This window comes from Nematolebias whitei, chromosome 11, assembly GCF_014905685.2.
Source record: "Nematolebias whitei isolate Nwh7 chromosome 11, NemWhi1, whole genome shotgun sequence".
NCBI lineage: Eukaryota > Metazoa > Chordata > Actinopteri > Cyprinodontiformes > Rivulidae > Nematolebias > Nematolebias whitei.
Window position 1 is genome coordinate 33,042,639 of NC_056508.1, and position 59,968 is coordinate 33,102,606.

Below are 59,968 nucleotides of genomic sequence, written 5' to 3' on the forward strand. Positions count from 1 at the left end.
TATATATATATATATATGTCCTTAATTATTTATTTTTATTTATTTATTTTTACATTTTATTTCTGAGTTGCCAAACGTTCTTCTGGTACATTCTCTGTTTTATGGCTTGTGGTATTTTCTGTTCAGCTCTTTGTATCTGACCGTCACAGATTTAAAAACGAGGAACGTGGTCAGGTATAAAAATGAGAAATCAGGTGAAAGATTCCTGCAAAGACCTGAGAAATTCACCATCCTGCAGCTGATCATCTTCTGTGGCGCCTTATGCTGCTAAAATACTATTTTCTGTCTATAAAACTATTTTGTTGGCTTCATTCATAATTCAGTTAAAACAATGGTGACAAAGTGCTTTTGTGACAGAATTCTAAAAACTTGTCAAAATATCTTTTATTGTTTTTATCTAGAGTAATTTGTTCATTATGTGTCGACACAACTAATTCACCTCTTGAGGTCAGGAGCTTTTTATTTTCTGAATGAATCAGAATCGGATGCTTAAAAATTCACAAACATTTCTTGTAATCTGAAGAAAGACAAATATGTTGTAAAAATAAAGTTAAACAAGAAAGAAGCAGAACACAGAAGTTGTCTTATAAAGCACATGGAGTTGTAGAAAAACATGGATTAATATGGTTTATAGCAGGGGTCTGCAACCTGCGGCTCTGGGGCCACATGTGGCTCTTTGGTCCCTCTGCAGCGGCTCTTTCAGGCTTAGACCAAAACTAAAATAAAACTGAATTTTATTTCAATTTTTTACCAACAATGAAAATGGCTAGTTTTGGCAGATTTCCTGTCATTTTCAAATATGTGAAGGATAGTATAAATACACAACGTAAAACATATGGATTACGTCATGCTAGTAGTTTGTTAGCCACTTTAAATCAACGTCCAGTCTCTGAGTCGCTGATCTTTCTCTCAAAACCACCAGAATGTTTTTGGAATATCTTTAAGACAAGTTAAGTTAAAAAAAATTGACAACAAATTGACAAATCTTTTAAGACAAGTTGCTTAGAAGGAATATGGTGAGTAACTTTGATAACACTAAGAATAAAACACAAACAAAAAACAAAATCAAAGTAAACGAAAGTATTCATTTTTCTTTAAAAATATAATTGGATATCCAACAAACTGGCCTAATTTTATACTTTATGCTTTAAGTAGGAGCTCACATCAGCCTGCAGAGTTCAGTGTTTCATTTTTATTAAATTGTTAAAAATCGGGGTTTTTTCTTCTTTCTTTACATGAATCTGGTATTTTCTTTTGTATTAAAATGTAAAAATATCAATACATGTTAATAATAGTAAATTTTTTTCTTTTTATAATATTACCCAGCTGGAAAAGCCATCTCCAACAACCTTGTGGCCCATGGGCCACCAGTTGACAGTACACAGTTATTGCAGGTTTTGCGACTCTGTTCTCATCATAACTAGTAAGCAAGGTGGCAAAAATGGCTCTTTTTATTGCAAAGGTTGCAGACCCCTGATCTATAGCTTTCATTAAAATTAACAACATGCATGTTTTAACCAGCAGGATCTCTGAGATACGATTGCTCTGCTCAGTGATGACAAGCTGCACATGAAGCAGAATAAAATGCCATTTATTCTACAAAAAGAACCTCCTGAAGCTGACCGGAGCGCCGCATGGAAACATCTACTGCTTGATTCCCCTCTGAAAGCTGCTCTCTGAGCTGGACGCACTCATTGTGTGTCGTATTCACTGGTTTTAACAGTTCCAGATGAAGCTCCATTCTCAAAAAGGAGCTGAGGCAGCACATCCGTCGCACACAACCTTTCACAATTCACCTGGACGTTCTCTAAACACACGGCGGCTCGGTGAAGAGATGGACCTCTGCTGGCCTGAGGTCAGTCATCTCTCTGAAGGTAGGTGTTGTGACGGTGCTGAAAGTTTCTCTATTGTATATTTAAAAAATAAATAAACCTCGACATTTTGAGATTTGACCAAACGCCTGCTGTGCCTCCAGGGATATGCATGCCTCCAGGATGAGGACGGCCGAGCTGCTGCTGGTTGTGGGACTGTGTGTGTTGAGCGTCACGTCGTCCCTGAAAATCTGTGCTTTTAACGTTCAGAGTTTTGGGGAATCCAAGGCAAACAACGAGAGAGTTATGGGAATTTTACTGAAGGTACTTTGTCTGTGTGTGCAGCAGTTTTCAAAACTGGACACCTGATGGATCCATTTCTTTCTTTTTGATCTTTTTATTTCCACAAGATTCTCTCTCGGTGCGACTTGTGCCTCATTCAGGAGGTCCGAGACTCTAAAGGAGAAGTCATTCAAGCTTTGGTCAAAGATCTTAACAGGTACGAACTTTAATGGGTTAGAAGCTCCGGCGAGCTTGAACTCTAACGTTGTGTTTGTTTCTGCAGATTTGACAAATCCAACTCTTATTCCTATCTAGAGAGTGTAAGACTGGGCAGGAAGAGCTACAAAGAGCAATACGTCTATATTTACAGGTAGATTATCCACAGCTTGTTGTTTTAAAGGAGACCACGTCCTCTCAGGCCTCTCCTCTCTGATCATCTCCAGGAACAACATGCTGAAGGTCAAGGAGCATTATCAATATCCTAAACTGGAGGGAGACAGGACGAATGAAACTGAAGTTTTCTCCAGGGAGCCTTTCGTCGTCCGCTTCCACTCCCCAACGACACGTAAGACCCAACGAATCATAAAAAACATTCCTAAATCACCGCTCAGCACAGGTGCCTGGAAAAAGTCAAGTTGCTGTGAGGACATTTGAGAAAGTCAACACAAAACAGAAAAAAAACTTTCTGAAATAAGTCAGGACAAACGTGGCCAAAGAGCTGAGATGTGAGATGAATCCAAATTTTCTGTAACGAGAAGAACATGACAGGACTGATGGGGATTTCCAGAGTACCTAAACTGTGTTAACATCACAGATTCCTGATAAAAATAAAAATAAACTTTACCTTTAATTCAACCTGAAAAACAGAACAGATGAGATTATCAATAAGTAATACACAGTAAACACTAAACAAACCTGACAAATAAACAGAGACACGATGAATATGATGCTTCAAAGCATTTGTTTCAGATAATGTTCATCTAACTCTTTAAGAAGTGACCTTTTCAGATTATTTTAAGATTTTAATCCCAAAGGTCCCCTGATAGCTCAGTGTTTGGAGAGGATTATGTGTTGGAAAAAAATAATTAAACTTGAATAGCATGCGTTTAATGTAACATAAAAGAAGAAAAAAAGGCTTTAATCTTATTTGAGAGCAAAGTGCTGCCACAAAATATGAACCTGAACATTGAGAGTGATCGTGCAAAAATTATAAGCAGTGGTGGACAGTAACGAAGTATATTTACTTGAGTACTGTACTTAAGTTTTTCTGAGTATCTCCACTTTACTTGAGTATTTTTTGGGATCTTATAACTTTCACTCCACTACATTTCAAAGACAAATATTGTACTTTTGACTACATTTATAGGAAGCGTCTTGCTTCTTGTTCCTTTAGGCTCAGCTTTATAATCTGCTGTTGCTGTTTTTCTTTCCTTAAATGTAGTTGGCCAGTTGTTGATTCAGGTATTATGCTAGATTCATCTGTGCAGAACATTCATTGTTTTGTAAGCTTCTATGTTAAATATAGCAGTATACTTTCAGTTATCAGTGTTACCGTTTCCTCACCTGTGTTAAGTTGTTGCTGTCAATGCACTTTTACACACAATGTGATGCATGAATATTGAAGCTGACGAAAAAAACTAAATGTGCATCATCTGTTAGGACTTCCATGACTTTCCACAATCATGTAAAATGCATGGAAGATATAATTTGTAGTTTACAGGTTTTATTAAGGCATGTGGTGTTAGAGTGGTTCTACATGTCAATACATCATCAGGTGGTTTCAGAGAGTTACAAGGTTCTAAATCACTCAAAACAATACAGCAATGTACTGATATTAGAAAATATAATTTGTACTTTTAAATATTTTGGTATTTTTAAATGCATGGACTTTTGAATACTTAAGTATTTTCAAAATAAGTACTTCAGTACTTTAACTTGAGTAAACTTTTGACTGAGCAACTTTTACATGTAGTTGAGTAAGATTTGACCATGAGTATAAATACTTTTACTTAAGTACTAGAGTACTTTGTTCACCACTGAAAGCAATGGTGGATTAGAATAAAAGAAAACGATCTGACTGGAGATTCTTCTCTACGTGATCAAAAACATGCATGTGAGGCGATCACAGAGAGTGATTCAAGCCTTTACAGCCCTGAGGGGGTTTGGGAGGAGTATTTTTGGCTGGAATGGTTTGAAAACTCTGATCTTCTTGCACATCAGTAAAAGGTTTTATGAGCGATCACCCAAATCCTACAAGGAAACACTTCAATCGTTTCTTCTGTGACATCACGGCCACTCATTGGAGCTCAAGAAGGCACCGATGATGATCAGACTTTAGTTTCCGCAGATCTCAGATCAGAAGAACAGCTTAAGGAGAAGAAGCAAATGAGGATTTCAGTCTTCGGACTTATACAGCTGAATGTGTCAGAGTTTCCTGCAGCATATGAAAAGACAACACCGTAGTAAGACTTGTTTTGTTGTCTTTATTCCTTTATCTTCGATTGCTGCATGGCAAACTGCACTTTGTGTTTCATCTCCAATAATCAAAGGAATGAATTACCCCAGCAGCTTGTCATCCTGTTCCTGTTTGCAACAGATGAATGTAAACCAGGTGTGTCGCAGGAGAGGAACACCTCCAACGTTCAGGGCAGCGTGCTCCAAGGACCAGGAAGTGTTATCTTAAGCTGGAATATATGCTCCAGAAAACCTGTTTTCTAATAAGCAAAGTTAGACACCAGAGCTGAAATATTAAATGAGTGAAAAGATAAATGAAACAAAACTGCTGCGCCAAAAAGACAAAAACATCAAATAGCACAGAGTAATTACACTTTGATGAAGTTAACGTGTAAGATTCACTCCTGGAACAAGGCGCTCCCTAACCGTGCGCTCACTTTCAGAGCTGAAGGATTTCGTCCTGATTGGGCATCACACGTCTCCCAAATCTGCCATGAAGGAGATCGATGAACTGTTTACTGTCGTCAAGAGGATTTCCAAGAAGTGGAGGACTGATGTAGGTTGGACCGCATCCTCAAGCGCTCGCTTTCTGATTTTGTTCTCTACAGACCTCCACGTTGGCTTCTCTCGTCCACATGCGTGTAATTTAACCCCTGTGTTTCTCTTCTTGTTTGCTTCTTCTCATCCCCAAAAGAACGTGATGATCTTAGGAGACCTGAACGCCGGCTGCAGCTACGTCACCATCAAAGGTTGGAAGAGTGTGCGTTTGAGGAGCGATCCCAAATTTTGTTGGCTGATTGGAGACGAGCAGGACACCACCGTGAGGGAGAAAACCCACTGTGCCTACGACAGGTTGAACTGGAGCACACATCTGCAGAGGTTTTCAGTCTTTGACGTTCAGTGGATGTTCATTTTCTGAAGGAATTCATCTTCACACAGGATTATTGTGCACGGAAAGGAGATTAGGTCCAGTGTGGTGCCAGGATCAGCTCAACCCTTTAACTTTAAGGAGGCTTTCCACCTCACGGAGGCAGAGGTAGACCCTGACAAAGATATTCCTGACTTATCGGTTTTAAACAATAATCCTGTTTGTTTGAATCCTCTTCAGGCTCTTGAGGTGAGCGACCATTTTCCTGTGGAAGTTGACCTGAAGCCCAGCCATCGCTACCTCTTCCGCCATGAGCTGTAGACCAGACGACCATCAGCAGCTCTTTTAATTTAAATTGATTTTAATAAACTCAAATAACCATAAATATAATTTCTGACCGCTCTGGTTTTTAAAAAGTGGCTCTGACCTCTCATCAGACTCATCACAGTCACATCTTTTAACGCTGTTTCAGAGTGAGGGAACTGTGCGCTCCACCGCCGGAGTTTATGTTGCGCTTGTGAAACCAAACCCACATCAAAGCTGACATTTCTCGCTCTCATCTAGGTGTCTACGTGCAGCAAATGAAAACACAAAATATTTGTTGGAGGACTTTACTTTGACGAAGAATAAAAACACAAGGGATTGCCGTGGATCTTCATCTTTTATGGTAGGTTCGTATTTATTACAACTTTTCGGTCTTTGAAGTAAATGTTTTAGCTCTGATGTGTACATTTATGCCCGATCTGTTTGACAGGAAACCACTTACAGCAGATGAGAGTCACTTCAAGTGCTCTTTCTTTTAGAGAGAAAAGACTGAACTTCAAAATAAAATATTATATATCCTAATTTAAATCTTGACTTGTTTATCTGTAAAGATGGATGATTTTGCTGATCTCCTCAAAGGTGCATTCTCAGGTAAGACAGCAATTTACATTGGGATTTATTATAGTTTTATTCATTTCTCTTTAAAAATAAAATAAAATAATTCCCAGGCGACGCTGTTATTACAGAGTCTTCTGCTTCATCCTTTTCCGATGGAGAACTGGACTTTGAGAGTTTGAGCGTTGATGAGAAGAGGGAGGAAGACAAAATGGAGAGTTTGACAACAAAGACGGATGAGGCTCTGCTTCAGGAAGCTGCAGATGAGAGCGTGGTGACCACAGACACTCTGCTCGTGGCTGAAAACCAAGAGTCGGCCAGCGATGAAAGTGACGAGGAGGACACAAGCTCAGAGGAAGAAGGTTCTTCGTCTGGAGATGTGGAAGAGAATGTAGGAGCATTAGAGGAACCAGAAGGTTTATTGATGTCTGTCTGCTGCAGTGACGACCTTTATGATGCCCAAAATGAGGAGGAGATCTTTGCTGAGGGACCAGCTATGGCCTCAGAGGGGACAGATAACCCTAAAGATAGCAACAAGGTGCAAGGTGAGGCTGAGAGAGACGAGGAGGCATCATATTTTGGAGGAATACCTGAACGCGGAGACGAAACTATGATGATAGAACGAGAAAGAGAAGAGTCATCCGATTCTGACAGTGAAGACATGACAACTGAACAAGAAGAAAACATCCCTCTCCAAGAGACTGACAACTCCTACAAGATCAGTTCCACGGTGAAAGATAATTTGGCGTTCCAGGGCTTGTCTTTGGAGAATTTGCAGAATCTCATCACTGAAGTAGATGGTGAGAAATATGCAGAGAAAATGACAGATTTCACAGGAGATGAGCACCAAGAAGCAGGCGAAACCATCGCAGATTATCCATCGGACTTCTCCTCTGGTGAATACGCAGGAGCTGAGTTGAACGCCTCGCCTCCTGTGAAGCAGGAGCAAGGAGCTGTGACAGAAGCCCCATGGATCGGAGGCACGGAGGACTCTGGATGTGAGAAGGATGATGGCTTTTTGTACAGTGCAGACTTGGAGATGAACACTGAGAAGGTGGTGAACGTGGATGTAGCAGCTGGAGAACATGAAGGTCCTTCATTGGCTGTGATGGGTGACAGAAGCTCCTACAGCTCCAGTGATGATGAGGAGCCATTGAGAGGAACCAGGGAGGAGCCCTCAGATGATATGAACGTCCGAGACGTTGATAACGTGAAACTGGAGGATGTTCAGCTTTGTGAGTTTTCCAGGTGGAGCGGCTCCGATGATCAAACCATAAAGGACAGATCTGATCCAGCAGATTTCATCAGGTCAGGTTTTGACATGTTAAAAACCAAAAACTTTCTGTCCGAGCACCTGCTAACCACAGAAGGCATAGATGAGACAGAAGATCTTCCTTCAGATGAGAATCAGTGTCCGGCTGAAGACGTAAACTGCTACTCTGTCGTGCAAAGAGCAACAGCAAGCCCTTGGAGTCAGGGATCCATTGACGACGGCTTCTTATTCAACGTCGGCTCCTCTGAGGTCAGTGAGACCCTGCAGCTGGCCAATGATAACAAAGAAGAGAAAACTAACTCTGAACAGATGCAGGAGAGAATTGAGGCCTTCAAAAGGTTTTATGACAACAGTGATGACAAGGACGGAAAAGGGGGTGAGTGTTCAGGACAAATATGAAGCAGAGTGTGATCAATAAGATAGTCATCACTTTCCTAAATGTTTGTTTTCAGAGAGACAAATAAAAGTTCAGTTCTGTGCAGACCCATTGTCCCAAGTCAATTACTATGAAACTGACAGGTACGTAATAAGATAAACTTGAAACTGGGGGAACGGTAAATTAACCGGATTTAAACTAATGATTGTTTTGTCTTTTCTTAGCAGTGACAGAGATTCACTCAGCAGCTCCACAGACATGGAGGACGACCTGAGCTCTGAAGTAAGAAAAATCTCCATTTGCGCATATGAACAAACATGGCATGACACAAACGATAAATACTGTCTCGTGTCTTTGTGTCCAGGAGCTGAAGAAACCTGAAGACATCCTGGAAACTATCCCTATATGCGAAACCCCAAAACTCGAGCTGCCACAGAGTGTGCCAGAAGTTAGAGACACACAAACCTGCACAAAAGCATGCAAGGTATGCAACTCTGGGCATTTGCTGAAATAAACTCTTTGTATGCGTGTTTAACTCAGTGTCTTGTGTTTTGCTCTCACAGGGTGGCAGTAAGCTGAAGCTGATGTTAAATTTGGGTGTTGTGATGATGACGGGACTCCTGATGTTCTGGCTGGTCACAGACAAACCTGACTGGCTCAGGGATCTTTTCTCTGTTTAAGGATGCAGCTAATTTTGGTCCTTTTTTATTACCGTAATAAATAAAACAATAAAAATAAAGTACTGGTTTGTAAAAACATGCAGAAAAACCTCTGTGCATACACAAAATTCCTTTTTATTTTTTTGCCTAATAAAATATTTCTTGTTGTTTGAATTGATGTTGGCATTTCTTGCATTGGAAATAATAGCTTTTATTGATTAAAAAATAATAAGAGTAAACCTATTGCAAATGACACGGAACTAGAGTTGTTTTTGACCAAGTTGAACAAAACACTATAAAAATATTTCAGTAGTAAAACTTTTTCTCCTGTTTATTATTTTAAAGCATTCATATCTTCTAAAGTCCTGATAAAGAAACTGGTCTAGATGACATGATTTAACCTTTTTTTGTTGATAAGTTATGTCACATTTATCATCAAAACTGGGAGTAACCGAGACCAAAATTAGCTACTGTAAAATTAATTCAGATAAAAGTTAAAAAAAAAAAAAGACTTCAAGATTTCACATGTTCATCTAATGATTACTTACACTAAAATCCGTCCCCTAGTTCATGAGCAACTGCTGACGCGGCAGAAAAACAGAAACACTGACTGTACAACGTAAAAATATCATTCTGCCTGCAGATGGCGCTGCTTCATACAAACGAAGGAAAACTGAAATTAAAACGGAAGTGACGTAAAACGGCAACCAAGAAGAACACTCGTTTGTTTTCTTAGCTCAATATGAGAGGGCGGGGTTAGCATGCTACACGTTAACCGTTCGATTTTTATCTTGTTTTACCGGTGCTACCAGTGACAAAGAGCGAACGCTCCGGTAGTGGGTGTTGATTCTGGACTTACTGTATGTATTTTTTTTTACAGTCGAGACGAAAGTTTCACCTCAACATAAACTCAATAAGCCGCACAGATAAGTAAATATGGCTTCGCTGAGTAATAAGTCCGCGGAAGAAATCAGCCAGCTGTTGGATGAATACGGAATCAAACATGGACCCGTGGTCGGTGAGTGTTTCTGACCCAACTCGGTTCAAGCGGTCGTTCCACTGAACTTCTCAGGCCTCCTGCTCGTTTGTCTGAAGTTTGAACATGTCATATTTTAGGTAAAGTTATGGGTATTTTATTCTTCGTGTTTCAATATATGTGTTTTAAACAGACACCACCAGAAGTCTGTATGAGAAAAAGCTGAAAGAAGCCATGGCTAAAGACAATAAAGCTAAACCGTCATCTGACAAAACGTACTACAGGGAGGAGGGTAAGTTGTATTTAATCACTGGCAGCTCAGTTTGTAAAGAATTTCGTTAGAGTGTATACATTTATCACTATGTATATTTACCTCATAATGATATATCTTATCATTTATCTCAGTGTACACTAATTCAAGTGCATTTATTGTTGCATTTTATATGGCTATAATCACTTTTAAACTGTACACTGTTGTATATTCTATTAGTCCTGTTTTTTATTTATTTATTTTAACGAAACTGTCCTTTAAGCAAAATCTGTGTAGCTGGTTAAAATGCTGGAATAATTAAACTTAATAAAATTAAAATAAATTATGTGAATTGTATTTATTAATTAATACAAATTATTCTTTACCTTTAAAGTACAGCATAATTTGTATTTATTAAAGAGTAAATAGTTAACAAAAACTGAAGTCAGTAATCAATGTTACTTTTGTGTGTTAATAGAAAAAGGTCCAAACTACTCAAGCTGTGTAAATGCATATGATACAGATAAAGAAAAATGCATAAATAAATATAATCTAAAATTCTTTTTTCAAATCGCTATTAACTATTAGCATGCAGTGGAAATGTATGGAACAACAAAATGCTCAAAATTAATAAATAATAATAATTAAATAAGTATCTAGGCTCATTATTACAAAAAAAATAAATAAATCATTTTTATTCTTTTATTTTATAATTGTGTTTTCCATGATGGTTTATTTATTTCATAATGCCACTTTTCAGCAGAATGACTTCAGCTGTCAATCAACGTCAGTGGGTTGGACCTGCACGCTCACTGGCTGAGCCTTCACACCCATTACCAAAAATGTCCATGCTCAATAATCCAAGTATACAATCCAACAATTTTCAGTCAGGTCATCTGGACAGTTTCTTTTTTTGCTGAAACAGTTCACCTTCCATCCAGAAGGCTTCATCAGTCAAGGAAACACACAACACAAAACTGATTCTTCCCCCAAACAGCTTACTCCAAAGTGGAACAAACCAGATTATTGGATTATTGAGCATGGTCCTTTTTGGTTTTGAACCAGTTTGACATGACTGTCGACGAGGAAGAGGGCCAGCACAAGAGGGAGGGGGCGTGCCAAGGACACATCTTAGCACCAACATAACTGGTTTGTTTCACTTAAGTAAGCTGTTTGGGGGAAGAATCAGTTTTGTGTTGTGTGTTTCCTTGACTGATGAAGCCTTCTGGATGGAAGGTGAAACGTTTCAGCAAAAAAAGAAACTGTCCAGATGACCCGACTGAAAATTGTTGGATTCACATCCATTAGTTTTCCTGAATACCTGCTCACTCACAGACATAATTTAGAGCTAATAATTTAGATATAATTTTTAATTTAAAGCAAACAAATAATCGTTTGTATGTGTTAATCTTGTGAAATTCAAAGAACTAAAACAGTGAGTCCGAAAGACTTCTTCAGTCTGAGGAGCTGTATTCAGCTTAGCCTTATAAGTAGCACCCTCTCATAGTCGGATCAACCAGTTGTTGACATTCAAAACTAGATGTTCACATGTTCAAGGAGGACCATCAGCCTAACAATGGGTAACCTGATGGCTGTTTGCTATTCACAGGGGGCTGAGTGATACTAGCAATAACAGCAGATGTGAAGGCTCATCCAGTGGGCATGCAGATCAGCCCACTGACGTTGATTGACAGCTGAAGTCATTCTGCTGATAAGAGTCAATGTGAAATAAATAAGCCATTATGAAAAACGCCATTATGAAGCTATCCTGAAAAACACAATAATTAAATAAAAGAATAAAAATGTTTTTTTTTTTTTTTTCATTTCATAATGTTTTATTTGTTTAATTTTGAGCATTTTGGTGTTCCATAGCTATGGAGAAATTAATACAAACCATGAATAAAAAGAAAAATACATTATATAATTATTCCATTTTTGTGGTTTGTATTTTTTCTGGCAGATATTGCATGTCAAACTCGAGTCTGATAAGTACAAACATTTGCTGTAACTTTATTGTTATATTTGTGTGGTTTTTTTTTACACAGAAGAAGAAGAAATCACTTATGTTTACACAACACCGGTAAGCATCTTTTAGACCCTTTTCAGGCATTTGTGGTTCTGTTTTGTTTATGTAATATTTACCTTTTTTTAAATTTGATACAAGTACCAAAAAGAACAAATATATTCAACGCTGTTGAAACAATGGCGACAATACTAACAGTAAAAGTTAACTTTGTATCATGTTAAATGTTGGTTATTTTCAGCCACAAGTTTCATTAATTCTGTTATTACCTGGAGACGTTTGGAAATTATTAACGATTATAATATCATTTACCTCATTAATGTTTCTTTTTTATTGCACCGGACTTCATTATGAATGTTTGTGTGTTTCCTGAAACGCTACAGTAGAGCTGGACGATATCTCGATATTTTAAAAATATTGAGATAATTTAAAACACGGTATAAAACGAGACTATATAAAAAGCACTCCTCGGCGCTTCCGTTGAACAAGGCTGTTCGTCTGCCTCTCCTCGGGGAGGAAGAGCTCACCGGGACGGCAGGAGGTTGGCGCGGCAGAGACCCGGGCATCCTTAGCAAAGGTTGTGCCGGTCAAAGCTGGACAACTTTTCCTTCTTCGTTTTTCTGACAGTGCTAGCTAGCTGGCTGAAGAAAAAATGGGAGCCGATTACCCGGTCTCACCGTAATTTATACGGACCGGGGGTGAGGCCCTCACACAGCAGGTGGGTGTGGACTAAAGTTTTTTCAGTGCAGCGCTGAGCGCATAGGGATAAACCCACTAGCGAAAGTCTTAAAGGGCTACGCCTATACTCATAGAATCTGGGGTTACAGTACGTAACCAACGTTTTTCTCCCAGTCTGCAGGTAGCTGCCTTCACGCCACCCCTCCTCTCCCTCGCTGAATACAAACCCGCCCCTCCCCGGCTGCTTGCTCCAGCTGAAGAAGCTTAGATATGCAAGATAGATGCAGGATATGTAGATAGATTAGATAGAAGCTTAGATATATATTTAAACAGAGGAGGAGGTCTCAGATGTCAACTTTCAAAAACTTATAATGCAGCTTTAGGACTGATACCCAGCCAACAAAGTCCATGCTCAATAATCCAAGTATACAATCCAACATTTTTTAGTCAGGTCATCTGGACGGTTTCTTTTTTGTGCGCTGAAACGTTTCACCTTCCATCCAGAAGGCTTCATCAGTCAAGAAAACACACAACACAAAACTAATTCTTCCCCCAGCAGCTTACTCCAAAGTGGAACAAACCAGTCATGTTGGTGCTAACATGGTGTCTTTGGCACGCCCCCTCCTCCATTGCCAGCCCTCTTTCTTGTTGACAGTCTTGTCAAACTGGTTGAAAACAACAAAGTCCATGCTCAATAATCCAGGTATACAATATGTGATGTAATGATACCCAGCCAGTTTCACACCTATCAGGAATGTCATCCATAGCTATGTTTACATGTGCAAAATTCTTTGACTGGATTGAAATGTTTTCAGATTAATTAATTCAAATGTATCGTTTACATGGGCACAATCTGTTCATGACGATCATTTACATGCAGAGGGCTTTGTGCTGAACAGAAGTACTGACATGTGCAGAGTGGTAAACTCTCCTTAAAAAACACAGAAGAAGTTCTACTTCCGGTTTACTTCCGGGATGAACGTAAACAAACATGAGCGCCCAAAATGGACCCGCGACAGGTTTTAATGACTGTGGAGACGTTACTGCGCTCCCTGACTGAGCTACAGGTAATACAGGTCATTTTGAGCTCTTTCAAAGTTTCTACTAGAAATGTTGTGTCGCTCACCGACCAGTTTTGCTTCCCCGACATGCTAATATTGTTAGCATTAGCAAGGCAGAAATGGCAAAGTCGCACATGTGCAGTCAGATCAGTTTTTCACGATCAGAAAAAATTGAACAGATCAAGCATTTACATGCGCACCGTTGGGGTTATGAATCAGCGTAAATCACCCGTTTCGTTCTGATCACAAATTATTTTGGATCACGCGGAATAAACAAAAAAACAACCTGAACAGGGTGTTTACATGATGCATTTTTATTCTGAACGGCCGTTTGATCCGATTACTTATGTCCATGTAAACATAGCTCATGTGACCAGAGTGGTCCATCTGTGAATTGGATTAACAAATCCCTACTGTGAGGTGTGATAGGTCAATCTGCATATGTATGTATCTTACCTTAGCTTTGTAACTCGAACCCCACACTCCCTGTTCTTTGAATTGAGAAAGCTTCTCGAATGAGAAGCGAAACGTCTTCTGATACAAATAAATCCAGTTGTTTTTGTCTTGAACTTTTTTGAATTTACTATGTCCTGGATGACTGAGGGGCCGTTTACACGGCGTGTATTTTGAGTGCATCCGCAGCTTTCTCTCTGCGGTTCTGCTGATCATTTATACGACACCAGTGGCCCCCCTCTTTGAATCCGGAGGTTTCTGCACCCACCTTCCAGAGTGGAGGTTTTTCGCTGACCCCCGCTGATAATGTAAACATCTCCCGCTGAGGCTTTGTGTTAAACCACATGCGCACGCGCGGCCAGACGCTATATTTCTATCAACATGGCGGTGGATACACTGCTTTCAGAACCTCTATTGATGGAATATATTTTAATCTCTTAGTTAATCTACGTCAGATTCCAGCTGCTGTGACCGACATTTGTGTTGGAAGAGACACAATCTGATCCAGTTCTAATATCGCTGTTTATAGAACGAGCCACGCGCACACGTTGCGCTGCACTATAACATCTAAATGTGCTAAATAATAACAGTTTAATAATAGTAAACAGTATTTATGTTAGTGTGCGAGATATAATGAAGCTCTGAGCTAAATGAAGCTATCTGAACTTTATATCCTGATGCATGCACTTTATGTAATTCAAATTTAAAATTATGCTAAACGTATAGCGTGAACACTAAAGTTGAAAATGAAGACATCAGGTTTAATTTTTATTTTATTTATTTATTAAACACTACAAACTGTATGTCACACAAACACTCATAATTATACTGAACACACTATTAAAGCACTTTCACTGAACTTGAATGGATTGAATAAAAGAACTGAGGGGAATTTTAAATAAATAGTTCATCCAATAGCTCTCTTCGAAGTCCTCCTGCACTGCACCTGGGCCGAGCCTCGTTCAGAACCGGTCCGCCTGGTGGGAGACAGCTTCTTCTTTCGTGAAAAATAAAAACTCAGTTGTTTTGTAACCGAAGTAAACACAAACTGACATTATTAAGAACGTTGATTTACCTGCAGTAAAACAACTACTGATTATCATCGTCGACTCTGTTCTGGTCCACTCAGTGACCGGTGTGGAGCTGTTAGACGAAGCGGTCCCGCTTGGCGTCAAATCTGTCGACTCTTATCCACAATCCAGCCAGAATCCAGCTTTAACTTGTTGTTACGTTGTTAGCTAAACTTTTTAGCTCACAGGAAAAGAGCGTGCCGAGGCAGCACGCATGCGCATTAGGTGAAGGTACAAAATTCACAGCGCCATCTAATGACCCGGCATGGTAACTACAGCGGATTCGGGAGGGCAGGGGGGGAATCCTCTGGATGTATGTAAACCCAAAATCTGACCGTGTCAACACAAATCTTTTCCTCTAATTAACATACAAAAAACCCTACGTTTCCCCCCATCGTGTCCGTGTAAATAGGGCCTGAGAATCTTCACCAGCGTAAGCTTAGATATGCAGATATGTCTTTGTTGACTCACAGTGGGAGAGCCACTTTAAATTCCTGATAAGGTATGAAAAATGATGGTAGCTGCTACAAAGGAGAGGTTTGTTGTTCTCCAGGAAATTAACTGGTTTAGAGTGGCACGGCATGAAGTTGTCTTCTCATTAAAAATCATGGAGACAAATATCCAGTTTAGGGTGATTTTTGCTGCGTTCTGGTATTTACACACAGCATAAAAGCACAAACAGAAGCTCAAGGCTCAGCAAAGCTGCAAGGCTCCGTCTGTGTCGGGAGAGGAAAAAAACTCCAAAAGAACAACACACGCAGCTCTGAACTTTGTTTACACAGAGCGATGCGTTCACCAGCATCACAGCCATGGTGCATTCAAGAGCATAGGAACTATTAAATTCAGAAAGAAATGAGCCGTAATCAAACAGAACCGAGCTCAGTAAACAAGACAACTACACAACAATGTGGGCTTTCTAACAGCTTTGGTTATAAAGGTTGAATGGACATACTTCATTAGAATCAAACTTTTTAAAGAGCAAGTCAGCCTTTCGTTACGTTTGCTCTGTATGTTTTCTGTTTAAATTTGAAGTGCACAGCTGTGTTTTTGGTTTTGTTATGCAGGGAAAAATTATTTTATTTTTGAGATATTTATTTTGTACAGTTACAGCTTTGTTAAGCTGTGTGACAGTTGGGACAAAGCTTTGACTCAGAAATATATTTTATTACTTTATGGAAAGAAAATAATATTGTGATATATATCGTATATCGCCGTTTATCTTAAAATATCGAGATATAAATTTTGGTCCATATCACCCAGCCCTACACTACAGTGTCTACAGTGAAGTATGAGATGACTGCTTACTTTCTTTTTTGTATCGCGCATGATACATCTTATGACAGATTTTCAGATTTATAATTAGTTAAATATAATTTTGTTGTCATTGCATTAAAAAAAAAATCAAAACTTTGTCACAATTATTGGCCTTAATATATTTTTTATTTCTAAAGTGAGAAAAGCATATTGTACAACCGCTGTAGATGTAAATATAGCCTAGATTCTACATGAGCTTTGTTTACAATAAATTTGTTATAAAATGTTATTTATCATTTCTTGTTTCGACTTTTCAGAACAGAAGTGAAGGCACTGGAGACAGGTCAGTTCATTTACAGCTTTGACTCAATCCTAATCTAGATTGACTTTCCAAATGAAGCTATAAAATCCAACCAGCAGTCCGAAGAAGTAACCACGATCTGTCTCGTCCATTCAGAAGGACTTACATGAAATCAAGACCAGAATGGACTGGGAGGGAATATGAACACGAGTAAGTTTACATTATACAAACTGTTTTTACTCCTTTATCTGATGATAGGTAATATTTAAAATAAAAACATATACACCTCCTTTTTGTCTTTCTGCAGGACCTCCTACTCCGGCTACTCACAGTCAAGGCCTGAATATAGAGGAAGAGGTTTTGCTGAATCGTAAGTGTTTCTGTGACGTTTGGACATCGGCAGATGAGGTTCTAACTTCTAATAAAAATGTATTTACTTGTCTTTTTTTTTCTTTTTTTTTTTCTGTCTGCAGTTCAGCTCTAAAGTTAAACTGTTTTTTTTATTATTCAATCATCTGGAAAGCTAGAAAGAAAATGGCGCTCCACTAACATTGAGGAATCGTACTTATTCTTGAGAGATAGCCTGCTAACGTACAAAAAAGCTCTCCGTAAAGCTAGAACTTTATATTATTCATCTTTAATTGGTGATAATAAAAATAACCCCAGGTCCATTTTCAGTACCATAGCTAGTCTAATGAAAACTCCTATCTCTGTTGATTCATGTATCCCTACAACTAAAAACATTGATGACTTCATGAGATTGTTTATAAATAAAATTGTTTCAATTAGGGAAAAAATTCAAACCAACATTCCTAGTATCGCCACTGGTTCTGTGTCAGATGACAGTGAGACAACTTTAAAAATGTCACTAGAACATAATTTATGTTTGGACTGTTTTTGTCTTGATGAACTCTTTGAATTGTCAAAAACAATAGCTTCATCTAAACCATCCACATGTCTGCTAGATCCCATCCCAACCTGACTATTTAAAGAAGCATTTCCCTTAATTAATAATCACATCTTGAATCTGCTTAATTTGTCTCTTATAAACGGTTACGTACCACAGAGCTTTTAAGATTGCTGTAATTAAACCTTTACTGAAGAAACATAACCTTGACTCAGGAATCCTAACCAATTATAGAACTATAACTAATCTAACTTTGATCTAAAGAATTCTAGATAAAATATTTGCTGGTCAGTTACATGATCATCTGCAAAGAAATAATCTGAAGAGTTTTAGAGCTCACCACAGCACTGAATCTGCACTAGTGAAAGTTACTAATTATATTCTCATGGCTTCTGACAATGGACAGGTGTCTACACTGGTCCTGTTAGACCTCAGTGCTGCATTTGATACAGTTGACTATAATATTCTACTACAGAGAATATGAATATGACATTGGGATTACAGGAACGTCTCTAAATTGGTTTAAATCATATCTAGCTGATAGATTCCAATTTGTAAATGTAAAGAATGAATCTTCATCATACACCAAAGTTAGTCATGGAGTTCCTCAAGGTTCAGTGCTTGGATCAATACTCTTTACCTTGTACATGCTCCCATTAGGTAAAATTATTAAACAGCATGGGATACATTTTCATTGTTATGCTGATGATACAGTTTTATTTGTCCATGAAACCAAATGAATTCAATCAGCTACTCGGACTACAAGCATGTCTTAAAGACATAAAAACCTGGATGACTCTAATTTTTCTGCTTTTGAACACAAACAAGACTGAGGTTTTAGTTTTTTAAAACTGAGCATCTCAGGCATACATTTTTCAGTCTTTCGCCCTCCTTGGATGGCATTAACCTGGCCTCCAGTTCTAATGTTAAAAATCTTGGTGTTATTTTTGATCAGGACATGTCTTTTGGCCCCCACATTAAAAACGTTACTAGAACCGTCTTCTTCCGCCTGCGTAATATGTGTATGTATTGTCATCATCTGTGTGATCTGTGTTGTGAACCTGTATACTCCACACTGGTTTGTCGTCATATTATCTGCATCGTTTTTATGTCTATATTTTTTATTTACTTCATTTTGTATATTGCTTCGTGTGTTGTCTGTTGTTCTGTCTGTACAGCACTTTGGTTGGCCTTGTAGCTGTTTTAAGTGCTCTATAAATAAAATGGTATGGTACGGTATCATTGTATGTTCCCATATAATGGCGAAATTGGCTTTCTGCATTTAACCCATTCACCACCAGGTGGAGCACTGGGCAGCTATTGGAATCGCCTGGGGAGCAAGTGGTGATGAGATGTAGGGCTCAGAGACACCACCAGGTGTGCAATGACTGAGGATCAAACTCAGGACCTTTGGGTCCCGAGTCAGCTGCCCTGCCTCTACACCATCTTGGCCCCCATATATACACTGCCTGGCCAAAAAAAAAGTTGCCACCTGGATTTAACTAAGCAAATAGGTGCAAGCCTCCTATTGGATAATTGCTGCATGGGCGATTATCTTTCAGCTGGCAACGAGTTATTTAACCCCAACTGGTGCAATGAGTTGCTTCTCATTTCTTAAACAACCATGTCAAAAGACGCATCGCGTGGTCGTGGAAAAGATGTCAGTCTGTTTGAGAAGGGTCAAATCATTGGTATCAAGCAGAGAAAACATCTAAGGAGATTGCATAAACTACTAAAATTGGGTTAAGAACTGTCCCAACGCATTATTAAAAACTGGAAGAATAGTGGGGACCCATCCTCTTCGAGGAAAACATGTGGCCTACTGTACAAGCCTATGGGGGCAGATCTGGGGTTGGTCAGGTCCAGGTTCAGCAACAGTATGTGCTCAAAGAATGAGGTCAGCTGACCTGAATATACTGAATGACCAGGTTATTCCATCAATGTATTTTTTTCTTCCCTGATGGCACGGGCATATTCCAAGATGACAATGCCAGGATTCATCGGACTCGAATTGTGAAAGAGTGGTTCTGGGAGCATGAGACATCATTTTCACACATGGATTGTCCACCACAGAGTCCAGACCATAACCCCATTGAGAATCTTTGGGATGTGTTGGAGAAGTGGTCAGAATCTGCCATCATCAATGCACGATCTTGGTGAAAAATTAATGCAACACTGGATGGAAGTAGATCTTGTGACATTGCAGAAGCTTATTGAAACAATGCCACAGCGAATGCATGATGTAATCAAAGCTAAAGGTGGTCAAATGTGACACCCCCCCCCCCCCCCCCATGCAGCTATAACTGCAACTAAATGTTTCCAGTAACTGATTTTATTCAAAACATTTTAGTCAGGCGCTGCGACAAGTGAAACTTGCAATAACAGCACTATAGGAGGGGGACACTTGAACAGGGAAGCCCCTGCCCCCATTTAACGATGAACAGGTTCTCTTCACAAAGATGGCTTACTTCACTCCTCTCTCAAACCGTCGTTCCTCTCCATCAAGGATGTGAACATCTTCATCTCTGAAAAGAGTGACCGCTGGCCCGCAGAAGAAACTGCAGAGTCTTGGCCTGATGATGTTCTTCTTCTGTGCTGGACCATCCTTTTGGCCAGTGGCTGTTTAGTTTCCCCAATGTAAGACCGAGCATGCTCATATACATTTATATTATTACTGGTAAGCATGCATCAAGACAAGATTATATTAAACATTTTTTGTCAAATGTGCACAAACTGATCTAAGGTATCAATATAATTGTTTAAAGTTGTTGCTTCAAGCGTAAATGGTCCCGTTTCTGCTTCACTGAAATAAAACTTCTACGATTTGTTTTTCAGGCCCCACATGTACGACACCCCGTCCACGTTCAGTAACTCCTCCCTGAAAGCAACACCCCCTAAGTCGGGTCAGGATGCTCAGAAGGCAGCGAAGTCGACTCGTCTCGTCCCTCTGTGGCTTCAGTTCTTCTTCTTCCTCGCCGTGGCGGTCTTCCTCTACTTGGTTTTCTCCAATATGGAGACCAATGAAACCATAAAAGGACTGGAATGAGTTAATTTTTCTCTTAATTGACACTGGGGGAACTTAGACATTATTCTGCATTTAATGTTGAAGAATGATATTTTAAACGTTGCTGTAATTGTGGTTTTTGCAATATTTGTGTTTTTAGCTCATGCTTTCACCTACTTGTGGAATATTTCATTTTCCCCCAGAGGTTCACAACTCTTAAGTGAACAAATTGTAACACTAAATCTTTCAGTCATGAGTGGATTGCTGCGCTGTCCATCCAGATAGTTGCAACACGATCTGATCAGTGTCGCTGCTCGTTAGCCGTTTTGCCATGAGTTCCAACAGATTTTACATTTTATCCAATGCCGTGGACGTCAAATCGTAGCACTTCGTACTATAACGCAACAAATAAAAGCACCACACCCTGCTCTGTAACAAAAACTTTATTGCCGAAAGCTTCCAAAGTTCAGTGAATCCAACTTCTTTTAAGATGCTGAAAAATAAATATTTTTATGTCAAGTTGGCAAATCAAATTAGCTTTTTTCTATTAAAATTTAAATTGACGAAGCAGTAAAAACACCTTGAACAGTGTCTATATAAAGTCGGTGCAGTGTTATTTTAAAGTCAATATCAAAGTGTTACGATGCATTTCTGATGCTTCCTTTTATTCCTGTCAAATTACACTTAAGCTTATTTTGGTCAAATTGAAGCACCTTTGTTTTAATAGCAGCTGTGTAAATGTGGATTATTAGTCAAGATACACAGGTGATGGGGGGGGGTGTTGTCCAAGTAAAGATACACATACAGCACAGGACGAGCTGTAACATGTCAGATGCCACATTTTTGTACAACATATTCCATGTTTGTATAATGTGTTTTGTATTTTGGTTTCATAATAAAGAGTTTGTATATGTACTCATTTCAAGTTTCATTTATTCAGGAACAAAACTAGTTGGACCATGTTTAAAAGCCTCCATCTGTTCTGGAGTTGGAGGTGATAAACAGAAGTACCCTTCAGTAACATTTTCAATATCATTGTCTTAACGACTTCCACACAAAACTCATTGGGCATTTAATATTTTATTTTACTATAACTTATTTACAGACACAAGTGCATTAATGATGATGCATAGTAGTTTGTCTTGAGCTATAAACATCCTTAAAAGGAGTGCTGCTCTGTAAACATTTGTATAATTATGTAGTAGAGTCCATTAGTGTTGAAACATTTTGATCTGATGAACTTGGTCAGGTTTAGTACCAGTTTTACCTCCAACATTGTGGCAGGTTTATCCTCAAACTACCAAAAACGTTCAACTTCCTGTTGGCCCACTAAACGTTTTATTTTACACCCTTATTAATACAGTGATGGATGATGGTCTTGTCCATTGTCCAGCAATAAAACTGCTAATGAATAACATGAAAAACCGTACGGAATGTCTCAGACACTGCCCATCAAAGTGCTGAGTAAAGTTGGTCCTCATCCAGACTAGATGGCAGCAGGCAGTGGATGATCAAAGTATCAGTTCTGTTACACATCCTGTCCAGATGGACGTGCGCACAGTTTGAACCCTCTTTTTTTGTCTACACACGAGATTCTGTTGAGACACAGAACATTTTGATCTGATACAGATGTACAAGTAAACTGATCAACGTGATGCATGTAAAGCATGCAGATGCATGGAAGTTTACTGGTTTTACTGTCTTAGCTTAAATTTTAAAAAAAAGTATTCAATCCTTCTGGACCCAGAATAATACAGTTCTTGCAAACATTAATGTAAAACCAGATCAGAATAAAGATTTTCACAATAATACCTCAAATACACATTCTGATGATCATTTCCTTCAAAGGAATGACTGAATCATAACTAGAACCAATGATGATTAAAAGAAAAGAAAAACATCTAAGTATCACTTGGGTCTAGTTGAACAATGCAGGACTCTGACATTAATGTTAGCTTTGGGGGAATGAAAACTTGTGCAAACCAACTATAGATGCATTCAGAACTGATTCTTGCACCACATTCAGAGGAAGGCAGAATCTCTAATCTGACACAATCTAAACATAAAAATGTCAGAGGCCAAGCGGGGATACTACCCTCTACAGCCAGACTGCTGTAAGGTGAAAAACTGCATTGGACTGAGTCCAGCAAAACATTCTTCTTAGACAAAATTTTGCTTAAAATTGCTGAGATCTGGTTAAAATTATGTGATTTGAAGCCAACGACTGTGTTCACAAACTGAGATGCACCTAAGTGGATTTTATCGCCAAATCTGGAGCAAAGCACCGTATGCTTTCCACTTGTAACTGTGTGACCTAACACACATTAAAACATGTTTGTTTTAAACATGAGGCTGTATTTTTTATATATATAGATTTACCTTTCTCTGTTGCCTGTAGGTCCAATCAGAGCTTGTTGACTGATAAGGCGACATAAGTGTTGTCTACACCTGTAACAGAAAACATGCATTACTCTGGATACATCTACAAATAAATATAGTCTTGAAGGCTCATGACAGAAAAAAGGAACCCACAGGTTCTGGTCTCTCGTTCCAGTTCAGAGGGTTTCTTCTCCTTGTTGCAGACCACCTTAGCCACAGTTAAAATAATGATGATGGCTACAACAAATGTCACTCCAGACACAAGCCAGCTGATCACCATGGGGCTCAGGATTGGGTCAGAATCTGAAAGTAGAGGAGGTTGTAGGTTTTACTCCGAATGGGTTGATCACTGAGATAACAGTCAATACATTCTCACCTCTGATGGCTATAGGCAGGGGCTGGCTTTCTCTGGAGACGAACGTGCGCCCGCCCAGCTGGACCCGATACATGCAGTAATAGTATCCCTCATTGGCACTCTGGGCGTCAGAGAAAGTGAAAGTAACATAGTGGGAGGGTGCGGGTAATGACTGCCGCACTGTGCCGTTGGAGCGGACGAGACGAAGCTGGAAGGAACCTCCAGGATACTGCTGCAAGGTGGAGCAGGTGATGTTAAAACCCTGCCCTTTGATGACGGAGGCCACCGGAGCCTCGGGGGACGTGTTGTACCAGAGCTGGGGAGTCAAGAGGTCCACTGGAATTCAAGGTTGTGCATAAAAAGATGGAAAGATGAATACTAAAGAAAAAAAGCACCGATTTAAAACCATATAGGAATTTTGAATATAACACAAACTAACACTGGTAACGACTCACCCACTGTGATGTTGATGGTGTTGCTGGGTGAAGAGCTGACCTGCTGAGGAGGGTATCCGCGTGTGACGCTGTACTGACAGCTGTAGCTGCCCTGGTAAAACGTTTCCACATCAGACAAGGTAAGATCCACTCCCATCTGAGTCGGGTCAGCTCTCTGTGTGACCAGAGGCGTGGCAATTCCGTGCTTGTACAGGTGGACGTTGCTGATGCGGTTAAGCTGCATGATGCTGCTGCAGTGAAAGTGAACAGACTCCCCAGAAGAGAAGACCGACTGAGGAGACAGCAACGCAAGCCGGGGTTCAAACAGAGTCCCTGAGAGGAAAGAAGGGTCAGTCCTGACGTGATCAAATTGTAGCTGGTGCTACTTCTATGAAACTCAGAAACTATGATGAATTAATATTCTTGGTTGTTAAGAAAATACATTATAGTTTCAACTACATACAAGAGGTGTGGTGAATTATACTGAAGGATACTTAAGGTGCTTACATTTTTTTTAGCAAGAAATGAGAACATTTTGGACTTTTTAATTAAAGAAACCAGTGAGAAAAAAAACAACTTTTCAGATATTTGTGTTTGCCAAACTATTCACACACCTACTCATCTCTGCCTCAACAGAGCATGGTCCCACCTGTGCATTTCACGCCTACATCGTTCTTATGGGTGCAGAAGGAGTTCTTGTTCGGGGAGAGATTGCAGTGAACCAGACTGGATTCATGTCCATGGCACTTGACAGAGTTCACCACTATCCTTCCGCTGCCTAGGCCAAATTCAGCACCGTGAGAGAATTCAGCAAGCCCACAACCCAACTCCAAACACACCACATTAGCCGCCCGCATATCCCATCCATGGTCGCAGACAGTCCCCCACTGCCCGTGGAAGTTTACTTCGACGATCCCGGAACAGTGATCTCCATTCACGACTCGGATCGTACCTAAACCAGAAGTAGCTACTCCATCCCACAGAGCACCCAACAGGCCTGTGATGAGAAGAAAGGAACAATAATTACAGGTTCAAACCAACCAATAATCGTAACCATTTACGCCTTTTAAGAACTTCAACACTCTTCATGAGTACATAAGAGGTTACAAGTTTAATTCAAACCAGGTTCGTACTAAAAATGTTTACGTAATCCTTTTTTTTTTTTAACATACGAGACAAATGGTTCAGATCTGGGGCAAACCAATGGTTCAATTTATGGTCACCAACCACTGTTTACACACTTCATGCACAATATGCTAATAAAGTTTGTAGATGTACTCTTTAAAAGCCATAATAACTGTCAAAAATACCAATTTTTTTTTATCTTTTTGTCTGCCTATAGCAACTGTATAAAAAATGCACTAAATTTATATCATTCACTATCAGAAGTCACCACACAATTTGTAATAAATTAGTGAAATTAGCAAAGTCATGTTTTGTTGCCAAAAATGACTTTTAACATCTAAAATTGACAAATACACTTCAGACAGTCTTGTCAAGTTACAAATATGGAGTCAATAAAACAATCCCCGGATGTAAAATGTCAGAGGGAGAACAGTGGAATCAAAGACGCTGGGTCAGAAGCTAAAAATAAAGCCGTCATGACGACAGATGACAGAAGTAAAGTCATTTTGAGGAGGAGCTGGAGTGGCGCAGAGCGTTAAAGCAAAAGTTGCTAAAATGCAAATGAGCTGTGTTCGGATATTCTGAACTCTTACAGAGGAACTTCCACAACTTATCACAGAATTCACTATTTATATTTATATTCATATTCAAAATAAAGATGAGGATAATTTGTCGTTTACTAATGCAATTTTTGCAAAAACCCTTAAGTTACAACTTAAAAACCCTGAGTTACATCAACCCACAAACAATTATTTACTTAATATGGAAATTGTGTTAGAAGCATAAAAATTTAAATCATTGAAAAATTGCATATTTTGACAGCTATTATAGCCGTTTTATTTTATACATTTTTTTGTTGTTGTTACTTCCATAAAACGACCAGGCTGTGGTAACGCAGGGGTTGATATTGTTGCCACAATATTTTTTACAATATATTTCTTTTCATACTGCTTGTAGCAGATTCAGCTCTGCTCAAAGCCAACTTACTGTCAAAGTGAGGCAGAAAGTCTGGTCTGTTGGCATTTCTAACCAAATGAGTTTTGTTTAAATCTGCAAAGTAAAAAATGTTCAGATGTTTTGAGTACTATACCAAACAAAAGATTTGGAAAGGTTGTCTAATATTTGTTGTCCTTAAGGGGCACGAGACAATAACACGGCACCAAACATGTCAATTTAAAGCTGATAAATAATGACACCTTTTGAATAGCGTCCTTGTACAGCGTACAGTCTCATATTATACTGCACATTTGTGGTATACTTATAATAACAAATACCATTCCACAATGGGACCTGTGTAAACCACGTTTGTATTAAATAATATTCCCACTTTTACATGCTTTACTGAAAAAAATTAAGGCTTCAATGCAATCAATTAATAAAAAAAGTGATCATAATGGCTTTAAAGCACTGACACAAGTGTTTTCACTCATTTTCACTTTAGTTTTTATAAATTATAGGAACTAATCTCTTAATTTAGATTTATTCTTTATTTATTCATTTCTAACCAATACAGTTCATTGAATCAGAAGATGTACTTTGAGATATTTTGTTCTTTATTTAGATTTATTGTGTTGAAAAGCTTTAAAAACCTCCTAATCATCTGAAGATTAATATAACGTGCACTAAAAAGTTCAAAAGTTTAGAAAATAAAATTGTATGTACATATTTTATATTCTCGAGTTTGATGGTTATCACGTAGCATAATGCTCCTATGCAGAGCTAAATGTTTTTAGCTTACCTGCTAGATAGATATGGAGGAATCTCAGCATTGTTCCGTCAGCCTTCCATCAGAGGGCCGGATGTGAAGAGAGCCTGTAGTCTTGGTGATGATGGCGCTGATCGATGCTGAAAAACATCCGATTTAACTGATCTAAACCACACCGACGGCTAACGGAGCTAACAGCTAACCAACGGTAATCGATACTTCGCACGCGGGGCGTAACGGAGTAAACACGCAGTCGAAGCTACAAATTGTTTTTTAATAACTGCGTTTAAATAAAATTGAGTTGTTTTTTGTTGTTCTTGTTAAATTCGAGTGGCTGGACACTGGACTGGAGTTACCTACTCTACATATCTTCGTCCGAACGTCAGTAGTCTCTTCCCGGAGTTCTGATGAGCCCAGTGCTTCTCCCCGCTGCAGACAGAGGTCACCACAGGCCGCACTTAAAGCTCCGCCCACTGTTTCCGGAGGCTCGGCACGCAGGGGGCGTGGCTACAGGGATAATTTTTCATTGTGCGTTCCTGCATTTAAATTAAACATATAAAACATATAAAAATATTATTAATTATTAATAATTAGTGCATGTAAAAGAAAAACATAAAAACCATTGTTTTATGGTATCTCATAAATAAACAATATATGCTTGGGTGCATGAAAAGTGTATTTGATGTAAATTAAACAATCAATTTTTGTCAGCTTTATTAAAATTGGCCTCATTTTAGGAATGCGTACATTTCTGAACAGTTTTTTCTACCTGTCTTGTGTTAATCTGAACTAAATGATAAAAATTATACAAACTTTTTTTCGGCTGCTCTCGGCTTCAGGGGTCACCACAGCGAACTAACTCGCACGAAGACTTGGCAATTGTTTTGTTTTTTATGCTGGATGCCCTTCCTGACGGCTGATGCAACCACAGACCACAGATCTACCACAGCCCTCTGTGTGGAGCAGAGAGCTGCCATAGGAAGCTCGGGGAAGCAGATGGTAGGGGTTAAGGGCCTTGCTCAAGGGCCCAGAGTGGGGCAAATGTGGGTGCTTCACCTTTCCCACCCACATTTTGATGTTGTCTGTACGGGGAGTCAAACCTGCGACCTTCCGATCACAGGCCCACCTTCTCTAATCTCTGCGCCACTACTCCCTAATGATACTACCCCCCACAATAAACAGAGCCTTCAGGATTTATTCAGTATCTTCTTAAAACACGTTTTTTTTATACTTCTGTAGCTACATTTTTACCACCAGCCACAATTTTTATTATTATTTATAAATAAATTAAAACCTGGAATTCCTGAAGGATGATTTCCAATGCATATTTTATCTTAAAGCATAATCGTGCATAACCTGTTAGTGCTCAGAATACGTGTTGGGAATCATTCTGACTTACAAACACACCAAACTTCAGTATCAGGTTCAGTGTGGCATGTGGAATCATGTCGACTATTGACGTACATCCAAAGATTACTTTCTACAGCCATTATTAAAAGCAGTTCATTGTCATTACAAACCCTCAGTGGTGGGTTTAAAGCTAGCCTCCTGTTGAATTCCCAGAAACTGACTTTACACATGCAAAAAAGGAACAATTCGTCCAAAATGAGGACTACTTATAAGACAGATCTGGGTTGGCAGACCTCAGATGGATGAAGTATTTCGGAAGAAAGATAAAACATTTCTCCCAAAAGAAACTGTCCAGATGACCTGAGTTAACCTTTTTTGTATTTTTCTACCCGGATGACTGAGCTCACGAACGTCTGGACCTGCCATGCTGTTCGTTTCTCCTTCCTGTTCTCTCAAACTCCATCTGGCCAAAGCAAATGGCCACTCATCCTGAGCCTGTTCTGCTGGAGGCTTCTTCCTGTTTAAATGGAGTTTTTCCTTTCCACTGTTGCCAATGCGCTTGCTCAGGATGGGAGACCGCAACGAAGTGAAGATTCAACAATCTGCTGGCTTCCTTGGACAGATAACTTTAACGAACTGGCTTTTATAATGTACGTGAATGTTTTCGTACATTGTCCTGAGACGACTTCTGCAGTGACTCGGCACTACAGTATTTAAATAAACTGGATTGACTGTTTTAATTTTAGGAACAGGCTTGCATCCCATACTCATGTTGGTCCTAACCAGTTACAGAACAATGTGTTTGAATCAACCAAAAACAGCAGGAAAAGGATCATTTGCTGATTCATGTCCGAGTCATGAGGTTTCACACACCTAGTGACTAATGCTGAGAAACAGACGGAGGCATTTTTCCATTTCCCATTAGTGTCCTGCCTTACACAACTAACCACATAAATGGAGCTGAAGAGCACCGTCAGACCAAGTGTTTGTTATTCAGGCTGTTTGCTCCCTCCACAACAACCTTGATCAGTTTCACAATGAGCTGGAAACACATTTACAAGTCTAAACACAGGAAGGTTTTTCTGATATAACACCAGGGTTGACAAAAGATATAAATACTGGCTTGTAGTTGGTGAAATAACCTTGATAGACCTTAGTGGCTTGGAGTTTACTAACTTCACCAAGCAGTAGAAGCAGGTTTTTTGAAGATTTTTTTTTTAAATTGAAGAAAATACATAAATTAGAATTCTCCACAGAAATGCAGTAAATGCTGAATGACTTTCCTGAAGAAGCTGAAACAGAAATGTTAAAAACTAAAGCTAAAAGAACAGTAGCTAAAATAAAAAGCAGATACCAAAATCTACAAGGAACTGTAGGTAATAGTTAAACGAATCTTAAATGTAAAAAGGTTTATAAAAAATAAAAAAAAGTCATAGGACAAAACATGCAGAAGTACTTGGAGCTGCCTCCAAAAATGTAAAATAAGCTAAACGAGAAAGCAATATCCTGGTTGACATGACCACAGAATATGTTTGAAGACGGAATTAAAGTGCGCTAAAAGCAGGTTGTTGCAGATAAATCCAAAAATATGCTAAATGAGACGTTTCCCAACATCCCTTAAATGTATCGTCAGACAAATCTATATTTACCTTTTAAGTCTTTGAAATAACTCATCGAAGCTTTTTCACTGCGCTCGTCAAACAATAAAGACCAACAGAACATGATGACTTTATTAACTCGTGTTTTGATATATTTCGTTGAGCCAGTGGTCGTCAGCATTCAGTTCCTCGTTTGCAAAAGTTGAACACCCTCAAAGAAAAAAATAAAACATAAGTCTGTAGATTTGTATATTTATGGAAAAATACAATAAATCTCAGAACTTAAAAATATACAACGTGTAAAGGTAGCCTGTGTCCAAACAAAACAAAGAACAGCATCGTTAGAACGTCTTTACAGTGATATCCCTTCTTTAAATACACGAGTCAGTCTGTCTGTCCATGTGTTATGGTACAATAACAAAAACAAAACATATTACTTTACAAAAAAAAGCAAACAAAAATAATTTAGTTAACTTAAAATTAGTCTTCAACAAAGATGACCTTCCCCCCCACCAACAGGTTTGGAGTTGTAATAAGTACCACGACTTCTTGTGTTGTCTCGATAAACTCCCAACAAGCTTTAAATTAAATAATGTGTCTATAGCTCTTTGGACAAACGGTACAAGCAGCTACAGTTTCATCAGAACAGTCCGTGTTGCACTTGTTTGTGCTACGTTTTCATAAGTCTTTTTGCCCAGCGTGTCTCGGCTTTTGTGCGACCTCTGTTGTTTAACAGGAAAGTCCCGACTTTCAGACGTGCCGTCCCTTGGAATCTCCCAGCAGATGGACAATGAGTTCGTACGTGGAGAGAACGATGGCCGTGTTGGGGATTTGTCTGAATAGCTGTGGAATGAGTCCTCTGTAAAACGCTGCATAACCTTCCTCCACCCAAATTAACCTCCCGGTCTGGAAGAAATATTTATACTTGCTGCCTTCTTCACGCAGCCTTGTCCGAATGACCTCTGCAGAGAAAAAGGTTTAAACAGTAAAGACTTTAGATACTTAATTCTCTGACATCGTGTTTTAAGCGCAGGCGCGTGTTGTTTACCGTGTGGGTAGGCTATGCAGGAAGCACAACCCTTAGAAAAAGCCGCTGCCATCATCAGGCCCAGGAAGTCTGACACTCCTTTCTCCTTTTCACCGTTTGGGGAGGTGAACTGGTTCTTGGCGAGGTGTTTCTTCAGCGTCTCGTAGATGAGGAAGCAGATCATGGTCTCCGAGATGCCGGCGTACGACGCAGTCAGGCCGCGATAGAAGCCGCGGATTCCCTCCATTCTGTAAACGTAGCGCGCACACTGAAGTGCATTCATCTTCTTCTCTCCTTTGCCTCTGAAAGTCAAACACATATGACTTATTAGTGATAAAAGTCAAAAAAAGTGTTGAAGATTAACTATTTAATCAGTCCTAAACATTAAAAGACAGACTGAGCTACCACATTTAACAGTTCTTGTTGAGAACATTTCAAGGAAAACAAGCTACAGTGCAAGTGAAATGATTTTAAAGGTGGGTGGGTGTGTTCAAGCATTTATTACTTTGTGAATGACTGAAACTTTTCATGAATGTAATCATTGTGCAGTTAAACTCGTCCGTTGAAGACTGTTTTTGGAGGTATGAAAAACATTCATGTTACTCTGCTTGTTGTTAGGTGTCATTTCTAAAACTGAGACCGATTTAGGATCATATGCAATTATCATCATGACAAATTTGCTTGGTTGCAAATGTCTGAGCCGCGCACAGTCAGCTGAAGAGAGACCAAGCAGGAAGAAGATAAATTTGGTGCGATGACATTTATGTCACAAAAGTTTTGCAACTTTATGGACTCAAAAACAAGAAGTTCTTGTTAAATAATTAGTCATTTTTCAACTCTATAAGGAAGCATTAATGATTTCAAGTTTCCCTCACTGTGAGAAATAATTAACTCTGTTTACTAGTCTTTTGTTTGCCACCAAGTCTTGCAGCATTGTAGGACAATGATGCAACAGTCGAAAGAAAAACATTTCCCTAGTAGGACATAAGGAAATTTCTACTGATACTGACTGAAAGAGCTCAACCCTCGTCTCTTGTTGTTCAGAGAGCAGCCAGCTTGTGCTTCAGGACAGTGAAGGTTTCTGTGACTTCACATGATACGGCTGCTCTGTACCTGCTAATGTAAATATAATCTTCAGCACGAAGGACAGTGCGTCAGCACCGCGTATTTATAAAGGGATGTCACATGCTCAGCCTCATGCACGGCAGACTGGTGACACAGTACAAAAAGTGTACACCCCCTCCCTCCCACCCCCTAAAAAGGTTCATGCTGAAGGTCAATTATACTTTGCAACCTGCCAACAACCTAAAATAAGTCGGACTGTTTTACACAGATTGTTAACAGAACATGTGTCTAAACGATTATGTAAGAAAAAAAGGAAACACGAGAGATATTAAGACTTTAGCACGTACTTTTTCTCCAGCTGCATCCTAGTCTTGACCATCCAGACTGGGTTCATCAGAGAATTGGTAACAAAAGCTGAGGGGGGAAAAAACTTTTATACTTAGAACATCGTGAAACTGTTCATGCAGGATGTTCATGTTAGGAGCATTGCATAAACACATGAAAATTAAAGGCCTAACGTTCTCTTAAAGGAATGTGTTTTTTTGCTCACACTTCATATCAAAGCAGGAGTCGACACACCAGTAAATGGTTTTCGTTTATCTGAGACAACAACCTATTTTCCTCGACAACCAGAGCTTGCTTTGAGGTTGTCCGTTGGACAACCAAGTGAAACAGACATGGATTAAAGTTTTCTGTTGCCGCAACGGATTTCTGTCATCTTTAAAAATGCCGGGGGTGGGGGGGGGGGGGGGGGTGTTTTTTGTTGTGGTCTTTTTAAAGCCATCCAATCTAATGATGACAAAGGGATTAAACTGACAATTCTTTCAACAAATAAAGAGAAGCAGAGCCACAGTTTAACCCGATCAGAGCAGGGTGGGTCATCCTGTCTGATACACGGCAGGTGTGCACAGTGTTCCCAACAGGTGAGAGCACCAACCAGTGTTTCCTGGACTATTTTCCAAAGAGGACACCCCGCTACCCTAACTGAAGATGATGACGTGTAATAACTCACTACATGTCTACGTATTAAACATATGTGCTCGCATGTGACCAATTCACTGCAGTCATCATACAGGCGTGTGCAACTTGCACCTGTGACTAAACTCCAAGTCTGAGACAGAGTGCCGTTGCAGGAGTGCACTCAGCCTGTGTCTCTCATTGTGAGAGGAATCTGTGTCTGATGCTTTTGTTCTTCTAATTAAACAACATTAATGATAAAAGACAAATATTTATATGCCCCAGATTACAACAAAGATGCATGTCTCCATTTAACTTTTTTTTTTTACCTTAAACTCACAAAGTTCTTCCAAATTGTCTGCTGGACAACATGGAAAATGTCCTTATGTCTACCCCTAAGTTTAGGACTGAGGTCACGTGCAATATTGCGAAATGGCACACACAAAATATCTGTTGTGAATGCCTCTCAGCTACAACCGTGCTAAATGTTATCACAATATCTGTAAAATTGGCTGAGTTGTATTGTGTATCTTAATGGCAGTTAGCTGTGGCAGCCATCTTGAACTGGACTGATTACAAAAGGGAATCGGTTGTAGAAGTACTTCCACTTTGTTGTAGATGTACTTTCTGAAAATTTCATTAAAATTTGCCCAGTGGTGCATGAGATGGTATGATAAATGCACAAACACACAGGCAAAAATATTACTGTACACCTGGTGGGTGATAAAAATGCAAGAAACTGCTCACCTGCAACACCAGCTGAAGACATGTGCACCAGTCCACTGTTGGGGACAAACAGCCCATTGAACATGTCTTTAGACTTCGAGTAGGCAGCGAAGTAAATGGCTCTGAAACACAGAAACATTTATGAGAACTGGATGCAGCTTCAGGTGTTTCACATAAATAAATAAAAATTAAGGAGTGCATTTTCACAATGTAAATCTGCCTTTAATAACTGTGCAATTGTGTAACGGATCAGTCTGGGTTGATAGGAGCCTTTGACAGCAGTCGTCTAGTGCACTCTGCTCCTCTGTGACAATTTTCCTAGTTTGGCTTCTGGAACAGACGGTCAGCGCAGCAGAAAAAGCTGAATAAGCACCGGGCACAGGAAAAACCCAGAGAGCTTGTTTTAACGCCAACCTGTCTAAAGGCTGACCAATAGGATGGTGGGGCAAGTGATAAAGCTGTGGCTACTATTCAACCACAAATTTTTTTATTAGTAACCTTTTGCCACATGTATCCACATTATTTGTTTCTATTCAATTTATATATTGCTTTGTTGAGAGTTTACATGCTACATAATCAGCTATGAGGAAACAGGGCAAAGTGCTGTTTGCACTAAAAATAGAATAAAGGTGAAATTGAAACCTATACAAGACTGAACTTTTGCACTCAATGTTTTAACATTATCTAACCATCCTCAGGACTAAATTAGTTGTTCTTTGTGGCACAAACATTCATCTCTGATGCTTTATAAAGTAACAAATTACACAGTCCTACCATGCTGACAGCTCATTCAAAACTTTGTACCGAGATATGCGTCATTGTCTTCACAGTCACTTCTTGTTTATAGAGCAGAGTAATGTTTCCAGCTATTTAAAAATATATATTATTTTTGTCTCACAGCTTCAGAGTAATAGATCCTAGTCAAAAAAAAAAAAAAAAAAGGAAAATGTGTTAATAAAATATAAACAATTATTTTTCTATACCTTGACGGGGCAACACCAACAAGATTTGGCCCCAGTCCACGAAAGAGAGAACTAGGACCCTCTTTTTCAAGAATTGATCTGAAAAAAAAAAAAAAGCATCCACCATTAAACAGTGAAATACTTATCCAACTGTTAAGAAGATACAATATGATTTATTTATATTTGTTTGGAACATCATATCAATGACTTTCAGGAGGCAGATATTTGCTGCAACCCTCCCCAGAGTTACATCAGCTCAGTTCACTGGATTCTGGACTGAACTTAGTGCCCTGATTAATGTTTGGCATGTCACGCCAGCCACATCCCCCAAAGAAGAGTGGAGGGTTTTAACTCTTAGTGGGAAGCGACCCTCACTTGCAACACCATTGTCTGCTTTGGCAGGAACTTTGCAGAGGGAGGGGTAAGACTGGAGTTGGTTCCACTGGTCAAGCAGGGTTCATGGACTCCACTCCTCTCTGTCACAAGTCAAGCCACCTCTTCTCAAACAATGACAAGCTTGACGAACGCAATGACCTTTTCCGTGCTCAAGTTATGACCAGTCTGCAGGCATAGAAAATAAAACTTTCCTACCCTGAAAATTTCTTTGTACATTTGAAGCAGCTAAGCTAAATTATACAAAAACAAGGCACGAGACCTGAAATTGGACAAATATTGTTTATAGTTCTGCAGCGTCAAAAGCTCGTGTTTTATAATTTCACTGCAGCTGCTGACACCGGTCCAGACCAGTTCAGTTTGTGAGTCTTGTGATCCGAGTGTAACATGACACTGACAGCACCGTAGTTAAGTCCTTTCCTCCTTCTCTTTCAGCCATGCAGAACTGTTTCTACTCCTTATCAAGCAATCTTAGCAACCATCTTAAGGGACGTCCTGATGCATGCTCAAGGGACTGGTTTTAGGAACATCACAGTGATGTGTTTGAGTCAAATTTAGAAAGTGGTGGGAAAAAAAAAAGATGACTTGTGTCAGCACAAACAGCTGGTTGAGAGCACTAAATATGAGCAGGACACTGTGCACTTAATCCTCACTTTATGCAAGACCAGATTGAGTCCTTGATTTGGGGAGAATGAAAACAGAGAGCAACATAAAGTATTTGCAAGAACCAAATTCAATAATTTAGCAGGATTTTAAAAACAGTTGCAACAACGTAGGCCTATTCTTTTGTCATACTGTAATGACAGCATAGGTAGGATGCTAATGCAAACTGCACAAGTTGTTTGCAAACAACATTATTCCTTATTCGTCAGTGCAGATAAACATCAGAATGCAGCAGCTGTCAGGAAGGAACACTTTGTCCCACTGTTTTCAGGGAGAAAAGTATGTCTCGGAGGAAAGCCCATACATACAGCACACTTTGCTCAACAACAACTCAGAGAATCGTCTCACCGAAGGACCTGTAGCAGCCCAGGTGTAACCGTCGCAGGTCGGATAACCCCGGTGCCATTCAGGGTGCCCAGATGGACCTGGAAGACAGGCCGCAGGGTGAGGCCTGAGGACTGCAACCTGGTCTTCAACACTTCCAGCGGGCAGGTCGCAATGGCTCCCACTGTACCACTGCATCTGTAATTTGAACACACAAACAGAAAGATTATGAGGACTGGGGTATTTAAAATCTGAGTTAGTCATTGAAGCTTTGACTGAAGAATGTGTTTTTCCATCAACACAGTTTTAAGAGCTACAGATAAAGATTAGTGAACAGTTGTGGTCAAAGATGTGTTCCTTGCTCTGCAGTGGGAAAACATTAACTGAACCCAACACGACTGCTTCTCCAGCTCAGACATTCTAGTTGCACATGGAAATGGCTTTGTGCCTGAGAAGTGTTTTAAAAGAGAACTCTCAAAATTTACATAGAAACTCTGCAATTAGTTCATAAAACTCTCAAATATGTTGCACACAAAAACAAACTCGACAAGTCTAAAGTCATCACTAAAGAACAACGTGAAACATCAACTAACACAAAACCAAAATATTTAAATTGTGGAAAATACTCAGAAAAAGATACTATACTTATTAGATTTTACTAAAAAAACATGCAAACATAGCTATGCTGATAACGTGGTGATAAGTTATCGATGTAAACACTGGCCATACAGATGCCACAACTACATTTTGGTTAAAAGTTAATATTCGGAGATAAAATAGAAGAATTTTTGACAACGTCAATTGTTTCTCTGCTTCAAGGTTGTATTAAGACTAACCATTCTTCCAACTGAATGTCTGGACTGAAAATATGTCTCCTCCTCAGACTAGTTATCCTGTGTCCTTCAAGAACAGACAAAGCTGTCTGATCCTTATCCATTCTTAAAATTTACATTCAAGCGTTAGTCTTCTAATATGATCTCTGGGAACAGTTCCGCTAACAGCAGAACTAGTTATTCGGTTAGAGGATTAGTGTTTTCACTAACTTTAGAAACCGGTAGTGGAATTAATTCGCCTGTAAACGAGTCCTCGTGACTCACTGAGACTAACCTGTATAATTAAAGGTTGAATGAAAAAGCTTTCGCTAAATTAGGTTTCGCCAGTGTTAAGTTTGCTAACAAAATTCACAAGCTTGTTTTTACCGTTTAGTCATTAAGTGTTAGAAAAGATAACTTTTTGTATGCTGTGCCCACCACTGTATCTCTGTATGATAGTAACTGTACAGAATGACACATTTGTACAACATACAATAAAAAGTCACAATTGTGTGTGTGTATATTGAAAGTCCATGCACGTACAAAATAAATTGCATCCTATAAAGTAGTGGACAGTATACAAGTAGTGGACAGAAAGTCTGGTTTCGTTAAAATTAGTGTTAGGAAATCTGCGGTTCCCATAACATTTGAAGGGTAAGTGACGCAACATGTTATAAACCGAAACTGTAATAATTGTAGTTTTAGTGATAAAATACAATAATGAATCCTCGGTTTTATTATGGATCACCAGGAGTATATAAATAATACACTTTGGTATGGTGTTGAGTTGCTGGTATCAGCAGTAACGGTACGTGACTGTACAGGGTTACATAACGGTGAAGGGCATCCACATGCTAACAGCTAACTGCACCCATCAGGGCTACAGTGATGGGCATAGGCAAAGCCTAATATCATTTTTGAACCATGATACGCGTCATTTAAATTAAAAAACACGTATTAAATAAGACATAACGCAGTCACTCCCAACAAGGAATCAACCAGCATTATCGCTACAAGACGCGGCGTTAGCCAGCTAGCTAGCTGCAGCAGCGATGGAGGATTAGCGAACTTCCGCGTGGTTAATCGGGTAAGAAGCCGGCCGGTTTCTGTTCAACACCACCTGACCCAGGTCGGAAATTTAAATTATATATAATTAATGGGACATAAACGTTGCTTTTTTTGTCCCGCTTATTTATTTCAAACACTAGTAGTCAGTCTGACACTAGTAAAAGAAATGTGTTTAAGCGGTCGGAAGCTCGTGCTGTGCTAACGAGAGCCAACATTTACAATTCGGTCTGGAGGATCAAAAATTGGAATTAGCTCAGCGAATGAAAGTTTTTAAAATAGCTGTTTAGAAAAGGTAACACGCCGCTTACATTAGATTTTTGTTTCCACCTTAAACTAGCCATTTAACGTTGTATGCATCTTTTAAAAAATCAGTGACTTACCCCCCGGCGAAGAGATGCAGCAGCGTGTCTTTTTGTGACATTTTAGTTTTCCTTTTTTATTTTTTAAACAGCCACCATGGTCTTACTAGCTTTGTGTTAAAACCGCGTTCAGTCAAAAGTAAAAGCTCTACAGCCTGGGTGACCTGAAGCTCATTTCCCTTCCAAGTACCAGCCGGCGCGGCGGTGCTTCGCTCTGCCTATCAACTACGAGCAGAGCGACGAGGTGACAAAAGAGCGTAACGTCTTTACGTAAGAGGGACGGACGGGGGTGTAGTCCGTGACGTAAGCACGTGCGTTACGACACCTTGGCATTTTGCGGCGCGTTGCACAATGAGTCTACACCGCAACATAATCAAAAAACAACCGAAGACTTTGAACTGTTAACTTTCACCGGTTTAGGGACAAATTAAGAATCCGGAGCTCTGAATAACACACTGAATTAACACAATGTTTTAACAACATTATTTATTTTTAATGTTTTATTAATCAGAGTCCTTACGTTCAATGAAATAAAAGATGCAGGAACAACATGACAGTTTGCAAATTTTGTAATTCGTTGTGAATTGATCAACAAATCTCGTAGCTTGCTGTTTATGTGCGCAATTTGAATTTGGTGCCAGCAAGACATTTAAAAAAATGTTACAAGGTTAGAACAAGTTATGTACAAGATATCTTACACATAACACAGCACAAAAAGTAATGCTATTTGTGTTTGGTTGATTATTTACTTGTTGTAACATGTTGCTTCTTTGCAATTAAGTTGTCACATTTGTTGAGAAAATGTATGTGGGGGTCAAGCAGCAGAGTTGAGAATGTGGGTTGCAAACATGAAAACCTTGCCAGGATTTTCTCATCACCACTGAACACCCGTGGGACCAGCTTAGGCGTGCTGTTCCTTCCAGAGTGATGAACACAACCACACTGGCCGACCTCCGACAGATGCTGGATGAAGAACGGGACGCCATCTCACAGTGCGTGACTAAGCTGGTGAGCAGCATGAGGAGAGAGTAGAGGAACCAGGCTGTGTATGGTTCTTCCACATGCTACTTACGCCTCTGTTTATCACTTTAATAAACTGTTAAGTTGCCAGCGTGCCAACAATTCCCACATCTTGTTTTACAGACTAGTTAAATCAACCAACAAACAACAACAAATAAAAGAATGAGCTGTTTTGCACTGGCAGAGTTTCTCAAAGATATAACCTGCATTTCCAACTCTGCCACTCAACCCACAAATGTATTTTTCTCACAAATATAGCACCACTTCAGGGGAGGGAAACAGGTTTTCCAAGGGCAAAAGATTTATTGCCAAGAAGCAAAGCTGCAGCAAAGAAATAATCAACCAAATACAAATTTCCATATTGTTTTAAGTTTACAAACGTGCACCATCAAGGCCCTTCTTTGCTTTATCCCACATCATGCTGCATTTATTATTTGGTATTTGAGTTTATATTTTACTTGTCAAAATGAGTACTATGGGCATTTACAGCCATGTAACGGTCTTCTTTGATGTATGGATAATAATACTGCAGGGGCAGTCACACGCATGCAGAGTACACGCTGAACTGTGTGCTTATCTCTTTCCCTTTATTACCTCATGTTGACATATCAGCTTGTAGAGGACTTCCATTAAACTGTTTGTCTACCTGGAATTAGTTTGGGAATAAGATGAAAAGCAAAAAAAAAATTTAAAAATAAAAACAGCTTTGCTTTTTTATGACTGGAAAGTTACAAATTAACAGACTACAGTTGTAAATGGAAACAAACAACTTCCAACTACTGTCTGTTATCACAGACATAAACCTTTTTAATCAGGCAGCTTCCCATGCACAGGTTACAGCTAAATCTACAGGTAATCAAGCAGCACATTCACCTTGATAACACATTGTTTGTCAATGGAAACTGAGTCATTACGACAGAAACAACCTTTTCAAAATGATGCACTTGCGTTTTGCTTAGTTTAAAATTGTATAGTGATTCCTGCTGTAGTGACATGACACAACTAACCCTGGAAATGAGCTTGTTTTGTGTCAACTTCAGAATTGTGTTTATTTTTATTTGTGTTTATTATTTTGACAGAGCCAGCAATCGGGTCCCATTTTGCGTAACAAGCATTCAGTGTCGTTTTCTTCAGCCATGCCAACACGACCGATCTAATTTAAGCTTGCGTAAATGATCCAACCTGTAAAATGATGAACCACTCCTCTTCTTTAGTTTGACATTGCCAGCTCGTGTCTCTGATGCGCTACATTTTAGAGGAATGTTCTTGCGCCACTAAATACTGTATACAACCACGGGGAGAAAAGTACACCCTTTTTCAGTTCTCGATTCCAGCATGTTCTTATTTATTAAGCCGAAATAAAGACAAAATGGTAAAATAGTGTGTGTAAAAAAAACAAACTACATTTTATATGTATTTCCTTTTTCAGCTGTTTTGTTGTGGATGTGCTGCTGTGTTTGGGGTCATTGCCCTGTTACCTGATCCAGCCTGTTTCCTGACACCCATTTCAAGCAGCTTCCTTCAGCTTTTTTATGGTCTTCTCACAAACTTTTACGTTAATAAAGTAGAAGTTGAGTCAAAGCTCTTGTTCCTTTTTTTTCTAATTTCTCTGAGCATTGTAAGGTCTGACCTTGGGGTGAGATCTTCTCCTGGAGCGACTGGCAGCCGTCTTAAATATTTTTGACTTGTGAGAAATCTTTATCGAATGATGAACTTCTCATTTTTTTAGAAATGACCTTTAACCTGCAGATTGATAAACAACAGCTGCTTCCCTATAGGGGCATTGCTGATGTCTTTCCTTCTTGGCATTGTACTATTACCTGTGTGCTCGGGAGCAGCAAACTGTCAAAACATCCTGCGCTCACTGAAGTGCTCACACTGATGATGATCAGATTGGCAGCTTCGGCTGCTATTTCTCCTCTTAAATGGCAGCATTAAGTTTTCAACAGTGTTTCCATTTTTGGTTTGGTTTTTGTTTAATAAGTAATGACACGATGGAATTTACTGTACAATTTGATAAACAAATTAGATTTGAACAAATTTAGAATCTGGTAAAGACCAGGTCATCATTAGTATGCCCTAAATATGTAAAACTCTAGAACGGAAAGAGGATGCACTTTATTTTTTCCAGGAGATGATAAAAGATGAGCAGTTTAATCAAAGCAATACATCACCAACTCATGTTTCAGAGGTTTAAGGTCCAAAGAGGATACAGTTTTATTCACCTGAAGAAAACAGCTGTCCAACTACCGTATTTTCCAGAGTACAAGTCACATCAGTCAAAAAAGCATCATGAAGAAGAAAAAAAATATATATAAGTCGCTTCAGTGTATAAGTTGCATTTATTATGCATCATATGTTTATTTAATGGTCAAAACAGCTTCATTTCGCCTGAGCGGTGCAGCGCCATCCATCCATCGCTGCCGGAGACGCTAGCTCTCCAGCTTTCTGCACCAGCAGAGTGAAGCAAGCACGCACGGGAGGACTCGCTGTTGCAGTTCTTCGAAATTTAACAAGATTAACGCTTAAAAACAATTATTTGTTTGCTCAACATTATAGCAAAGGTCTGTCTCAGTTTAACTTTTCCTTAATAAATGCGCTTTAATGGTCAAAACAGCTTCATTTTGCCTTGGCGGCGCGGCGCCATCCATCCACCAACTGAGTGAAGCGAGCGCACACGAGAGGACTCACTGTTGCAGTTCTTCGAAATTTAAAGCGTCAGTCAAAAATTGCATTATGAATATGAAAAAAATAACGTATATAAGTCACTTCGGCTTGTAAGATGCAGGATCGACAAATCTATGCAAAAAACTGTGACTTATACGCCGTAAAATACGGTACTTGATATGTTTGACACTCAGACAGCTAAAGAATTGGAACGTGCTGCTAATATTTTGATGTATGAAGTGTCTGAAAATATTAGTTATGAGGAAATATATTTTCTGCAGTTTAGTCCTAATATTTTCATTTGATTTTGGTTAAGTAGTTGACTTGTCATATTTAGGCTTTAGAAATGCTGACATCAAGTGACCAGGCAAGAAATGTACAGAAAACAGTGATTACATCATACTCATCTACTCTTTTAGCCATATTTTTATTTTTCTTGTGTATTTTTTTAAATGACCCACCTTACTCCTAACTTTTTTCTGTGTGTCCAGCTGAGTCTCAAGTTGCATTTAGTCCCGTTTCGAAATTTCTTATTTTTTCTCCAGCTCCTGCAAGAAATCCCAGCAGGCTTTGTGTGAAAATGATAAAACAATTGCAAGAATTAAATCATCTCAGATGACACAGCGTATGCACTGACTCAACAGTTAATGTTAAAAACCTTCACATCCATCTGACTTCGCCCTGCCTGCAATATTACAACTTATCTCGATGGGTCATGTGCTGTTGATAATGCATTTCTATCAAAAGCACATATTTCATCTGAAGCCTGAATCAAAGTTGTGATGCATTTTCAAACATGTTCAAATAAAATTCCACATTTTGAACTGTAAAATTGATTTAATATCTTTCTCTCGTGTCAATCTTGTTATAATAAAATATTTTGGCTGCATTCCAGTGTTTCTCAAATTCATAAAAAATAATAAATACAAGAAATATATATCAAAGCTGACCGTCTTGCTTTGCCTCTGTAAAATATTTTGGTTTGCCGTCTCCCTGAAGGTGGCAACACCAACCAGCAACAGACAACTGCACGTGTTAGCGGTATTTCAAGGCCTCCGACCTGCTTTAGAGAGGTCACAGGCCTGCAGCAATAGACTGACACGTCACCCCGCTGACTGTCACAAGGCTCGGTACTATTTGTAGGCATAGTTTGGGGCCTCGAGATTCATTTTGTTATCAGCTGCCTGGATAGTACAGAACTAAAACATGTTTTAACATAATTCTTTTAAAGGCTTCACGTGATCACTAACCCCCGTGCACGCTCACGTCCAGAAATCATCTTCATCACCACAAAGTTAACTTTCTGAAAACGTTGAGGAATCCTCACTACAAACAAAGGTCAGATCAGTTTCCAGATCTGTTTTTCTAGATTAGGGTCAGGGGTCAAAAGAATGACTAAATGTTTTTTTCTTACTAGCTTACATTGGTTATTGAAATGTGCAGCTTAAGCAAAATCTCTTGACTAGTTTAGTTTACAAGTCTTATGCTGACAAAAAAAAAAGTTTATCTTGCTGTGAAAAAAGTTCAGATAAAAAAAAAACCATTTTGGGTTATAATGATGGGGCTTGTATTTATTTCTGACTTAAATCAACCAGCAGCTATATGCTAGTCACCGATCCAGCCATTTCTGGGAGACCAAAAACAATAAAATCCTCCGTTTTAACCCAGTTTGAGCATTTTGCTTTGAACAGGCAGATTAGAAATTAAGAACAACTCCACCACGGCTGTAAATCACCAAGGAGATGCTTTTTAATAATAATAATAATGAATTTAATTTGTAACGCACATTTCATTTTTAGGTTGAATGCTTGCAGGCAAACCCTATTAAATGTAAACATCTGCAAAGGTGGCATGCAGGATGCAAGTTACATATTTTTGATAAAATATAAGAAAACAAAAACAACAAATTAAAACCGTGACAAGAATAAATGTTAAGTGTCCTAAAAGTGTATAACCCCCAGGGAAGCATAGTCAGGGTTCAACCTGTTGACCCAAAACAAGAACACATTGTTCCCATTGAAGATGTTAATAGTTGAGCCCAAAGTTCCCGTTTCCAACAAACTGACTTGGGACCAGTCCCTGATGCACTTTTCTTCCCAGCAGGTTGGCACAGGGTCACTTCCTGAATGATGACATCAGCTGAAAGGTTGATCTCTCCAGATGTTTGGACCACATTGGTGTGATACCACATAAAAAGTTTCTACCTTCGACTCTCTCAACATAGAATAAGAGACCTTTTAATGAGTATTAAAGTTGTTTAAACTGATAAATCACAGATTAAGAATTACACAATTAAAAGCCTAGCACTGCCTTAAACTGAAATCATCTTGAGCTGAAAAAACTATCAAGTTTTAGGAATTTTGGTTAAAAAAAAAAAATACAACTTGGCATTACGTGCAATTTTATACTCTGAAGAGGTTGGCCATCAAATTGACTCGACTACATCTACACAAAATATGAGCTCAATATCGAAGTCTGGCTGAGCTGCAGCCCTTTTAGCATTTTCCAACATTGGCCATCTTGAATCAGGTAGATTCCAAAAGTTAAATCAGATGTAGTAGATCCAATGATTACTTTGAGTGTTTCATTGTTTGTGCAGCACTTCTTCACATGCATGTCGGTGGAATAAAGGTGGCATTACCGTTTTCCATCCAGTTCCCTCTTTTGATCCACTAAGCCGTTAGCTTTGTTAAATTAGATACACGAAAGGGAATCGAGCAGCATTTGAACACAAACATGGAGAGAACATTTGCAGAGCCCTTAAAAAGGTCTTTTTCAAAGATTTTGTCTCCAAAAGTACTGATGTTCATTTATGTAAACCACTCCTCCCACTACAGGAATAACTTTGCACTTCCTTCATTTTAAATTTTTAGCTTAGACTACCGTTTGGTAACCCAACATTCACACTGTTTTAAAACAATTTAGACAAACCTGTGCATAATAAATGAACCTAAAAATCTTCATGTTAAACATGCTGCAAAAAGGTAGTTTCCAGTGTGGAGCTCAAACCACTGTGCACATCATCAGGTAAATGTTGCACATGATTTAATCTAGGGATTAGATGTTTCCCTGGAAACCTGGGCAAACAAAGCTGGCTAAATGACGCTCTTAACAGAATATCAAGGAACGCAAAGATAATTTGAAATAAACTTTAATAGATACTTAGAAACAAATCTACAACAAGGAATACAAATCAAGTGGAAGTTGCAAGCAAAAACAAAGAGGTGTAGCACTGTATCCACATTCAACTGAGTGCTGAACGTGCGTCACTTTTAAACATTTAAAACGTTGCCAGTCTGGCCTTCTTTCAGAACATCTGGGCAGCACTTTGTTGTTATGGTGCTTTAAAACCAAAGTTTGCTATGTCAACACAGCCTGCTTCCCAAACCTCCCATCTCATATTAATTTCATAAACACAAACGGTTCTCAGGTAACGGAGCAGAGAGTCAACCAATAATTACGCTGGTTCATTTCTATTCTCTAGATCAACATGTGCAAACCAGTGCTCGATTACTGGAGACTCCGGGAATTTAAAAACTCGTCCTCAACAGCATGTCGTTGAAATCTACCGCACTTAAAAAAAAAACAAAAAAAAAAAACTATGACTATTAAAAAAAATGTGTTTGTTGAGAGGTTTCCTGCAGATGCATGCTATAAATAATCACAGTGACATCTTTCGGTTAAAAGAATGCTGATGATGTGATGGGACACCTCCATGTCACAGAAACCTGATAGTGCGGTGTGTGGTCGGTGCTGCTCTTCAGACGCTTCCGTGCATTCATCCACATCTTACTAAAAAGCTCTCTGCTGGGTGGTCAGCGTCTCCTTTCTGTGCAATATCCATTTAAAATCTTTTCTAAAAACAGTTTCATTATAATGCTCAATTTGAGACTGTTGCCATTGAGTGTGCTGCCACCTTGTGGTCTGATAAGAGCAGTGCACCGTTGTGTCATTAAAAAGTTCAGCGTTCACCTCAGAATTGTTGGAGTAGATCATTTAAACTCAAAAAGCTACAAGACAGGAATGCATCAATGAACAAGTCTGAAGGTCACAGCAGAGGCACTGACCACTTGAACCTACAAACTGGAGGTGGCTGTCAGGGCAACAACTGATCGGTGTGTGTGCATAGTGCTCAGTGATTCCTGATTTGACAAAGTTAGAGAATACAGCTGCAAAGAGTCTTAAAAACAGGATAAGAAACTCAGAGTCTACCCACTGCCGGTGAAGATACATGCTGAATCAGCCATGGAGACTTGAATAATGCTGCCAAACGGGTTAAACCCAACAACGATCCCAGAGAAAGAGAGAAACAAAGGAGGGCTGAGCCTGCTGCGACAGCGTTGTCATCATTGGTAGAGAAGGTAGTTCTTGAGAGAAGCTGGCAGGGGTAGTCTATGGATTTCACTCAGACGGTCTCTTCCTAAAGCCACCCTTACTGAACGTCGACACAGGTCCATCAGTGAGAGGGGTTCAGCTAGGGGGAGACAAAAAGAGAGAGGGGGTGAGACATGGAAACTGTTTGACAGCCTTGTTTCAAGTGTGTGTAAATGTTCGATTGCAAAATAGATTTAGAAAAGGTATTCATAATGTAATGCTTCATCTTTGTTTAAAAAGGTAGGGACAATCAAAACAAAAATTACTTAAAAAAATAAAATAAAAAAATCTAGTGTCGCTCTTTTCAAACTTTGACTTGAATCAATTTGGTGTTTACCGGTAATCATTTGTCACCACAAAGGCTTTCAAAAGTTTGACTTTTTAAGAAGCTGATTATGCAAATAAAGAAAGCACAGGTGAGTGTTCGGGGCACACGCAACTTTCCTACATGACATGAACAAATTTACTGTTTTCATGAGAAATACAAAAACTGAGTATAAAATGAGAAGGGCAGATAAACCAAGAACCTGATATATATTTCAGTGATTTACTTCCTTCACCTACAACACATGTACTCGCAGCAGAGCAAGGTGCTGATCAGAGGAGGCCAAACTGCATCCGTTCGATGTCAGCAGATGAAAAGCCGAAGACACTCCGGAAAAAAAAAAAAGTTTTGAACAGCTTCAGATGTATTTGTCAAACTGTCCGATTAAAGCTCCAACTACTTTTGCTGATGATTAGGAGGAAGAGTGAAAAATGTTGGATTGTATACCTGGATTATTGAGCATGGACTTTGTTATTAGGAGGAAGAGTTGAGCAGTATCTAAAGTATTCATAAAATCCTCAGCGCTACAAGAGTTTAGTCACATCCAGGAGCTACACTTGTAGAACCACAGATAGGACTAACAGACTGAGCATGAGGCTGGACAAATCATCATGTCAAGCTGAAGCTGGCTTGTACAAGCACGTCATCTGTGGTGCTTCCTTTGAAACAGGACAAAAGTAGGTCAAGGAATCTGAGCAGAACATAATCTAATGAGCTGGGGTTGGTTTGATAAAACCTTCTGTTTCCTCGCTGAACACTCGTGTTTTCACCATTAACTAGACATGAATTTATACTTATTTAACATTACTCTCAGACAATGAAAGCATGTTTTTAAACAGCATTTGTTGTAAAGCTTCCTATTCTTGTTAAACAAGTCAAAGTACAGTTACTGTGAAAAGTAAGGCAGTTTACCGAGATCTTTCCTTACTGTGCCTTTCTTTAATTCATAAAATGGCATTTGACCTTTAAAATAGGAGGACAAATGTTAATGTCCATGCAGTTTAAACTGCAAAGCAAGAATAAGGATAACGTGGTGTTATGACACACTGTTTTACATAACAGCCAGACAGTCATTCAAATACAATAAAATAAGTCCTGTTTAGATGTGGACAAAAAAAAACCCAGTTATACTTTGTTTACTGCATTATAAAGCCTCTCACGAGTTAAATAAAACATCTTGACAGCAGCTCATAACAGAATACATCTTAAAACATTTAAATGTTATACTTACGGTCAAGTCCATTTATGTACCGGATACGTATTTCACAGTGTCCCCACACGGCGCTCACAACTGGGTACAGCTTTTTGCCTTTAAGTCCTCTAAACGCCACACCAAGATAATGTCCATCCACTATGTAACCAAGAGTCCCCTCATCCATGTCCAAGACTACCAAGAGGGAATCTGGGATTATGAAAGTGTCATCAGGTTCGAGGAAGGCCGGGTAGGTTTTTCCTGGCAGATTTTTGCCATCGTGGTAGAGTTTACTTCTGCACAGGTCCCAGCCCCAGGACTCAGCGTTGCTGCCTACCAAAGCCATGTAGCCCACAGAGTGCAGTGGGGCATCACTTGTAGCCACCCCAACTACAGCATGCGTGCCCCGCTGTCGCATTGCCCAGTGGATCTCCCATACGTGCAGTCCTCTTGTATAGCCAATGCGCGCCCTGATGGCATCTGTGCTTTGCGCCACAGGGTGCCTGTGAAACACCAGCTTGTTGTCGTCTTTGACAAACACGTTGAGGGAGCGGTCGTTATTGTTCCACGAGTGCTGGATCTGGACATCCAGGCCGGCAGGTGGCATGTCCAGCAGCAGATCCAGTCGAGATGGCTTGGTGTGACTCAGGGCCTGCAGCTCCACTGTCAGGGGGCTGAATGCCGGATCCCGCATGTCAATGGTTTTAATGCCACCTGGGACCTTCTGCCCCATGCTCCAGTTGGTTTTAGCAGCTCCTCCTTCACCCGCCTCTTCTGCCTCCCCCCCCCTCCTCAAAAGACAAATGGGGGGAGTAGTCAGCCTTAGACCTTCTCCTCCACCGTGCTCCTGCAGCCTGAGATGCAACTGGATGGTTGTGTCTAACACGGGCCACCAAGGTGAGAGGAGTGACGTTCAAGCCCTACCTAAAGGGTTGAAAAGCACAAAAGACAATCAACAAACTCTGTCCTTATTTAGACCCATCAAATCTGTACTAACCTAACAGACAGTTATTTCATTAGGGAATGTCCGCTGTAATTACATCAGCATTTACAAGAAATATAGTTCATGTTCACATTTACCAAGAAGTTCAGAACAGTTTTATCTACTTAGCTTCAGGCCTGTGACTGAAGTGCCTTTGTTCTCATGTGATTCTCAGTAAAAACACTTTGTTCTAAACCCTAACACATACTAACATACAGCAGATTTACACTGAAACTAGAAAACATGTTGTAATGTTCTTGAGGCTTACAGCTGGTAAAGTCATAAATGCATCATGATGCATTTACCTCATAAATCTTAATTCAATTTAAAGAGTTGAGTTGTACTGCAAAAAACCATGACTGTATAATCGTGTTTTCCTTACTGTCACTTTGCTGTAAAGTCAAGCCAACCAAGACAGACAAGATCAACAAGTTTCTGTTACCCAACAGTCAAATGTCTGTTAGATAGGAAAGATTAAGTAGAATAGATTAGATTATAGATTGAATGACTGGCTGAAGTTAAACATTTAATAAAAGATTTATAATTCATGTAAACACCATCTTTATAAACCAGTGTCTGAAATCAGGTATTATGACATTTTAATAATGTTTTAATAGTTCTTTTTTGTTAAGTTTAAGTGTTTGTGGGCAGTCACAGGACTTTATTTTTTTAATTTGTTGAATTAACCAAGAACAGATAATTCCAGAAATTATCCGGAGTTCCAGGTTTACCACACACACAAAGGTATTTGTCTTAGTTAGTTGGCTTGACACTGCAGCAAAGTGACAGTGACCATTAACACAACATTCACTTTTATAAAAGTTAACTAATACTTTAAAGTTGGAAGATTTGGTGCCCCCTCCCCCAATAAAGTAAAAGAAAACAAAAGAGTGCAGACAAATTAGTGCGATTTCTCAGATGTCAGCCTACAAATATATTTTCCACATTAATTCAAAATATTAAATATTATTAAAAAAATATATAAATCAACTGCCAGATTAATGAAGTGCTGAAAAGCTTGTCCTCTACAACACCACTGTTAATTCATGCTTTTTGCAGTAATATGGCTTAAAATTAGAGTGAACTAACATTCCTTTTTTAAAATGTTCTCCATATGCTGTGCTTCTTGAACTTTTCAATAAATCATCAAAGGAATGATCAGAGTGAGAGATTCTTTATCGTCGTTCGCGCCACATGTGGTACATGTGATATATGTGAATGATAACACGATAACTTGTCAAGTGGCTGCAATAAAATGTTTGACATACCAACCCAGGTAAATTCAAGACTTACTGCCATAAAGTTGGAAGTGCCGAATGCTTTAGAATAGGCAGTCCCCAACAAATAAATTCTGGGAAGTTGCTGGGCCACAGCTACGTTGAGGCAGGAATAGTTTCAGATCTACAAAAAACTTAAGCCTACTGACGTTTAAGCCCTACCTAAAGAGTTTAAAAACCTGCCTATATTACAAACCCATTACAATATATGGTAAATGGACTGTACTGTACTTATAAAGCACCTTTCCATCTTATCAAGATACTCAAAAGGCTTAATACTATAATCTGTATCCTCATATCCATGCAGCACTCTACTATATTTGTACAAAGATAATCAGAGATTTATCACATTCATAAACCGATGAGAGACACGTTGGAGGCAATGATGGGTTCAGTGTCTTGCCCAAGTACACTTCGGCATGTGACTGCTGGTGGAATCGAACCCCCAACTCTTGCATTGGCGGACGACTACTCTAGCCACTCATCCACAGCCGCCCTTAGTCGTAATGGAGCACTTAACTGTTTTATTAATGAGGAATCAGATCCTATTTAAATATCATATACTAAGGTTTCATGAAAACAACTGAACACAAGATGCATGACTTTAGCTCAGTAAAAATTCTGTACTTTTATGGCAACAATTCTTTAACAAAATCTGATGGCATACAACACTGATCTTTTAAAGATCAATTGAAAAAAATATACAAATATATACAAATATCAATATAAATAAAATATAAATGCCGCAGGTTCAACTCCGGTACTGTCAACATCAAAATGTGGATGGAAAAGGTGAAACACCTACACCTGCCTCCACTCTAGGCCCCTGAGCAAGGCCCTTAATCCCATAATATGCTCCAAAAAAAGAAAAGAAAAAAAAAGTGTCTCTTGAAAATGACTTCTTGTGACTCAATGAGACTACCTGTATAAATAAAGGGTAAATAAACGAAAAAATAAAATAAAAAAAGGTAAATTTTGGTGATGCAGGTGTCACTGTTGCTCTTTGGTCATCCTTATCAGACTACAGCAGTGACACTGCAGATTGTGTTGAGTAATGTAGAAAAATTGTGCTGCTGGGAAGGCCACTCTAATTAAATTGTAGACAATAGTTCATTGAGCAGTGTCTTGGCCCTTCTTCTAATGCAAGTAAACAACCATTTAAATGGGTCATGTCTCCTCAGTGATTGGAAAACAGGAGGGTAGAAAAAGCTAGCGGCGGGTGGCCAGCATCTGAATGTAAACAATCTCCTTTTCAATGCCTGTCTGGCATTCAGGAAGAGTGAAACATGTTAATTTGCACAGCCTTTGAGCCCATACTTTACAACACAACACAGAAAAATCAAAACTAACAGAAGGATAAAAGACTGTCCCACGTTTACCTTGAACTTTAAACAGGACAATTACAGGAATTTAAAAAAATGTCTTGTGAAAAAAAAAAAAAAAAAAATGCTTTTGAGACCAGGCCCTGGCTGGTTGAGGTCCTGGGCTGCTTTAAAACAAATTAAAATGCAAGAGGAAGTGCTCGATGGATTTGCTGAGCCAAGAAAACACTTGTTTCTCACGTAAGGTTCAATTTAGCCTAGCCCCACCTGAAACTAGCCTGCTTGTTGACCTGCAGAGCACATATGTATACCCATAACAGAATCATACATGTATTTAAAACAAATCTATAGTCCGTTTAATTTCACTTAATCTGTATGTTGTTTAATTAGGTGCTTAACCAAGTACTTATTCCATGACATCCAGACCTTGTTACGATTTTGCAAAGTCATCCTATATGTTTTGGAGGCAGTTTGTAGAGTTGCTGAGCTGTTAGGTAAACAAAACGTGCATTAGTCGCTGATTTGGTCAATTGACTGGTTTCAACACGACATAAAACATTTAGTGTTGCACTTCCCGTTTAAATGCGTGACGACAGACACGTCTCTTACTTGAGGACAAACAGCAACAGAAGTCTACATTTAAAAGCAGGCCTAGAGGATTTTTAATTAGCACGAACAAAAGCTCAAGTCACTACAACTTACAACAAACGCGTTAGCTGCCCGCTGTGGGTCAGCGAACGCGCGTCTGAAGGCCCCGTGAGCTCGTCAGGCTAGCAATGATAGTTGCTGTAGCCGGAAGCTAGCCGAGGTGAGCTGCGGGGCTCGAGGACCTCTACTACGGCCATTCTCTTCCACACTGCGGCCGCAGCGCGTGCAGCGACCGTTGGCGTCGCCGTACACGTTCACCCGGACGACAGTCGACGGCGGCCGGGACGTTTCTTTACCCGACAGGAAGACACGAGCAGCGTTAGCCCAAACAAACAGCGCGCTGTGGCTAAGATTAAGGGAGAGGCGACGGAGACCAAAACTGCCTCTCTTGTGCGGGACGTTCGGTGGGAAAGAGAGAAGCTTTCTCGGCAGTTGTTTTTGATACTAAACATGATGCGAAAAGAACGACTGAAAGCAAAACAACCTTGTGTGGAGCGTAGAGGAAACGGACCTTGTTGAGTTGTGAGGCGGTGGAGCAGCAGGATGGACGGGACCGGGCGTTTTCCTTTACTTCATTGTAGTTCCCCCCCTTTTTTTCCCCTTGTTGTCACACCTTTGTACCGCTTTGAGCCCGGACATGAATTGGGTGAAATGGTGACGAAGACGGCCCTAACGCCGCTGTCGGGTCACGTGGTACAAGGCTCCCAGCTGCTACAGCAGATTAGGACCTCCCATGAAACACGGTCTCGTCCCTTTGTTTGTTTGTTTAGAAAACACCAAATTGATAAATAATCAGTGCACTGCTCATATTTCTACGAAATTCATTAAAAAAAAATCCACTAATGCAAACCATATAATCCCTAATTCTAATTAGAAGAAAACACAAACAATAGCTACACAATTAAACTTTTCTGGAGACATTAGTTTACAAACCTCAAAATGTATTTGTATATGCTCATTTGACATAAATTAAGATGGCCCACACAAAACAAACACAATATTACAACACTATTCCAGATAACACCACAACATCAGCCAAACTAGAGCTAAGAAAATAATATAGGGCAAAAAATAAAGTCCAAAATATTGTCGTACTTGTGTTTCTTGAAATAGCAAACCTTGAAATGATACAGAATAATAAAATAATAATAGTTCAAAATTCCAGTAGAAATGTGTAATACTGTACCTCAATGATTGCACTCAGCCACTTCTATTTTATGTCAGTTTTTGTTGTTGTTGTTTTCAAATGATGCTGAGAATTATTTAAAGAGGACAGATGTTCATTGTAAAGTGCAGTTTATCTAAAGAAATCCTTTTTTCTTTTTGAAGTGTAATAATAGCAGGTTCCTTGGGCCAAACCGACAGATTATCATAAAATCCCTGTTCAGCTGATGTTCTTGTTAGGTTTTAAAGAGGTTTTTCAAGCAAAAATAATGATGCTCTGTATGTGGCTCAATCTGGTGTCTTTGTGGATTTAGAAAAAGCATATGACAGGGTGCTGAGGGAGAAGGTATGATATTGAATGAGGACATCTGGAGTGGGAGAGAAGTATGTTAGACTGGTACAGGACATGTGGTGAGATGTGCTGTAGGCGTGACAGATAGCTTCAAGATGGAGGTGAGAGTGCATCAAGGATCAGCTCTGAGCCCCTTCTTGTTTGCTCTGATGGACCAACTAACAGATGAGGTCCGGAAGGAATCCCTGTGGACATATGATGTTTGCAGATGACATTGTGATCTGTGGTGAGAACAAGGAACAGGTGGAAGAGAACTTGGAGAGATGGAGGTATGCACTTGAAAGAAGAGAAATGAAAGTCAGCCGTAGTAAGACAGAGTACATGTGTGTAAATGAGACGGAGGCTGGTGGAACAATGAGGGGCGCTACAAGGAACAGAGGTCACAAAGGTGCAGGACTTCAAGTACTTGGGGTCCACTGTCCAGGAAAACAGGGAGTGTGGTAAATAGATTAAAAAAGAGTCCAAACAGGATGGAGAAAAGTTTCAGGAGTGATTTGTGTCAAAAGGGCGTCAGCAATGGTCAAAAGAAAAGTTTTCAAGACAGTGGTGAGACCAGCTTTGTTGTATGGTCTGGAGACAGAGACATGGACAAAAAGACAGGAGAAAGAACTGAAAGTGGCAGAAATAAAGATGTTGATGTTAGTTCTCCTTAGGAGTAACAAGGATGGATAAGATTAGGAATGAGATCATCATCAGAGGTACAGCACAGGTTGAACAACTGGGAGATAAAGTTAGAGAGGCCAGATTGAGATAGTTTGGACATGTCCAGAGGAGGGACCATGGGCATACTGGTAGAAGGATGTTAGAAATGCAGCTGCCAGGAAAAAAAAGACAATGAGAAGGACCTAAGAGGAGATATATTGAAGCAGTTAGAGAGAACATGGAGGCAGTTGGAGTGAGGACAGAGGACAGAGTGAGATGGAGGAGGGTGACTCACAGTGGCGACCCCTAAAAAGAAACAGCTGAAAGAAAAAGATGTGGTTCTCTCTGGTGGTGGCTATTTCCTCTCACTTAATGACATATTTTTAAATGACAAAAACAACAAGGTTTGGTTTAGTGTTGGTATACTCTTTCCACAGTACTAGTTTGTCTAGAGGACACGTTTTGGTGATAAGAACCAAAAATAATCAACATCGTCCAATTTGCCAAAAACAAAGTATATGAGAAACCACAGCAGCAGTAAACCACTTCTGTTCCCACAATGACCTCAGCCTGACCTTTCACGTTTCAACTAACAGTGAGTGTATGTGGGTCGCTGCTGCTCACTCCGTCACAATCACATCATTCTGCCCCAACAAGTGGAACACCGAGGAACAGATCATGGTGTGGAAACAATCATCTCATCTTGAATGTGAACAAAACAAAGGGGATGATTGTAGATTTCAGGAGAAACAGGAACAGGTCCAACCCTATTTCCATCATGGGAGAAGAAGTGGAGGTGGTGGAGAAGTATAAATACCTTGGAGTTCACCTGGACAACAGACTGGACTGGAAATGCAACAGTGAAGCCGTCTACAAGAAGGGACAGAGCAGACTATACTTCTTGAGGAAGCTGAAGTCCTTCAACGTTTGCAGCAAGATGCTGCATATCTTCTATAAGTCTGTTGTGGAGAGCGCTATCTCTTCTGCCATCATCTGCTGGGGTAGCAGCACCAGAGCAAGTGACTTAAAAAAGATCAACAAGCTCATAAAGAAGGCTGGCTCAGTTCTGGGGACTCCTCTAGAACATTTGGAGATGATTCTTCATAAAATGAATAACATTATAGACAACCCTCAGCATCCTCTTCATCAGACTGTCATACAACAACAGATTGTCTTCAGTCAGAGGCTTCTTCAGATGTGCTGCAAGACAGAGCGCTACAAGAGATCCTTCCTGCCCACAGCCATCAGCATCTACAACTCTTTAATGAAACCAGGATGATGAGTTACAACAACATTTAATTTCCCTCTGGGATTAATAAAGTATTTTTGAAATTTGAATACTTCTCATAGCACACAACCTTCTTGTTCAGCCAGACTTCAGCTGACTCAGTCACTTCTAATCTGTCAAACCAATATCTTGACAAACATCTTGACAGCAAAGTTCATTCGTGAGTGGAACAGAAACCTTAGCATTGACGTGAATAATAATGATCTGCTCTCACTGAGTTTTAATTTATGTAAAACACTGGCTTCAAAACCTGCAGACTTGAAGGAAACGTCTACAGCAAATTTCAGGTGAATGTTGAGGAAAAGACACTGTTGCCACCTAGTGGACTTTCTTACCTTCTGCCTGAGCTGCCACTTCATGCTGAGCCTGCACAGACTCCTGAACATTCAGGGTTAGCATTTAGCTCTTTAAGGATTCACACTTTGCAAGTGGCATGCATGTTCTTTCTGAATAAATGCTGGAAGTTTAACTAATGGACATCTGAAGCTGAATAAACTTCCTCCTTCTCCACACAGCCCTTTTATCCTCAGCACTGGTTTGTTTGGCATTTGTCATGTGAATTCTTTGTGACAGGGACTGGGATGAAAAAGACCTTTGAAAATGACCTTATTTGTTCAATGTGCAATGCTTCTGAAGGTAACTTGTCTCAGTTTACATCCTCGGTGAGGAACATAGCTCGGCGACTTGAATTACCTTCCACTCAGCTCATCTCCCAGTGAAAATCCCATTTTCCCATGTGGAGATGGTGCAATGTGCTGAGCTTGGTGATATCTCAGGACCACTCCACAGCAGAGGAGGGGCGAACAGACATGCTTACTGCCTCCCTTTTAGAAACCATCATTTCAGCAGGATCAATAGTACATCCCACTCCACGGCTGGCAGAGTGCGCTACCTATATAGTGTGTGGGGGATTGTGGTGTGTGTGTGTGTGTGTGTGTGTGTGTGTGTGGGTGCATGGAGCTGCAACCAAGGCAAGTTCAAGCAACGCACACAGCCAAGGTGAATGATCGCATGCTGCGTCAGACACTCTGCGATTCACTTGCTCCCAGATGCAGTTTCTGAAGAAGACCAGAGGGCGGATGCTGTCTTCAAGTGGTGGAGGCAGTTGCAGTCAGCGTATTGATGAAGCTCTGTACTGGTTCAACTGTACTGAACTTCGTGTTCTGACTTGTGTTTAACCAAACTCACAAATGTGCAACGAGACAAATAAAGTTGACGCACCTCCTGCTCATGTCTGTTTTAATGTTTGCCATTTTGAACTCTTTGACTGTAACAGAGGTTGAACATTTAGACTGATGCTGGAGGTGAGAAGATATCTTATGTTTCAGTGTCTCGCTTGCAATTTAAGACCTGCAGAGTTCAGCTCTGTTAAGAAAGCCTTACACAGCAATAAAAGATTTACAGAGTAGCTGAGAATTTCAATTATTCCAGGAATACTGACCAATGAGTTTTTCTTTCGTATCTATCATTTTAATTTTATGGTCAACAACACAAACTAGTACCGGAATCATCAGTTTTTTTGTTTGTTTTTTTCTTAATATTATCCTACACTGAACAAAAACAAACGCAACACTTTTGTTTTTGCTCCCATTTTTCATGAGCTGAACTCAAAGACCTAATGTACACAAAAAGTTTTTTCTCGAATATTGTTCACAAATGTGTGTAAATCTGTATTAGTGAGCAATTCTCCTTTGCCGAGATAATCCATCCACCTCACAACTGTGGCATATCAAGATGCTGATTAGACAGCATGATTATTGCACAGGTGGGCCTTAGGCTGACCACAATAAAAGGCCACTCTAAAATGTGCAGTTTTATCACACAGCACGACAAGTTTTGAGGGAGCATGCAGTTGGCATGCTGACTGCAGGATTGTCCATGTTCAGAGAATTTGGCAGTACATCCAACTGGCCTCACAACCACAGACCATGTGTAACCACACCAACCCCCATGCTCATTGTACATAACATGCGTTGCCCATACCATAACCCCACCGTCACCATGAGCCACTCCATTCACAATGCTGACACCAGCAAACTGCTCACCCACATGACACCATCCATGCAGTCCACCATCTTTCCTGTACAGTGAAATCAGGGATTCATCCATGAAGAGTGCCCCTCTCATAAGCCATTGAATGTGAGTATTTGTCCACTCAAATTGGTTATGGTGATGAACTGCTGTTGAGGATGAGAGCATGCAGATGAGCTTCCCTGAGATGGTTTCTGACAGTTTGTGCAGAAATTATTTGGTTGTGCAAACTGATGCAGCAGCTGTCGGGTGGATGGCCTAAGATGATCTTGGGGGTAAAGATGCTGGATGTGGAGGTCCTGGGCTGGTGTGGTTACACGTGTGGTTGGGAGGCCAGTTGGATCTTGGATGTACTGCTAGATTCTCTGAAACACCTTTGGACATGGATTATGGTGGAGAAATGCACATTCAGTTCATGGACAACAGCTCTGGTGGACATTCCTGCAGTCAGCATGCCAACTGCACGCTCCCTCAAACTTGTGACGTCTGTTAATTGTGCTGTGTGATAAAACTGCACGTTTTAGAGTGGCCTTTTATTGTGGTCAGCCTAAGGCATACCTGTGCAATATTCATGCTGTTTAATCAGCATCTTGCGATTATCTCAGCAAAGGAGAAGTTCTTACTAACACAGATTTACTCATATTTGTGGACAATATTTGAGGAAGAAAAGACCTTTACATAGAAAAATCTTGGATCTTTGAGGTCAGCTCATGAAAAATGGAAGTGAAAACAAAAGTGTTGCATTTATATTTTTGTTTAGTATATTTTCTCAGCTAATATAGAAATTGTTTATATAAAATGCCATAAAATAATACATATATGTGTTCCTCAGTATTCTCATTCAAATTAGTAAATGTCAAGTAAAACAAACAGACCTAAATTTAATTTTGATTCCTAGTGACACTAAAAACAAAATAATTTACAAAGGTTCACATTCGTGAAAAAAAAAATTATCAGCTTACTTCACATTTTTGATAAATTATAAGTAACATTAGAATTTATTTGTTTTACATCAGACTGCTAAAAATAAAACACATGCAGCCTAGTTTATCTCTGCAACAAAGACTAAATATGTCTATTACAGAAGTTTCTTTTCACTCACTCCAAATGGTTTCTTTGTACATGTGTCAGTGAGTGTGTATTTAGCACATATTCTATTTGTGAGGTTTTGAGTGGAGCTTTTTCTGGTTTAGAGTAAAAGCGCATCAGTTAAGGGAGGTGAACCACTGCAGGGCAGAGGGATGTGGACGGGACAGGATGTGGTGCAGTACGAGCATCCCCCACTGCTCAGATCGCTGCTCATTTGTCAAGTCGCCCGCAGACTTGAATGGTGCATTGCTGCTGAAACACAGAGGCAATCAGCAGTGGAACAGCACACCTCATCTAACTAGGAGGGGTCCCAGGTGGACGAGCGCCTTTTTGGACAGTATGCGGATATCCACAAAATATCCTCAACAGGAGTGTTTAGCTGATTACAGATTTTTAAAAAAAATCTTTTGTTAAATCCTACAGTCCTTTTCAAATAAAAAATACTGTAAAATCAAAACAAACAAAAACCTCAGAAAATACTAAAATGGGTTTGAAGTCACAGGAGTAATGTAGACAGAAAGAATCCAGGACGCCGGCTGACCCTTCCCATCTGTCATACAGCAGGTCGGCATGCACAAACTCTCTAAGGTTGAGGTTTTTCTAGCTGCCTCCACAAAGAAAAGGGAGTTTTCACATCAAGCTCAGTCCTGGGCTCATCAATCTACAATATGATCTCTGGTCTGAGTCACCGGTTAACAAGAAATAACAGCGCTAACATAACTAAGGCCATAAAACTAAATTAAATACCTCACTGTGGCCAGTTCATTCACTTCAAGTTGTAGTCACTAAATTTCTGATAGGCTATTCATGGTTGTGTTTTTTGCAAAAAGACAGTTCCGAAAGAGGAAAAAATTTCATATTAATATTTATTAAAATCAAGTCTTTTTGTCTTTACCAACAGGAAACAGTATTTTAAACTGACACTAAAGATCTTTTTCAACATAGCTGTGGAAAAAAACACGTTTTTTATCTAACACACATCTAAACACAGTTTAAAATCTATCATGACATGAAGTGTGTGAAAATAGATGTGTTGTGATTAAACAGATCAAAGAGTGGGAGACTTTAAAAATGTCTTGTTTCTCAGAATATATTTCCACTTGAAGGCAAATACTGAATACTGATTGAAAACTTGATCATGACTGAGACGAGCCACACACATGACATGAAGTTTACACCTTTACAGCTATTTTGGATTTTTTAAAATTTATGTATGTATTTGACTGGACGTTTGGGAAAACTAAAAAATAAGAACATAATTCTGCTTCATTAGTTGACAGTAAATATGCATACAGAATACCCATTTGTCCTGTCCTCACAGGGAGCTGGTGCCATGTCCAGCAGTCATCTTTTTTAAAAATTCGACCTTTATTTATACAGGTTAGTCTCACTGAGTCACAATGACTCATTTACAAGAGAACTGTTTACCAAAGCATGCAGCAAAATACAGAAACAAGGCACCAAAAGTGAAAAAGAAAAACATCTACAGCAGCATGGTCCTATTAGCAGAGTGGTTCTGTTGGGGGTGAGGTTCTCTTAGCAACAGTCCGTTAGCAGCATGGTACTGTTAGCAGCATGGTACTTTTAGCAGTGTGGTACTGTTAGCAGTGCGGTTCTGTTAGCAGTGTGGTTGTGTTAGTAGTGTGGTTGTGTTAGCAGTGAGGTTCTGTTAGCAGTGTGGTTGTGTTAGCAGTGTGGTTGTGTTAGCAGTGTG

The 59,968-nt window shown here is 39.6% G+C and overlaps 5 protein-coding genes across 7 annotated transcripts; 2 read left to right on the top strand and 3 right to left on the bottom strand.

Annotated features, from left to right (window-relative positions):
• Positions 1-1,962: 1,962 nt before the first annotated feature.
• dnase1l1l (deoxyribonuclease I-like 1-like) lies at positions 1,963-5,736 on the top strand (the record flags this gene model as incomplete). Its single annotated transcript, XM_037684223.1, is given in 8 exon segments — positions 1,963-2,135; positions 2,222-2,310; positions 2,377-2,463; positions 2,537-2,658; positions 4,991-5,103; positions 5,242-5,399; positions 5,487-5,583; positions 5,656-5,736. Coding segments are annotated over 8 exon segments (920 nt in total), but the record flags the coding sequence as incomplete, so codon positions are not given.
• A 3,611-nt stretch (positions 5,737-9,347) lies between these two features.
• On the top strand, positions 9,348-21,196 carry emd (emerin (Emery-Dreifuss muscular dystrophy)). Of its 2 annotated transcripts, none has more exons than XM_037684227.1 (7): positions 9,348-9,620; positions 9,772-9,870; positions 11,874-11,908; positions 16,685-16,710; positions 16,825-16,878; positions 16,976-17,038; positions 20,411-21,196. In XM_037684227.1, the coding sequence occupies exons 1-7, from the start codon at positions 9,539-9,541 to the stop codon at positions 20,619-20,621; spliced, it is 570 nt and encodes a 189-aa protein (XP_037540155.1). In that variant the 5' UTR covers positions 9,348-9,538; the 3' UTR covers positions 20,622-21,196. The 2 variants fall into 2 exon arrangements, with proteins under 2 accessions (XP_037540155.1, XP_037540156.1); XM_037684228.1 differs by having other exon boundaries at positions 11,877-11,908.
• A 280-nt stretch (positions 21,197-21,476) lies between these two features.
• si:ch211-150o23.3 lies at positions 21,477-27,030 on the bottom strand. 2 transcript variants are annotated; one of them, XM_037684225.1, is made up of 8 exons: positions 26,938-27,030; positions 26,611-26,717; positions 24,397-24,744; positions 23,769-24,080; positions 23,335-23,649; positions 23,112-23,261; positions 22,959-23,027; positions 21,477-22,174 (listed from the first exon to the last, which is right to left on the bottom strand). In XM_037684225.1, exons 2-7 carry the CDS (start codon positions 26,639-26,641, stop codon positions 22,984-22,986), a joined length of 1,200 nt encoding a protein of 399 aa, XP_037540153.1. In that variant the 5' UTR covers positions 26,642-26,717; positions 26,938-27,030; the 3' UTR covers positions 21,477-22,174; positions 22,959-22,983. The 2 variants fall into 2 exon arrangements, with proteins under 2 accessions (XP_037540153.1, XP_037540152.1); XM_037684224.1 differs by having other exon boundaries at positions 26,611-27,030.
• A 2,657-nt stretch (positions 27,031-29,687) lies between these two features.
• On the bottom strand, positions 29,688-38,113 carry slc25a33 (solute carrier family 25 member 33). Its single transcript, XM_037684229.1, has 7 exons — positions 37,903-38,113; positions 35,667-35,840; positions 34,284-34,361; positions 33,322-33,422; positions 31,965-32,031; positions 30,574-30,854; positions 29,688-30,487 (listed from the first exon to the last, which is right to left on the bottom strand). Exons 1-7 carry the CDS (start codon positions 37,941-37,943, stop codon positions 30,276-30,278), a joined length of 954 nt encoding a protein of 317 aa, XP_037540157.1. The 5' UTR covers positions 37,944-38,113; the 3' UTR covers positions 29,688-30,275.
• A 6,613-nt stretch (positions 38,114-44,726) lies between these two features.
• Positions 44,727-52,200, bottom strand: spsb1 (splA/ryanodine receptor domain and SOCS box containing 1). The gene is made up of 3 exons (XM_037684230.1): positions 52,173-52,200; positions 47,499-48,383; positions 44,727-46,042 (listed from the first exon to the last, which is right to left on the bottom strand). Exons 2-3 carry the CDS (start codon positions 48,190-48,192, stop codon positions 45,915-45,917), a joined length of 822 nt encoding a protein of 273 aa, XP_037540158.1. The 5' UTR covers positions 48,193-48,383; positions 52,173-52,200; the 3' UTR covers positions 44,727-45,914.
• Positions 52,201-59,968: the final 7,768 nt, after the last annotated feature.

Bases quoted from the DNA above. Each gene is read 5' to 3' on its own strand.
- spsb1 (XM_037684230.1), bottom strand. From the start codon at position 48,192: ATGGGGCAGAAGGTCCCAGGTGGCATTAAAACCATTGACATGCGGGAT. The intron at 46,043-47,498 runs GTAAGTATAACA...GTCTCCCCCTAG, and splicing joins GTACATAAATGGACTTGACC to CTGAACCCCTCTCACTGATG.
- si:ch211-150o23.3 (XM_037684225.1), bottom strand. From the start codon at position 26,641: ATGCTGAGATTCCTCCATATCTATCTAGCAG. The intron at 23,650-23,768 runs GTGAGTCGTTAC...CTTGAATTCCAG, and splicing joins CACCATCAACATCACAGTGG to TGGACCTCTTGACTCCCCAG. The intron at 23,028-23,111 runs GTGGGTTCCTTT...TTTCTGTTACAG, and splicing joins GGAACGAGAGACCAGAACCT to GTGTAGACAACACTTATGTC.
- emd (XM_037684227.1), top strand. From the start codon at position 9,539: ATGGCTTCGCTGAGTAATAAGTCCGCGGAAGAAATCAGCCAGCTGTTG. The intron at 9,871-11,873 runs GTAAGTTGTATT...TTTTTTACACAG, and splicing joins AACGTACTACAGGGAGGAGG to AAGAAGAAGAAATCACTTAT. The intron at 16,711-16,824 runs GTCAGTTCATTT...TCGTCCATTCAG, and splicing joins AGTGAAGGCACTGGAGACAG to AAGGACTTACATGAAATCAA.
- slc25a33 (XM_037684229.1), bottom strand. From the start codon at position 37,943: ATGTCACAAAAAGACACGCTGCTGCATCTCTTCGCCGGGGG. The intron at 32,032-33,321 runs GTGAGCAGTTTC...TTCCCCCCTCAG, and splicing joins GTCTTCAGCTGGTGTTGCAG to CTTTTGTTACCAATTCTCTG. The intron at 30,488-30,573 runs GTAAACAACACG...TTTTCTCTGCAG, and splicing joins CTGCATAGCCTACCCACACG to AGGTCATTCGGACAAGGCTG.